The sequence below is a fragment of the Ceratosolen solmsi genome, unplaced genomic scaffold (assembly GCF_000503995.2).
Source record: "Ceratosolen solmsi marchali unplaced genomic scaffold, CerSol_1.0 scaffold10, whole genome shotgun sequence".
NCBI lineage: Eukaryota > Metazoa > Arthropoda > Insecta > Hymenoptera > Agaonidae > Ceratosolen > Ceratosolen solmsi.
In genome coordinates this window covers 3,031,645-3,103,733 of record NW_011948412.1, presented here as the reverse complement: position 1 = coordinate 3,103,733, position 72,089 = coordinate 3,031,645, and the positions used below count along the sequence as shown (strand labels likewise).

At 21.6% G+C, this 72,089-nt stretch overlaps 3 protein-coding genes across 3 annotated transcripts; 1 reads left to right on the top strand and 2 right to left on the bottom strand.

Moving 5' to 3' along the window:
* Nucleotides 1-8,009: 8,009 nt before the first annotated feature.
* On the bottom strand, nt 8,010-13,405 carry LOC105367373 (putative uncharacterized protein DDB_G0289963). Its single transcript, XM_011506072.1, has 5 exons — nt 13,027-13,405; nt 11,116-11,349; nt 10,461-10,518; nt 8,946-9,695; nt 8,010-8,624 (listed from the first exon to the last, which is right to left on the bottom strand). The coding sequence occupies exons 2-5, from the start codon at nt 11,262-11,264 to the stop codon at nt 8,118-8,120; spliced, it is 1,464 nt and encodes a 487-aa protein (XP_011504374.1). The 5' UTR covers nt 11,265-11,349; nt 13,027-13,405; the 3' UTR covers nt 8,010-8,117.
* A 1,320-nt stretch (nt 13,406-14,725) lies between these two features.
* Nucleotides 14,726-19,515, top strand: LOC105367364 (DDB1- and CUL4-associated factor 10). The gene is given in 9 exon segments (XM_011506060.1): nt 14,726-15,086; nt 16,080-16,193; nt 16,332-16,529; nt 16,620-16,791; nt 16,893-17,108; nt 17,618-18,134; nt 18,444-18,651; nt 18,653-18,704; nt 18,945-19,515. Coding segments are annotated over 9 exon segments (2,127 nt in total). The 5' UTR covers nt 14,726-14,847; the 3' UTR covers nt 19,356-19,515.
* Nucleotides 19,516-27,362: 7,847 nt separating this feature from the next.
* Nucleotides 27,363-55,559, bottom strand: Skeletor (DM13 and DOMON_DOH domain-containing protein skeletor). Its single transcript, XM_011502105.1, has 13 exons — nt 55,532-55,559; nt 50,246-50,383; nt 48,104-48,176; nt 47,724-47,832; nt 45,894-46,056; nt 44,770-45,032; nt 37,144-37,243; nt 33,657-33,841; nt 32,158-32,499; nt 31,684-31,885; nt 29,887-30,080; nt 29,518-29,742; nt 27,363-29,333 (listed from the first exon to the last, which is right to left on the bottom strand). The coding sequence occupies exons 1-13, from the start codon at nt 55,557-55,559 to the stop codon at nt 27,390-27,392; spliced, it is 3,966 nt and encodes a 1,321-aa protein (XP_011500407.1). The 3' UTR covers nt 27,363-27,389.
* Between the last annotated feature and the right edge of the window lie 16,530 nt (nt 55,560-72,089).

Below are 72,089 nucleotides of genomic sequence, written 5' to 3'. Positions count from 1 at the left end.
ATACTTGAATATACACTACTAAAAATGATCAATTTTATATTATATGATGTATTATAAAGAATATAGGTATCAGTGCAATAAACATTTATTTTTTCTCTCTCTCTCTCTCTCTCTTTCTCTTTATATATTCATATACTCTCTCTTATATAAACAATTCACGTTTTTTTTTCAAAAAAAGTTTGAACTTCGAACAGAAGTTAGAAGTTTATATCGAAATTCTACGCGAACTATGGACAAAAAGTTCAATTATATATTGGTTTGTCTTGAGACTGGAATCTAGTTAAGGACGTACATGAGTAGGTAGCCTTGTTCTATGAAGTATCTGTATATTATATAATCAAAATTTCATAATGTCATTATAAGAATGGAGAATTCAAATAACTAAATTTACTACATGTATTATTTTCATAGTTGCATTAATAAATTTCACAATTACCGAAAGAATTAAAGAGTTACGAATACAAAAATTAAATTTGTTTTATTTGTAGAAAATATTGTGATATAAAATTACGTGTTTATCATAGCTATTAATTACACTCGTAATGAGAAAATATAAGTACTAGAACATAAGTACAATTACAAAAAATACAAAATTAATATTTCAAAAATTAATTAAAAATTTGTGCCTTTTATTTTAAATAATATATGTTTGTTTCAATAAATAAAATACTATTACTTGTATATTTATTTAAACTACAAATATTTTACAAATGAAATTTTTAAAATATCACAAAGTGAAATTTTTTAATTATAGTTTTGTAATATTGAAAATTTTAAATCAGATAAATTAGTTATTATCTATATTAATGCTTTATTCAAATAATTCTTTCTCAATTCCAATAGTTAAATAAATATTATAATTAAAAATAGCTACACCTATTAATATTTTTCATAAATTGCAATTATAGAAATGTTTCAATCCTTATTCTAACTTTAAATTTGATGTTTTTCTTGATATTATTAGATTATTCATTTAGTTTCAGAAATCATACTTATTTTTGTTCATTTTGAAATAATAATAAAAAAAATTGTTTAAAGAAGGTAAAAAATTTATTGTATGAAATTAATTATGCTTTAATACAATAAGAGCATTGTAAAAGTTTAAAATTATTTGTTTCTTTTTCACCGTTTTCAGATTATTTTTATTATTGATGTACTTTCATTTATTATTTTTCTTTTATACTGATTTTAAAATAATGAGCTTGATTTCATAAATACTAGCCATTTCTAATTTTTGCTACATATATAGTAATCTTAAGTTCATATTAAAAACATTTTCTTGTTATTAAAGTTTTTCTGTTTAGATATTTTTTATATAAAGTCGATTCTATTTTAAATTTCAATAAAATAAATATTATCATAAGTTATTATAATAAGTTTCTTGTGTTTGTGTGTCTATAAAACTGTTTATAAAAGTTTATAAAACGAACAAAACTTACTTAATTTTTAATGAAAAAATTTTGTTCATAAAAATATTCTATTAATAATCTATTCAATGTACAGATATTTTGTATAAATTAAAGTTAAGAAAATCACATTGTAAACATATGTATTTATAATCTTTTTTCTTTATATATGTTCATACACTAATAGCTTAATAATTTTCATTAAGTTACCTTTCAAATACGTAGAAGATTTAAAAAATTTGCTAACTTGACAAAAACAAAGCATATAGGAAAGGGATGAAACACGATTTTTAGTGTGCAATGGTGATAGAAAGTTTAAGTAGTTATTATATATATAGAACTACGTGACTGTAGAAATAAAGTTCGCGTTGAAGTAATAAACTAAATCATCCATTGGTGAAATGTTTTCTTAAGTTACAAAATAAAACAGTAGTTATTCAATAGAGCCATCACATAAGCTTACTATTAAGTTTAAAAATATTCAATTAAAAAATTGAAAGACTACCATAATTTGATTTCAATTTTATTGGATATACACAGAAATGAAAATATTATATATATTTTGTTTACAATTTTTTAAAAATCAGATTCAAATTTATATAAAATACCATATTCTGAAAATTATTTATGATAATTTTAACTAAAATGATTTAATAAAATTATTATACAAATATTCAAATATTATTAAAATATAATTTACAGAAACTTAATTTTACATTTATATTGCATATAACTTAGTATTGACATTAAAATAGCTAATCGCTTTTCTGTTATCTTTTGTCTAAAATAATTTATGAAGGTAATATGTAGAATATTAAATATATCGAAAAAATGTATTAGTTATTATTTAAATGATGAAACAAATATTGTATAGAATTAGGAAATAGCAAGCATAAATTAATACTAATTTTATTTTCTACTATTGAAGTATTAACTTTTTAAAATTACATAAGAAATATAATAAAAAAAATACTAACAATTAACTAGTTAAAAATATATTTATATGAATTATTTGATGTGCTTTTGTAGAAATATAATTTTAAATCATTACAATAATTTCTATTATTTTATTGTATAAAATAGTTTTTTAAATTAAAAAAGTTAATAGATAATTGTCATGAAATTAAAACAAATAGTAATTAATAATAAATTGATATAATAATAATAAATAAATAAATTTACCAATTTTATCGTTAAATTGGATTATTACAAAATATATATAGATTTTTTAGAACTAAAGACAAAATTAAAATATCTTAACGACAGGTAAAGTAGGCGCATAAAACAATATTTTCATTATTGGAATTTTTATATAAAATAATTTCATTGGTATGTATATGTAATTCATATCATCCGTATACATATAATATAATATATAAATATATATAGAATATTTATTATCATTGCATGTAATGTTTGATCGTCACCTTCTAAACGGGTTTATAATTTCCAACACATTTTCTATATTGTTTTATGAATTATTTTTTCGTATCTATTTATCTTATTTAATTGCCTTATTCTAGTTTTAAATGTAATGTATTTGAACGTTACAAGTATAATGAAAAGAACTGTATAGAATTTTTAAAACATTCTGTCTTACTTATTATTTTCGTGTACATTCAAATAATTTTTTCTTGGATGTATATTCTCTTTTTTTTTTAACTATGTCTTTAAGTAATGTATAAGTAAAATTCCATTGAATTAAATTTTTATTTCAAATATTACTTTAAGAAATGTATTATTTTTGCAATAATATAACTAATATAATTTTCTAAATACTTATCATTATTAATTTATATACCTTTGAAAACATGCATGCATAGATTTATCATTTTTATCCTCCTTGATACTTATTTAAAGAACCCATAAAATATTAAGTAACTCAACAACCAATGTTTATTTATTATTTATGCTTATTTATTTATTCCTTTTTATTTAACTTCATGAATAGCTTAGTATTTTCAATATTTGTGTAACAAGATATGTATAGGGATTTTTTATATGAAGTCAAATACGCGTTCGCGCGCATTTACCCATACGCTTTCCTCCTTCTTGAATATTCCTGGCATTCCTTGCAGTACGACGAATTTATCATGATATTAAGAACGTAATTAATTATTCATGTGGATCATCCTTTGAGCTGCAATAGAATAAGAGGTAGAGGATGGATGCATCACCTAAATTGAGTCCTAATGTCAGTACTTAACAATTGCAACCCTCTGCCAGTTCAGACGGAGATTGGATTGTGATGTTGATTTAATACAGTATTTCTGGAATGTAGTTAAAGAGATTAACTTGGTAGATACATTGCTTTGTTCATCTCTCTATGGGCACTTGTACCCTTGCATATGGGCAAATGTTCGTACATGTGGGTTCTCACTATAAATTATGTTATAATCATCTGCCTATTATCTTAATTTGTTGAAAAGTTTGATACTTATATTTGATAGGTTCGATAATTACAGAACTTTTTAGTTTATGTAATTTATTAATCAGTTTGTGTTTTAAATGACGTTTCATAGACATTTTTATTTTTAATAGAAGATTACAAGGAAGAATGTCATTATTTATAAAACATATCTATAAGGAATAATAGATAAAAACTTAAAAGGTGTCTTTTAAATAGTACAATCTAATAATATGCGTTTTTTAAATAACAATGAATGTTTCGGATATTTTAAAGTTAATTTTTAATAAAAATACACTTCATAGATTCATTTTTATTTCATAAATGATTTAATTTTAACAAAACTTACGTAATGTTTAAAAATTTTTGAAATTTTAGGTTGAAATAATTATTTATTGAATAAATACATAAAAAAATGTATTAATAATGAGATGTAAAGTATTTCATAGATATATTGGAACTACCTATTTTTCATGGAATCATATAAATATGATTTATTATAAAAACATTATTGAATGACAATAATCCCAATCTACAAAATATAATTTCTATACAATTTTATTCCACAAAAGTTGGATTTAATTAATTTCAATTTACATAATAATTTTATATATTTTTATAGGGAAGTAGTTTTTATATTATTTAATTACATTTAATTGTAATAAGTGCTAAATTTCAATCAATTACATGTTTTTATTATTTATTGCTTGAATGTCAGTACACTACTTATATTTATTAAACTTTGTATATAACTTGAAAAAAGGAAGAATTTGAGATATGATAGAAAACTAGGTAGTTCTTTTAAAACGTATGTTTAGAAATATAGTTCGTCGTGATAACTATATATTTTATTCTCCAGAAACCAACATTAATTTTTTAAGATTTTATGTACATTAATAGTCATATGGTATACATGTTTTTTAAAAAAAAATTTTTCACTTTATAAGAAGTTTCATTTTTGAAATCTTTTTGTAGACCACTTTCAATCGTTAAAAATTTGTAAATTAATTTGGTATCGAAATAATATTTTAAATATCGAATAACAAATGCTTATCGATAAATTTCATACTTATTTAACTAAAATACTTACAAAATTTTTTATCAGATATTCTTTTACGGATCATTTAAATATTTTAGAATCCTTTTATTTAAACTATGAAAAATTATTCATTTCATTCAAAAACAATATATTTTAATTGTCGATAAATATCCTTTAGAAGCATCAATTGTTACATTTTATAACATAAAAATAAATAAATAAATATATGTATATATATAATGGTCTGGTAACAAACATGAATAGATATTTACATAGGTCTTAGAATTTATTAACTTCATTATTCATATTTACATATCTAAATATTCTCTGCGTCATAATAGATAAGTAGATTAATGGGTAAAAATATGTTATTTCGACTAAAAAATAAGATACTATTGTATAAGGGTGACTTGTAAAAAATTTCTCAAAGATAATTGTTTATATTTAACATCAAGTTTTCATGGTTATATATACTTTAGTTAGCTCTCAATAGTGATTAAAAAAAAACTTTTAAATATATATGAATATTAATGAAAATACACATATATCACCTTAATTTACATCATATTAATCGCTTTATGAAACATATGAAACGTGAGTTTAGTTGTACACCCACCTTTAATTTTTATTTCATAAAATCGTAATTTTAAAGTTGTTGAATCACACATTATGTTTGCAATATTAAATTGTTGTAATAACATTTCATTTACAATTTATTAAAAGACTTTAGTTTCATCATTCTGATTCGAAAACACAATATTACAAATGAAATACATAATTAATTATATATATGTGTATAAAACAATAGTTTTCTTAAAACTTGTTTACAAATTACGAATTTGCAAATAAAAATATGAAACTAATTTCCCATGTATAAAATCTTACTTCAATAAAAACAATCTTTAAATATAATTATATATTTCATTAGATACAGTGAATTCATAGGAAATTTATAAAAATAATATTTTAGATTTAGATGGAAATAATGTAAAACAATATATCATTTTATATAGATGTAAATAGTATATCGGTTACTGAGAATTCAAATTAAAAAAATTAGTTATTAACAAATCAGTAATGCCGTCTTTTTTTCTTGTTTTTTCAAGGTAGTTTTATACATTTCTTTTTTAACAGATATTGATACTTAGTATGATTTTCAAGAAATGCCAACAAGTTGTAATACTTGAATTATAATAATTTAGTACCAAAATGAATAATAAATAGAAATTATGCTTTTTTTCTTATTGTAAAACCTTTAAATAAACTTCTATTTATTAATGTATTTAAATTTAGGTAATTTAGTGGATATACAAGTGAACGTTACAAATGTTTATTTTTTAGAAACTAATCTTATATTAGATGTTTTTATAAGGTAATGAAAAATATTAAGCTAACAATAAACTTTTAAGTGATATAGAAATAATGATTACAAACTACACATGATTAGAATTGATGCAAAGTAGACAAAAATTATTTAACATTTTATACAATATAATGTCGTAATCTGATATTAAAATTTCAGGTAATCCTCTTATCTCCAATTATTTTGACTCGTTTCATTAATGAAATTAATCAAATTCATAAAATTCGGAAACAAATTTTTTCATAATGTTTTCACATCCACGATATACAAAATGTTAAATAAAACGTATTATAAAACAAACAAATACGATAGAATATATCAATGTAACTGTGTATATATACATATAATGATGTGTGAAAACACACATACACATTCTACATTAATGATACATAATCTTTTTTAACATTATTGATTATACAAATGTACCTAATAACATAAAATAGGTACAACGCAGGTTTTTATTGTCACAATTATTTAATTGTGATAAAAATATATTTTAAATTAAAATACTTTTCTTTAAATTAGAAAAGGTATAAATTAGTTTCTTTGAAAACGGTCATGGAATAAAATTTGGATAAACAATTAATTCTTACAATCGATGAAATTATGAAAGTAGTTAAGAGTTTACAATCATGTGAATTTTGTTTTAACAATGAAAATATAACATTTATTGTACAAAAAATAGTTTATTGTTTTTTATGCAAAATGTAACGAACCCTTGGAATGGGAACGCAGACAAATATTGATTTTTAAATTGGTTTTTTGGTTATTGAGTATTTCCATTGCTAAAAATTGATCCCATTTAAAAATGTACATATAAATATAAATATCTTTTTTTATATAGAATAAGCATTGGAAATACACATTTTTCATATTTTGATGGCGTTTTGTTAAAAAATTATATGGTTAAATTTATAATTGTCTGACTACTAAAGTGCAAGTCTAATCTCATAATTTTTTATAATTGTACATATCAGAAGATATTACAGGATAAGCGATACATCTCTTTAAATAAGTCTTGATTAAACAGATATTGTAATATAGTTTTAGGTAATTGATTTAAATTCATTTAAATATATAAAAAAAATATAATTAATATAAAGATTAATATAAAAACTATATTTTTAATAACAATTATTTCAAGAAATAAATGTTTAACTGTATCAGTAATTGCAATTCATTATTATTAAAAAATAAAATTGTAAGATATAAAAAAAATTATTTAATAGTTGAAGTATTTCACAAAAAATTATAATTAAATATTAAAACTGAATATATTAAAAAATATTTTTTTAAAGTTTAATATAATACTATTATGAAGGATTTAATTTAATTATAAAATTATTTTCTCTGAAATCATTTGTATAATATCATTTTAACAATATTTTATAACAGTTTATGATTATTGTAATATTCTAGTTATTTCTTGCAAACTGGAATATTTTAAATTATAAAAAATTTATCAATAAAAATTCATTAAATCAAATTATGATAAGCTATATTAATTACTATAAAAATTTCTAAACATATTTTTAAGTATAAGATTGAAATTGTAATTTTTCAGCTGGACTCCTAATTTATCTACAAAACACTGCTATATAGCTAATCATTATCCTACAAACAATACAATAAAACTATATCTTATTACAATATTTAGTTTGTAAAAATTTAAGTACAATTTTAAATTCTAAATTTTCAAGGCAAATTTATTAATAAATATAAAGATTTAATTCGATAAGTTCCATAATAAATGTCAATTTGTATCAATAGTAAATATGTAAATAAATTGCAAAAATGAAAATATTAGTAAAACAAAACTTCGATCTTTATTCAAATAGTTACTTATATGTATAAATGACACATCGTCTATCCTGTAATTTCATTTATAGATGTATATATTTTTTACATGATTACACACCACTTTTTAATGATACCTGAGTCATCCGTCTTCGATTCTTTACTAGCAATCAAATCATGTTTTTCCACTTGAAATTTGTAGGGTGTTGAAACCTGAATAGGCCTTCTTAGACTAAAGGGATACTTAAGAAATCCAAAAGAAGCATTCCACAAATTACTTTCTTCTATCTTTGGTTTTTTCAATTCGCTTATGCTTTCTGTTATCAATTTCCGTTTCCTATCTAAAAATAACGTACCATTGCTAGAAGTAAGTTCTGATACTGTATTGCAACGACGAAGAATTTTGTAATCATTAATATTCTCTTCGGATAAGGATATATTTGAAGTATTAACAAAAAGTGAACTATTAGGAGATGGTTGCCTATCTCGTATAGTTATATGTCTCATTCGCCCAATAGAATTTCTTCCAGATATTGTTCTAAGAGTTTGACCAAATGTGGTTTCTTTGTGAACATATTCTGATAGTCCTTGATCAGCATTATCTTCTTCAGGCTAAGATTTATAACACATAAACAAATATTTCATTACTAATATTCAAATAAAACTACCAAGTTTTTTTTATAAGTTAAAGAAATTCTAGAGATAAAATCAATCCTTATAATTCTTTATTTATAACAAATTCAAAATTGTAAAATAAATTGTTATAATATAAATAGATGTTATAATTTGAATATATGAATACAAATGTAAAACTATAAAAATTAAAGAGAGTGTATTAAAATGCGTAAACTTAATTCAACTTATTAAATAAAATTTTTTCATAATTTGTATTTTTAAACAAGAGGTAAATGCAAAAGTGTATTGTTATACTACCTTAGTATCTTTCAAGCAATCATTCAATTTTATTTTTACATCTTTCAACATTATAGAAGAATCGTAAGATATAGCATCATTATTTTCATCTTGAATTATATCTTCGCTTTTTGCTTCTAAAGGAGTTGCGGATTCTGTAGTATCAGACACCTCTGATGTCGTAGATTCAACTACATCAACAGAATAACTATCTGTACCAGTTTCTAAATGTTCATGTACCTCTTTAACTAAAGTTTGTAATTCTTTTTGTACACTATCTTCTTTATTTGTTTCTAACAAATCTGGATGTAAATTTAATATTTCTTCTTTGCAGTTTATATTTTCTTCTACATCTAGATGAAGGTTAAAGTCTTCGTTTTCATTTATTTCAGGTACTTGTCCATTCTCTTCTGTCTGTCCATTATTTTTTGATTCGTTATGATTAAAATTTGCTTCTGTTAATTCTTTTTTATCTAATCCATTTGCATTTCCATTTTCTTGATCTACTAATTGATCAATATTATAGTTAGACTCATTAATTTGTTTAGTATTCTCAACCTGCTCGGTTGGTTCCTTATTTTCAGTTGGTATATGCGAAGACTTTTGTTTGCGTTCTGTTTCAGATTCCTGCTTCATTTTCGTCATTAGATTCTGTTTTTGTATAACTCCACTAGCCTTCTTAACTTCTTTATGGGTATTAAGAATATGTGGTCTGCTTACACGGTTCGTTGATTGGCTCAGCCTTACTTTTATTGGACTACGAAGTTTACTCTGAAATACATATTTTATTTACATATTTAATGCTAATAATTACTCTTAATGACTAGTGAAAAACATTTATTATTTACAATCAATGTAATGTATTATTAATTTGTTTTTTTTAATATATAGTAAATACAGAATTGTAATTTCACAGTAAATTTTTATAAAATATTTTTTAATATGTATTTAATAATAAAAATGCATACGTAAATTTAATTAATGTATTGTTAATGAAAATTATAAAAATTGTAATGTAGTCAATGCATAAACTGAAGTTTTCTTAAAAATAAAAAACTCATAATAATTATATCTATATTACAAATTAAATTTTTACAAGTTTAATAAATGAAAATTGTATATATATAATATATATATATATATATATATATATATATATATATACAAAAAAAATAAACAATCCTTCTCAATGATTTTGTTTAATTACATAACTTCTTACATTTTAGAAATAATAAATATCTTTAATAGTTATATGAATAAATGCTTGAATGGAATAAAGTATTTATATATTACATATGTATTTAATAAATAAATACACACAAACAAAGTTATTATGAATTCATATCTAAATATTAAATTTAATAGTAGGTTCAGTTTTAGGTTAAATTGTAAATTCTAGAAAAACTATCAAACAATTAAATTAACTTTGATAATAAAACTATCATAAAATATACAGTAAGAAATATTTTTATAACTATTAGTTAATCATATCTTACAGAAATCTAAAAATATCATTCAATATATCATATAATTCACCTTAATGTTATTTCTTTCCTTATTTGGAGGTTTAATTATATCTGAGGTATGCTTTGATCTGTAACATAAATTTATTAAAACTTCATTAATTGAATATTCATAGATATAAAAAAAAAAAATAACAAAAAAATATGACACCCTGTGAACAAGAATTTCTGGAGGTGATGAGAGGTAATGATTATGTTATTAAATTAAAAAAACTATACCAGTTTTCTTATTTTTATTGACATTTTTCAATTAATTATAACTAATTATAGCTTTATTTGCCTGTTTATTTAAATTTTTTTAATTAAATAATTTGATTTATGCATAATTATATTTTGCAAAATATTGAATCTATATTACAATTTAATGATGTATATTTAGCTTCCTTATAGTTTATAATTAATAATTTTATAAAATAACCATATGATTTGTAATTAATTTTTATAAATTTTTAAAATAATATAATTTAAATTTTGTAATCATGTTTCTGTTAATTAAATTAATAAACTGTTTATTTTAATAAAAATAATACAGGTAAAATTACTTAATTAATCTTCATTTTTATAACAAGCAGTTAAAGAACAAAACACACAGAGCAAAAGAAGTAAAAACAGTGATATTACTAAAATACTTCTTATTGAACTCTCTTTGACAAAAGAATTTGACAAACCTGCTTGAACTCTCGGACTCGCCCATTGTCTTGGCTAAACTCGCATTTGAAGAAGCTTTTGAGGAATTGCTCGTTGATTTGTATCTCCGAATATATATATTTCTCTCATCCCCCCCAGAGCCTGTACCGTTTGTTGACACTTTACCCATGATTTCAGATTTATGATTTAAGCTGTATTATAAATTTTTCTTAAAGAATAATGATCTCCCAATCTTACAACCAGTTATTAGAAGCCTTTAAAATAAATGTATTTTTTTATTGTAAAATTAAAGAAAAAAATGATACCATTCAGTGAAATTTATAAGAGACTGATGCTTTGTTAAGGAAGACTGTTATTAAATTATATATTAAATTTTGAAAGTGCTACAAGTCAATGGCAGAATACATAAATAATAATGTAAAAATTTATGTACAGCATAAAAAAAATTAATTAATAATGATTATGATTAATTAATAAGTATCAATTTTGATAGCTCATTCATTTTTAAAAATGAACTTTCAACAATTTTATTTAAAATTGATCTAATAAAGTATTCTAAGAAATTATCAGTACATTATTCTGAGAAATGTCTTAGATACCATATTCAGTCATCGTGTACTTATTGTACTTAAGAAAATCTGTATCTTATATGTAACTAGAAAAATGTAAATGATATATATTAAATTACTAATAAAATAAATCGTGCAAGCTAACAATGAAATACTTATCAAATTAATAGCAATTTTAAAAGCCAAAATCTCATGCTTTTAGATATTTGAAAACGCAGTCACACACAAAAGACCATAAAAATTTAAAAAAAAACAAAGCTTTGAAATTTCACTGTACGGTATATACAGTATTATAGCGTCATGATTGAAAATACCTTTCTGCGTGTGCCTGCGTAATGTACTAAGTACACCCTAGTCCCAAATTTAGTCGAATTATGTGGCTCTTGTCAACGTCGTTTTTGTTTTTACCGCCTCGTCACAATTCAATCACAACTGGTAACTTAACTAATGTTACTTTAACAATAACGCCAAGACGGATGAAATCCCTTTACGCATTTGCTCAGATATTGTATTTAGATGCATGGGTAACAAGTATATAGGTGTGAAATGGATACAAAACGATACGGACAATTGTTCTCAATGAAGGACGCCACCACGCTCCTTTTACTAAATAAATGAATACGGTTTATTACTGAAGAAATTGTCGGCTACCGCATACGCATAAAAACCTTATAATAAAAAATATATATATACATAACGCCTTCGTATCCAATTAAGTACGACCACACGTTGATAGTTTTCTTTATTTTTAGTGTCGCAAAGCTAATGTATCATATAGACACAGTAGCCGAGTTAAATCCATTCTCCTTTACGTAAAAGATAATTTCTTAAAAGGATTATTAAGATTGAATTCTTAGTCGTTCAATTTTGTATAACTCCATAGTTCAGTATGTGAGGGACGGCCGAAGATAAATAAATAAATAAATAAATAAATATATATATATATATATATATATATATATATATATATATATATATTTATTTATTTATTTATTTATTTATTTATTTATTTATCTTCGGCCGTCCCTCACATACTGAACTATGGAGTTATACAAAATTGAACGACTAAGAATTCAATCTTAATAATCCTTTTAAGAAATTATCTTTTACGTAAAGGTGAATGGATTTAACTCGACTACTGTGTCTATATGATACATTAGCTTTGCGACACTAAAAATAAAGAAAACTATCAACGTGTGGTCGTACTTAATTGGATACGAAGGCGTCACAGGGCGAATATATCGAGCTCATACGTAGAGGCACTCCTCGACAAGTTTTCGTAGGCGCTTATAAAAATTAATTCCTGGGTGTGCACTTGTAAACATGCACAAGAATAAACCGAATATAATTATGTGGGTATACCTGTGCGTAGGTACTTTTTCACAACGAATTATCTCTGAGTAAGTATAAACGCCTGAGAATTATATGCGGCCGCTCGTGAGTGGTACGTACGTGCACGTATGATTAGAGAAATAAGAGAAAGGGGGGAATAGAGTTGATGAGAACGTTGAAAGCAAAAGTACGACTGAGACAGATGATCCTCACGTTGTGGTCGCGCAGTATCGTACCCTTATACCCTTGAAAAATGACGGACCGTTAACCGCTTGCGCCTTGTAGACTTAAATTTTCAATTACTATAGCGCCTCTGCTGAGGCCACAATAGACTGAACCGGCAAACACTTTCTATATATTTATTCTTATTCGCTTTCGAGGTTAAAACGGCGCTTGTAAAGAGACAACATACAATTGGTGGAAATTTATCAGGCGGTATAATCCTGCTGTATTGAAAGTGGCTTTGTACAATATACTACGTGACTCAATGAAATTATTAGGGTTACTTTTAAAATTTTATTTAAATTTGATTTCTTTGACATAAATATACAAAATTAATTAATCCTTTAATGTTTTACTTGAGGAATAGTTTCTAAATTTTATCACATTAATAAAATACTATTACAACTGTACAACTGTTACTATTATAACATTATTTTAGATATACTTATTACAAAATTATTTATTAAACTTTAGATACAACTTAAATTCTTATCCAATGTAAAATATTAATATGTTTATATTTAAAAAATATCGAATTATATAAAATATTATTAGAATAAATTAAATAATTATTTATGTTTCTAAAATTAATATTTATTTTATACAGTTAAGTAAATTATCAATACTTTGACCCGTGACATTAATTAATGTTATATAAAAGTAAAATATAGAACTTGAATCAAATATTATATTATTTTAATTTAAAACTCGACATTTCCTTCTTAATTAATATTTTTTCTACATAATTACATATTTGAATAGTATTATTGTTAAATGCGTTATGAGAAATAAAGTACTGTGATAATTGGAATTTTTCTAAATTACAATTTACAATGTATTGAATAATTTAAATTCTTTTAATTTGTAATTCTATGTACAATATTCCCTATAAAATAGAAAAAAAATTCTACCTTCCATGTATAATATTTTAGTAAAAAATTATACTTTCTATTTTATAAACCATTTCAATATTTCTTAATAATAAAATTTCATAATTAATATATTAATAATTATTGGGTAAATTTAATTTTTATAATTCTTACTTTTATTTTGTATTTGATTTAATTTCAAATTACTATTTCGTATACAATAGAATATAGCACCCAATATCGACCTATCGAAAAGCTGTCAAAATCAGTTTTAATGATAACTATCATTAAATTATTAATGTAGCAGTATGGTTAAGCTGTTAAACATGGCCGCGAGTATTTATGTTGTGTTAACTTTTTGTAAATGAAACGAAAACGTGGAAAAGATTAGTAAAATTAAAGAAAACATCTATGTCCCTTTGCGTTTTAAATATCTCAGTCTTTTCTTCTTTTACGTTCACATTTGTATTATAACAAAAATCCAAATCAAAACATTGTTGCAAAAAATTTTGACATTTAACCTTAATTCAATTTTTAAATGCTTTTATTGTACTTTAAGTAAGAAATAAAAACAAATACAATTTCTTTCACTATTTATATACAAAAGTTAAAGATAATGGAAGAAGATTTTAAGGAAAACACATAAATTATAATTTCATGCTTAGTTGTGCACTCATTTATTTTATATACTTTGTTCGAATCTAAAGTATTTGTGCTATTTGCATGAAATTTTAAAATATTTAATTTAGTATCTGTTAGAATGCCTAAAATCAAAACAGAAATCAATCAGCATCGAGCTGCTGTACAAACAAGACAAATCTTTAACAATATGTATGTACGTCAACGAGAACTTGGTATGCATTTTCCTATGGGGCACAGTGATCGGTTTTATAAAACATTATATACATCGATGCAGCCTATTACATCATGGGATCATAGTGAAAAAGTGACATGCGCAATTCATGGAGGTGTCTTTAATTTAGAATATTCTCCAGATGGGTAAATTAATATTTTTATATGGTATCGATATTGAGTTCTTTTAAATGTTGATTATGACAAAGAACTTAATTCATTAATTTTTCTCCACACCTTTTATATGTTATAATGATAAGTATATTAATTTTGTATAACTTTAATTTATTATGATTAATATAAAGCTATGATAAATATACCAAGATTTCTGATTTAAGGTTAAATTAAAGTATAAAAATATTTTGTAAAATGCAGTCTAAGGAAATTATTAACAATAAAAACAGAATGTGATAATTAATTTTATGTAATTTATAAATGTGTACATTATAATTTGAACAAATAACTATCTCAATTGAAAAAGTTCTTTAACATATGTTCTTAAACTTGTATTTTACTTATAAAGTATATATAATAATTTCATTATTTAAAATATTAATTTAAAACATAATTTAATAAATTTTATTCTATGCAGTCTTTTTAAATACATTTCAGTACTAATGCTAATAAAGATAAATTATTGAATAATACAAATATAAGAATTATAAGATGGAAAAATCTTAGTACAAATTAATATTATCTATTTTCAAATATTCATGAAAGTTATTTAATATTAGATATAAATTGATGACATATTATTCATGTTAAAATCCAAATCAATATATGGATAGAATAGAATACTTTAATAATTATATAAACTGATATTTAAATTTTTTTAAAAAATAATACCATGATATTTATTACTTTTTAATAGAAGCTATTTGTATTAACAATTAATTATTCAAGAAAACGAAAATGTTAATATAAAATTAAAAAACTATACTTATTCATTTTGTACTATATTTTTATATTATGTTTTTTTTATTATATATAGTTTTTATACTATATTATTCATTATATATAATATTTTATATGATATATTATTTCTTAAGGACATTTCATAGTTATTTTATTATTTTATTTCTAACATAATCAATTAATAATTTACTTAAATTTGTATATTATATTATTCATATTTTTCAGATCACTTCTGCTGGCAGCTTGTGAAAAAAAAAGCATTTTAATGTTTGATCCACTTTCCAGAAAATTAATTCATTCTATTGATAAAGCTCATAATGACTGTGTTAATGGTGCTAGGTTAGTATAATATAGGAATTTTATGTTTTAAATATTATATAAATTATGAGTATGTAACTGATTTTATTTACATAAATAGTTTTGGACATGTTTTTGTATTGTACTTATAAAAATATAATCTTGCTACATTTCTTATAGATTCCTTGATCAGAGAATGTTTGCAACATGCTCTGATGATAGTACAGTAGCTTTATGGGATGCAAGAAATATGAAACAAAGGATAAGAACATTACAAGGTCATTCAAATTGGGTGAAAAATATAGAATATAGTCCAAAAGATAAATTATTATTAACTAGTGGTTTTGATGGTATTATATTTACATGGGATATTAATAGGTTAGTTTGAAATTTAGTGATTATTAGGCTGATTTCATTCATTTTAATGTCTTAAAAAATGAGAATAATTATCTGTAATGTTTTTTATAGCTTCACAGAAAATAGTTGTCTGTCTACACGAGTTTTTCAAACTAATGGCTTGATGAGGACGAGATTAAGTCCAGATGCAACTAAAATGTTAATATGTACAACTTCAGGATATCTGATTCTCATTCATAATCTTAATCTTAGTACTTTAAATCAAGATTTGGCTGGATTTAAGGTATAATTTCTTACTAATAAGACAATAACTAGACATCTATATATCAATAAATTAATTTGAATATTAAACAAAATATTGAAAAATAATTTATTTTTTCATAGCCAAATATGTATCGTTTAATGCAACTGTCACAAACAACAATTCCTGTAGCTGCAAGTTTCACACACTTATTTTCTAGTTCTCGAGCTCACAATCGCGTTGAGTTTGTCACTGACTTTCCTCAAGGAGATGATGCTGAAGTCATATCTAGTTTACAAGTACACCCTCATGGTTGGTGTGCTCTTTCACGAAATGTGAGCGCTGGTGAAAAATCAGAGGTAATTATTGAATTTATAGGTTTTAAATACTCAAAGAAACTTATACTTTAATAAATATTTTCTTGATGAATATTTTAATTATACATAAATAATTATATTTTATTTCGGGAACATGACGTTAAAATATATTTTATTGAATGAGATATAATTTGTTATATATATTTTAAATTATTCTTAAAAATAATTTCCATTTTTGTGTTATTATACAGTTATTAACTGAGAAATATTAAATCTATAAAAAAGGAATTATTTTCATTGATAATTGTAAAAGTTAGATGATGTCTTTAAATTTGGGATATATAAAGAATTTTGTAAAAATACAAATTCGTAAATTGAAAAGAAAATTAATTTTATATGTAGTTCTACTTCTGATGAGATAAAATATCTTTAAAGAAATAATATTGAAAATTAAATTATGTTTTAAAAATCATATCAAATATTTATATATATATATATATATATATATATATATATATTCTTATAAATATAATATTTATAAATATTTTTAGTGGACGTGTATTCACGATATTCAGGAGCGTGATACACTTGACTTAACGGAGCAACAGAATCATTATCAACAAAAAGACGATGGTGACATGTCTCCATCATTATCTTCCCGCTTTGGTGATTTTGCGGTCGAAGATTTTGACGATAATCAACCTCAACAGCCCTCGCGATCGGGTATTACCTCAGCTTTTGTCATTGACAGCGCAAATCGAGCACGTATCGTTCAAACAATGACACCTGACTCCTTAGGACGCTCTAGTTCTTTTAACTCTAGAGATGCAATTCAACCGAACCGACCATCAAGAACTAGTAATTGGCAGGAGCACTCACTTAGGCGAAATATGCGCTCAAATATAACACATAGAAACATGCCTGTGGGTAGATCTTCGAGAGCCTCAAATTTTGGAGTTGTCGTAGAGGTAGATGACGCAGATGTTGATAGTTTCCCACCAAGAAATTATGGAGTTGATAGACTGAGAGATGTTGAAGATAACGACGAAGAGCTGAATCACAATCCTGGTAATTTCAGAGTTTAGCAAGCAACTTAATTTTTTATAAATATAATATTGTTAAGACTACAAAAATGAAGCTTGTAATTTTTTTCTTCTGTTTTTTTTTTGTGAACGTTTATATAATATTTTAAAAGAATAAAACAATATTTTCAAAATAAATCTAAATAATTATAATAAATTAAAAATATAAATATTATTATTTATATTTAATTTTAATTTAAATTTAAGTATATTTAAAATGTTAATAAAGAAAATGTTTTGTAATAAAAACAATTCTGTACATACATGCGTCGTTAAAATACAACAATTTGAATAGGTAGACGAACAGGTCAGCGCCGAGGTTCTCAAAGCAATGACTTACAACCTAACAACACTCACCGACGGCGTAATAGTTCCGTAGAAAATGGTAATTTCTCCACAGGTAATGTCGAGCTTCACGTCAATTCTAGCGATGTTTGGGAAGCTTTAGTTGCCATTCGAGAAGCAAGACTTAGACGCGAAAGTGAGCGTGAATTCCATCTAGACTCGGCAGAATAGTAGCGGTGTCAGCGTTAATATACCACGCTCCTCTCATACAGTATGTTATCATTGATAAATTTTGTTATCAACAGAATAATTACAAAATTACTATAAAAATCAAATTCATTATATTTTACTATATATTTGAATAATGTAATTATATTTTTTTACGAATGTTCATGCATTTGCTTTAATACTTTTTTATTTTTATACAGTATAATATTTATATTATTTTTCCTCACAAATAATTTTGAAATAATAAATAACGATCTTAATATTGTTTTACTTATTATAATAGGTGGTAATAGTTGGTGATCGACGACCTCAAAGCCAGAATCGACAAGGCACACAAATAATGTACGCAATCCCGAGGAATCACCGAATCCATCAAAATACACCAAGGCTTACACACTATATTGAAGAGCCCAATGTTGGTTCAGGCTATATTAAAGAGTTGTGTTTTTCAGCCGACGGACGGTTAATATGCTCTCCTTTTGGGAAAGGTCTGCGATTATTAGCTTTCTCAAATCAATGTCAAGAACTCGCTGATTGTGTACCTTTTCCGAGTGAATCATCTCAGTTGGTTGAGGTAGCATCCAGTTATAGTCATGAGGATATTGTTGTTAGTACGAAATTTTCGCCAAGACACTGCCTTTTAGTATCTGGGTGTCTGAGTGGCAAGATTATTTGGTATCAACCAGTAGTTTGAAGATATTGACGCGCTATTAAATGTATAGTTTTCATTCATCGTAAGAAGACGGTACAAACTGCTACTTGTAGATTTTTTCTTGTTGCAGGTATTTCAAGCGGCAATTATTTTAGGTGAAGATTTTGTAAATATTTATTATTTTTTTAAACAATTTTTTTTATTTATGGATTTACATTATCAATTTTTTGGATAAGTTTTTAACTCGTTCACAATGAGAATTATTTATAAAGTTTTTGTTTTTCATTTTTATAGGCCTTAAAGTTTTCTCAAACTAAAAAGTATAATTACTCTAGTGAATAATATTGCAAATAAATTTTAAATACTATAATTTTCAAAAATTTAGTCATTATTCAGTTGATGTAATTTAAATGTGAAATATAAAAGATATAATTTATTTAATTTTTCATTCATTTTGTTCAAAGTAAAATTTCAAAACTTTTAATTATTTTATAACATATTGCATATAAAATTTTTTTTTCGATAGCGTTAAACAAATGAAAATTAAATAAAATATGATCTTGAAATATTAAACTTTTTTATTGGTCACTTGGTCAATTGAAATTTGTAAGTGGCAGATTTTGCCACTGTTAATTTTGACATAATGGTAAGAAAATCTTATATGCAGCAAAGCCATCAGGTATTAATATTATCTTACAACATTTTAAATTAAAACTTTTTATTAAAAAGTTCTATATATTTTATTGAAATAATTAGTTCATCCAATTTTATTTACATTTTTCGTTAATTAATAAAAATGATTTTATATTGAAAAAGATGATCAAAAATGTATTATTTTTTGACCAAAAATCTACTTAAAAATAACGTATGAATGTAATATATGCGAGTTTATTGTTTATATCAATTATATAAAATAATTTGAAACATTTTAACATGATAAACCAATGAAACTATGTAATTTTATTATATTTAAAATACATAGTTATGCAAAATTGTTATTAGGTTTTATATTTAGTATATGAAATTCTTATTATAATTTTTTTAGGTTTCATCGTCATGTTGAAAATAAAACTTATTATTTCAAATTAAAGATGATAGATCTTTGTTTATTTCTATGTATAATAGATATGAACCAAAATTTCATAGACAATTTGCGCTTTTGGCAAAGTTGGTACATAATATACAATAAAATATAAAATCTGTTTGAGAATAGTTTTAAGTATAAATGGATATTAATGCTAGTTATAAACTAATATGGTTACAAGAATAAGCTGTTATTGATATTTACACAAATATTTAACAGACGTGTTATGCCTGAACTTAGAAAATAGCTTTGGAATACGTATTGCGTATATAAAATATATGTATCACTTATAAACGCAATTGAATATTATGATTATTGAAAGTACTAACTCTAATACAATATATTGTAATAAAACTCAAGTTGAAATTTTAACAATCTTTCAGATAAGCTCACAGATTTATAAAAGCTTTTTAATAACATTATAGGGTAGGGGTGTTATAATAGCAATACGAATGAATTACATAGAAAATCTATTTTTAATCTAAGATTAAATAGCTATATTAAATCTGCTTTAAAATTAAATTTTCTAGTCTCATTTTTAAATGTGATTTTTAAAATAATACAATAATTGATATTGCAAATTCAAATATAAATAAATTAACTTTAGCACGATTTTAATATTAGTTACTCTCTTGTTCAATATGTACGATAATAATTGATCAATTATTATTCATCAATAAACACAGTTTTCTACATTTAAATTTTCTTACATTAAAATGTTTTTTCTTTTTTTATTTCCAATTATCGTTACATTTATCGAATCGTGTACAAACTTTTTCATAAAACTTTCATCATAGTTATACTACATGAAAAATCGAATTTGTGCAATAAATTTATTTATTACAAAGTAAAAATAAAATATCTAAATTATGATATTAAAATTTTAAAATGACCTGTACAATAAAAAATTAAATATCAAATTTTATACTTTTCAAACAAAATATAAAACAGAAAATTCGTGAAAATATATACATAAAATAAAGAAAAATATAAAAATATATTTGTCAATATTGTATTGAACCATTTATTATGGACTATAATTAAATATATACGACTAATTTTATATTGCTTTTATAATAGGAAACAAGTTTATATACAAGTTTATAAACAAGGAAATAGTTTAATTTATTTAAAATATTGTAACATTCGATATTGAACTTCAATATATTTAAGTTCAATTGCATATAAAGCAGAATTGTATCCTAATTAGATACATTTTTTTAATAAAAGTTTTTAAAACTCAATAATTACTTAAATATCAAAATAGTGTATTGTATCTATAAGCTGTTTCTCAACAATAATATTAAATTATCGAACTATTTTGATATAAATATTTTTTTGTAAAAAATAATTCAATATGATTATTTGGCTATACCTTTTATACATTAAAAAATTTTGGTTCAGGGTATTTAGAATCATATTTTATTCATTTTATAACATTAATTAATAAAAGAAGGCGCATAAAGTACTACACTTTTAATACTCTTTTAAGATAAATTACAATAATTTACATACACATTAATAATTTATTTTTCATTGTAAGCAAATCATTGTAAATGCTAATTATTATATTTTCTGATATTTAATTAATAACTTATACATTTTATTTCTTTAAAAAATTTATTTATTCTAGAATAGTTTGACAGTATCTATTTTGCATCTCTAACTTACAAAATTGTAATTTGTCTTTTTATTAATAAATCTAATTTTTTTTAATACAATTACTAATATAAAAAAATTGGAAAAATTACTGTATTTAACTTGTATTCTATAATTATTATTAATAATTATGCTATTACAAGTTACTGTCTTCCAAAATTGAATATTGACAATGATTTCTTTTCTAAAGGTATCAATGTTATTTAAATTATGAGTAATAATTATTAGATAAAATTAGATGGATACTTATAATTTATAATTAAAGACCTTTAAATTATAATAGTTGCTTTAAGTAACTATATTAGGTCATAAAATATATAGATGTATATATGATACGTGATTTATAAAAGAAAATATGAAAATAAAATTGAAGTATAAGTCTGCTGTTTCGCAATTCATCGATTTTGTAGTTGTAATACATAAGCGTTAATCTTTATGTTACGATATGGATTTTGGCTGTATAGTGGCAATAAATAGAAATATTTCTTCAATGTAATCACATGAGTATACGGTATATTATCATTTATTTATATGTGAAATACTATATAGTCAATTCAACCACATAAGTATATTAAAATAATTAAATGTTTTGGAATTTTGTAGTGGAATTTTCTACTCATTTATTTCAATTTTTAAGGCTATTAAAAAAAGTATGAGTAATAAGTTTAATATGGCAATATTATTTTATGTTCAATATTTAAGAAATCCATAAAATAATTGTACATATAGTGAAAAACCAAATAAATCGGTTAAAAATACATTAAAAATTTATTTTTAGCTGTTTAATGGATTTGGGGATACGTGATTAATGCAGTAGGAAATGAATGAGTAAGATAAACCAATAAGGTGATAGTATGATAATTAATAATAATTAACCTGTATAGCATATATTATAGGAAATGCATATGAAATTTGTGAGCTTATTTGTGGGATTTAGAAATGATAATTGCCTCCGAGATAAGTCTTGTAACATATTATAATTGACATTACTACAATTTTTCTTATATTTCATTAAAAAAATTTTTAATTATTTTTTCAATGTGTTTTATAAAATCATGAATTTTAAAATCATAACGTAAATGAGTCAAAACCCGAGATTTTTTCCTTTCATAAAAATAAATTTTCTTTAAGACTTTTTCACGATATTTTAAATATGCAAAATATGGATTTAAATTTAATCAATATTCTTAAAAGTATAAAGATTTATTTATTAAAAATTAAATAATAAAAATATTAAACTACATACATTGAATCAATTCAATTAATTTAGTTTTAGTAAAAGCAAATTATTATTATTTGACGTAAACATAGAATTTTTCGGCATAGAAAACTATTCTAAAAATATTGTATTTGAATTAAAAATAATTTTTTATATATTATATTATTAATATGTGAAAATATATAGAACTTTTTCTGATTAATTTATTTCTCTATAATCAGTTGATATATATTTATTGAAAATCAGATTTTGCTATTATGATAGTTTTTTTTTAAACTTAAGAGAGCTAATGTGAATATCATACTGTGTAAATAATAATATATTACTAATATTAATTACTGTTAAAGACTAGAAAGGATTAAATCCTTTCAAAGAAAATCAATTTTAATAATTTAAAAATTGAACTATAATAAGAAATCAATGCCAAATAAATTGGACTAAGAAGCTCCATTTTATTTTTTTACTTTTTAGTTTAAGAAACAGATTTATCAAATTTTTTTGTAAATAAACGAATAGGAAAAAAAATCTAGTTTTGGCATAATTTTTGCTTTAACCAGTGTACTCGAAATTATGTCAAAATAATATTTAAAAAAATAATAAACATATTAAAGGTCAATTTCTTCACTTAGGTACTCATTTAGTATATAATAATTTATAAATACGGATTTCAAAAATAATTTAAATTTCAAAATTTGTTTAATAAAAATAGTGATAAAGTAAACTTCATCTATCTAGTTATAATTTTTTTATTGAATAAATAAATCTTAAAATATTACCAATGTAATAATAAATATTATAGATATTCCAACAATTGTTATTAAAAAAATTCTTCAATTTATTAAGTATAAATTATTTTCAAACATATTTAAAAAATATTCTTTAAGGATATAAAATAATGGGCAACTAGTAAGTATAATATGTTCTTAATCTTAAATTTATTGAATTATTAATCATCATGTTTTTTTACTCAAGATGAAACTTATTATTTGTTTTGTTTATGATCATAGAAATGTTAAATTTATTTAATATACAAATAGAAAATGGTGTTTTAAAAAGTTATATTCTCCACAAATGCAGGTAAATTCAGCAAAAATTTGCGTAGTTGAATATATTTTGAACCACTTACAATATAGATAATTAATGTATCAGAAAACTACACTCTTGTACAGTAGTTGCGTGCAAATTATTTTATAATGTTTGTTTGTTTTTTTCTACATATAAATAAAATAAAATAAGTATACAAGTCTTGTAAACTTTTAATTAAAACCAACAATTTCATTTTTTTTTTTAAATATATTGAATTCTATTCATTTTAACTCATCATCATTTTAAATTTAATATGTATAGTAAATAATGAAAAAACGTTTTCTTCAACTATTTATGTTAAAAATTAATTATAGTCATTAGATAAGAAATTATTATTACACAAGAAAGTAGCTTCATTTATAGTAATTAATTAAATACGTGATATTCTGTCCGTGTAAAACAAATATTTTCATAATACAATCGTTCTAATTTTAATTTATTATTGTTTTTCTTTTAATACATCTACTAAATTATGTAAATTAGGAAAAATTATATTTGGTTTTTCTTTAAATATGGTTTTTCATTAAATTCATTAAATATTTAAATATTATAAAAATATTATATTATCTAAGCTATTAGACTTTCCATTATTCTTATTTTAATATTTTATTTTTTTTATTCTTATTTAAGTTACTTTTGTTATATAATTTCTCATCTTAGACTTTTTTGCTATTATAATTGATTCCATTTTTATTATATTATATCAATACAATATAAATTAGTAATTCTTTTACAAATGCTATATCCTTACTTAAATGTAAAATAATAATAATTATTATTATAATAATATTTTAATAACATACTTTTTTTAATTTAAGCTCTTTTTAAAATTATGGACGTCTAGTAGACAAAATGAATATTGCTAATTGAGATTGTATGTGTAAGTAAAGAAGAAAACAAATGCTATTAATTAATCAAATAAAGAGTTTAACTATTTTTTTGCACTGAAGATTTTTATTTTTTATCAATTGAAATTAAGATTTAGTTATAATAATGCTTAAAATTTTAAAACAATATCGATATTGATTTTTAATTAACTCAATAAATGAAATAAGAATCTTCCATTTATTAATAAATTTTTATCTTACATATGTAACTATTTGTATAATTGAAATAATATTATAATGGAAAAAATGGGGAAGAAAACAATTTTCATCATAATTTATAGAATATATTTCTCATAAAACATCCCATCAAACACTTAAATATTTGTTATTCTTTCTGACTTTATCAAACAAAAGTTGTTTTTATGTTAAATACAGAATAATCCATATATAATGTTATAAAACGTTATTGTTATACTTAAATAGATTTAATTCTACCTTAGTTTACTTATTTGATTATTTAAAATATTTAAACATTAAAATGTATATTATGGTGAATGATAATCTTACAATTTAAGTATTAATATTATTTATTTATTTTATAATACGTTTACAAATTTATACATTCAATACTATTATCGTTTGGGCTAATTAACAAATTATTTTTCTTTTATATTTAACGTTATATATATAATACGTTATTATTATGATTCTCTATTAAAAATAACATTTTCAAAGCTAACATTATTACATGCTTAGTAATTATTAACTGAATTATAAGCTATTTCAGTAAGCTTCTTTGCGTAAGATGTGTATAATTTAAAAATAGATAAAGCATCATTTTTACAATATACATAACCTTTGAAATTAATTTATTCGTTCAATAATATTTGTATAAATCCCTGCATATGTACACAAAAATAAGAATGTTTACTCAACAAGCAAAGAATTTTTACTGAAGTGTAAACTGTCTCAAGAAAAAATTAATACTTTGTTAAGTTATTTTTATAATTTATTATTAAATATTTGTTTAAGGATTATGCTTGAAATTATGAATACAACTAAGATGAAAACATTAATAAGTATTTATTTGAAAAGGATATAAAATTTAAATAAAAAATTTAAATTTCTTTTACGCAACTATTTATTGATACAAATGATATACAATTATATTTTTCATTAATTACTAAGAAAGTATAAGTAATATATAAAATAGTAATTATATAAAACTGTAATGTTTACTAATTTCATAATGATAAAATATGTATTAATAAAAAATATTTATTAATATTTATTTTTAAAATATTTGTTAATATAAGAAATGTTTTCAATAATATAAATATGTATTTTAATTGTTTTAATTATGCATTATAATAATTAGAAATTGTACTTATAAGATAATATTCATACATTGAAAACAGTTTAAACAATTATAATATTGAAGTGAATATAGAAAATTACTTTCGGATGAAAAAATTTGAATTGTTGAATACTTATATACATAATTATAGTATTCTTTATCTCATATCAGTAAATTAAATTATTACTTATCTATAGTGTAATTATAGTAAGCGATATAAAAAGCAATATTTTAAGAGACTGAATTTAGATTATGAAAATTTATCTAACAAAATGGTGTACAAAACCAAGTTCTTTATTCTTAACATTTTATTAACACATTCACTCTTCTGCTTCTATATACAACATGATAAACCTGCAAACTTAACAGTGTCTTGTTCTTTTACTACTTTATTATATTTCTCATAAGTAAACTTATTTATTGTGGTTGCTAATTCATATTGTAATTATAATTTTTTATTTATCAAAATTTCATTATATATAACTTTTTTTTAATAAATTTATATAAAATAATATTCAAATTGTTAGGTATAAAATATAGTATATAATCATTTTCAACTTTCACAATGATTTATAAATATAATATTAATACTATAATCATGATGTATACCTGCAATGTAGAATTATACATTATAGGAAGTAATAGACCTGTTATATATAATATCGATTGTATATTTAATTTTTTTAATTTCATGGAATTATGTAAATTTCTAACTAATTTAAGTAATGAAAAAAACAGCTAATCTACAATATTTTATAATAGTTAAAAAACATTAGTAATTTTTTTATATACTAAGAAAAGAGTAGATAACAAGGAACAAGAGTAATAATCAATATGTTGTTTTTCAAAGTATGTAGTATAAAATGACTGTTAAAATAACATATTGAATATTTGCCAAAATTATTTTTCCAGCACTAGCTAAATATAAATTATTTGTAGTTTGTTTATGGTCATTATTATTATAACTATCATTATGATTAAGACGGTGTTCGAGATTGTCTTGTGCATGGACAGCATGATTTGGTTGATATATCATATCTGGACGTTTACTTAGTCTTGTTTCATTCTTGGTAAATCTTTTTTTTCGTACTGTTAATATAAATCTTGAATTTAGAAAAGTTTTAGAACTGCTTTGCAAAGATGAAGAATTTATTTTCAATATGGGTTCCTGATTTTCATATTTTAATGGAAAAGTAATATTTGGATTTAGATACAAGTGAAAAGAAGAATTAAAATTTGCTTTGGTGGGGATTATTGACGATGCAAAAGTTGGAAAATATAAGGAAGCGTAGTCTTGATGATCCTTATCAGCAACATCCATTTTCATATCATTCACTTTATTTAATTTCGTTTTTATTAATTGTATCTTTTTTTTTTTTGGTTTAACTATATTTTTATCAAGTGGAGATGGAAAAAACACTGGTTCAAAACTGTTATTGTAACTACTAATCATACTTTCTTTAACCACTTTATCGTGAATCAATTCCAAGTTTTTATCAAAATTACCTTTTTTATTAGAATTTCTTGTTAAAATTGGCTTAAAACCTTTCTCAATAACAATTGATTTTGGATCGAATCCCATAGTTCGTATGGGTTTTATAATTGTTGATCTCAATAAATTTACCTTATCCTCGGATAATATATTACTGGGAGTAATTTTACTGGTACTTTGCGATTGTCTTGTGTCTACTTTCATAAGTTTTGTTGGTTGATAGTAATATTGATATTGGTGATGTGGATATTTTCCTAGATTATATGTTCTTGAAAGCAGTGGAGTTTTATGAATGATCTGCTTTCGTTCGTGGAAGACGGGTGTTTTTATAGGCGATTTTGCAAAGTCTGATCCACCGTTTTCTTCATTTTGGTATGATGCTATGGAAGAAATCAGTGAGTGCGGTCGTTTAACCATTGTGTGAAAGTAAGTAGAAGTTGGTATTTTTAACTTTCCATGCATAATCATCATTTGTGACGGTCGAGGAGTTTGAATTTTCATATTTTCAAATTGTGCCGTAGTGTAGATTATCTTTTGTGAGGGAGTCGTGGATTCATACATAGGTATTGAATAAGACTCTTGCAATGGCATATCCACTATCTGATTCATTAGAGCAGCTGACGGTCGTCTCAATATTTGGTCATTATCTGCAACGATTTTAGAATACTGTGAGTTGAAGTTATATTTCGAATTTTGGGATTTATGCTTAGAAGTATCACTGGATTCCTGTGTATTATATGCCATGACTACTTGTTGATTATGAAGCGGTTGATGGAATTGATGATGGTTATTATTATTGCGATGGATTATGTAATTTATGGCATCATCGTGTACATGTTTAGTAGGCGATCGACGTTGATCTTCGACATATTTGACATTATGCTTTTGCAAGGATGCGAGAGTTAGTTGCGGGATTTTACGGTTATAATTATGATGACTATAATGGTGATAAAGCTGATGATCACTAAGATAAGGACCTATTATTAACTGATCAGGATTATTAGTCGTTGATTGTGGATGATAATAATGATGAGGCTGTGGATAAGTAGCTTTGATGCGCAGATTATTATAATCTTGAGAAACATATTCCCTTTGTTGCTGGAAGAATTCTGGCGAGGGCGTTACCTTAGAGGGATTTGCTCTTGAACTGGCATCAGTGTTGAGATCCATAAGTTGATAATGTTCATTAGAATGAGGGACGACAAAAGTTTCGTGTTGGTTACTAGCTGATTCTTGCTGTAAGTCGCATGTATCGTGTACGTGGATCTTCCAACCAAGATAACGATGAGTAAAACACTGAAATTAAAGTATTGTATTCATATTAAAAAAAGATTAATGAAAGTGGTTATAACAAATATAAGCATACACTAAATTATTGTTACTTTATACGTTAATGCTTAGTATTTCTTTCCTTTTTATAAAATTCAATTAATTCCAAAGGATAACTATCAAATAAATTTGTATAGAAATTGCAATATACCTGATAGTAAACAGTATCAGGAGTGTTTACATCGGGAGTCCAGGAAACAATACCGGGTTCCCCATGGTCACATATCAAAGTAAGAGTTCGTTGATAAGCACCGAAAGAAGCATATTCATCAGCCGGTGGCTGATTCTGATCGGGCATCCAGTTGCACAACCTACCAAGACCGGTCGGTCGGACTACACCACGTTGACGACGAACTCCAGCGAATATCGTTACATTCTATGTTAAAAAAAATCAGCGTAAAATAAAACCGAATTTTTTTTTCAATAAGAAAAATTATTTTAATGAATATAAATTTAATAATATTTAATAAAATAAATCACATTGTAATAAATAATTAATAAATATAACACAAGAGTTTACCGCTCGTTCCTCGGATGTCATATGTTGGTAACCTCCAACAGGATCATCAGTAATATAGAATGGATGATAACGAGCAGGTGTCGCATCATTCTCTCCACCCTCAACTACAAAGGTATATTTCTTGCCTCGCACGACATGGATTTCAGGAATGAGTAGACCATTTATGTACCACGAAATTCCCCAACCAACATGACCTGTTCAGCAAAATTTAAATACTTGAAGACTGTTTGAGAGTTATTCTTTTAAATTCTTAATAACTATATTTTATGTTTAATTTCAATATTGAAGTAGCATAAAATTATGTTATTTCAAAGAAAACTTTAAAAATCTAATCTTAAATTAGTTTAATTACATTAATTAATAATTAAATAAAAATTGCTTTTAAAAAATGGAAAAATTAAACTATATGTTTTTAATAATAAAGAATATAATTTATTGTTAATTTTATGAAGGACAGGATAAAACAAGGTTGAAACAGATTTGAATTTAGACAAGAACGAGATTAACTGTGAAAAATGTTATTTGTATTTAATCAGTAAACTATATAAATAAAATTCTAATATTGCAGGAATACTATCATAGTGCTCCGATTATTAAATATCTTTAATAAGTGTAATACACATTCAAGAACGTTAGTGACAATTGATGACTATGAAAATAACATTGAACAAAAAATAAAGACAATTTAAATTGAAATAGAGATAAAAGAAAAAATGAAGTATTGGAATGAAATATGAATTTTATTTTAGTGTAAAAGCACATAAGATAATATAACAATTAAATAGTAATTGTAAAGTAAGGAAGAGGAAATATTAATCGAGAGTATTACAAAATTTTTATTTTTCAATACTTGCTGTCAATTTATAGTATATTTATAGGATATAAAGGACATATATATTTTATATTCGCGCATGTGAGTGTCATCATTGTAAGACTTTTGCAAATTTATAGTGACTATTGAAATTCATTATATTAATTATACCGAATAATTAAATTAGATTGATGTCCCTCCATTTGACGCGAAGACATTTTTTTCGCAGAATATATACTATTGTTTGAAAAATGTTAGTATAAATGGATAACGAATATATTGAATATTGAGACTATCCAATGGGTTGAGAACTGGAGTTCAACAACTAGATTTAGAAAATGGGAAAAAATCATGCAAAATTATTAATCAAAGCGGAAATGAAGGAAAAATATTATAAAAGTGTAAGGCCTTTATAGCGTTGAGTTTATGTTTCTAAACCCAGATTTTGAATAGATTTTTAAGTGAATTATATAATAATAATTATATAATAATAATAATAATTTAAGTGAATTATATAATAATGAAATTAAAAATTGTAAAACGTATATAAATTAATTGAAATTAGAATAGTATAACTTTAAATTATAAAAAATTAATAAATATTGTTTATATTTAATTAAGTAGAAAAAAGATCATAATTTAAGTTTTCATCTACATTGATTTTTTATATTTAATTATTATTAATTAAATAATACACAATATAATGTTAAATAATTAATAAACTATAATACGTAATCATAGATAGAAATATGTTATCATTTGGTTTTATTAAGCTTTAATAAATATGCCTGAAAACCTAAATGAAGACATGTATTATGCAATAATTAATTTAATAATATATTTTTGTAATGGCTATTATAACCTATTATTTTAATTAAATTAATATGTTCTAAGTTTCTGATTATAATAATACCACGATAAGAGCATAGAATAAAAGCAAGTTAAGTCGAAACCTTTAATTTGTCATTTTTTATAACATGCCCTACCGGTGATAGCGGGATAACCATGTTTTCCTCCAGTTGGTCCCATCTGAGCATAGAAAACACCATCTTCCGGTTCAAAACACTGAATGGGAGGAATTTCCCAAGCGTCCTCCTTTGGCACCGATGGGGGAGTCGCAGGTATTCGCATTGGTCTTCTTGTCGTTGCTGCAAGCTGATAACCAGAAAATAAATATAAAAATATGTTCTTTAAAAAAATTAGATTATTCTTTATCCATTTTGTGTCAATTTTACTTTTTCTTTTTATAATTAATGTTAAATTTTGACAATCATAAAAATTTGAGATATAACAAAAAGATGTTATAAATCAGCTTCAATTTTTTAATATGTTTCGTGCAAATAGATTTAAAAATTCTTATTCGTTAAAGTTTCATTTTCTGAAGTTAACTTTCATGTCTCTCTAAAGTTAATGTAAATTTAGATTTTAAAGAATATAAAAGAATTAATGAAAGCACATACATGCCCATTATTATCTTGATCGAGATGATGAGTATTGGCAATAGGTTGTTGCTGCTCGAGCTGTTTATCGCTTTGCTGCTGATCCTGGAGTTCTGGCATTGGACAATTCCAGGCGGGTGGTCTGCCGAATTCGATAAAACGATCGCCTTTCAAATAGTTGCTGTGGAAACTGACCTCATTCTTGTCATTCAGTGGCCCAACGGCCCAAATTATCGCTTGCGAAACGTTTGTTAAAATTTCTTGGTCCAATTCATCGCTCATTCTCAGGGGCCGTTGATAAGTTACAATGCTATATCCATTAACCATAGCCGCATTTAGTAATCTCACAGAATTTGTATTTTCCTATAAATGTTTCAAGCAATGTTTCATATAGTTATCAAGGAAGATAACATTAAAAAAAAAAAATACAGAAAATAAAAGAATTTCTTTTAATATTATTTTTAATTTCAACGATAATTAGTAATTTATTTATATTTTACAAATTAACTTTCATTAAAAGATAAGAATGTTTCAGAATCAGTTATCCTAATTTTATGTATTTTTTATTAGAATCTGAATAAAACTATTGTAAATCAATACTCGCAATATGTTTATATAAGCATTTACTATAAATTTAATATATTTATTTCATGTTTATGTAATAATATTAAGTCATTTCTAAAATAAGTTTAGGATTCGGTCAATTCTTAGTTCAATTTTTTATTTCCATAAAAAACATAAAATTTTAATAAATTATGCATTATTAGCTATAAAAGACATACAATAATTAAAAATCTGGATTAATAAAAAAGTTTGGAAAAATTAATAAGAAGATTAATTAGTACAATCATCGTTCAAAAATTGTATTGAAAAAAAAGAATATGAAAATGCCTTGTATTTGTAGTGTAAGTCAACATTAAAAACTATAAGTAAACTTTCTAATAAAATTTGTTATATATAATAGAGTTATTATATATATTATGACTTTAGTAAAAAAAAGCAGATGAGAAAAAATCATTTTAATTTTATGAAATACTCAAAAAATCTAAAATTACCTATGTAAAAAACAAATTAATCGAACATAACAAGTAACTTTTTTTCAAAATCTAGTTTGTTATTATTCTTCAAATATATATTTTCAGTATTTTTAAAATGTTTATATATATTCTTAATTAAAATACATTAAAATAAAACTGGAATAATTCAGAAATGGTTTTAGTTTTATTATGACAAAATTAATGATAATCATATTTGATTGAATTTTTAGTATTTAAAATTATTACATCATTTAAACAGTTATCTGTTCAAATTGTATAGTTTCACTACTTTTCGTTGTTTGTTGAAATTATTTTAAATTCCAGTATATAATAAAGTTAATTAATTATTAATAAATTTTTAAACTTAAATAAATTTATTTGTTAACAAAATCATCTTTTTTATTCGTCAATAATTTTTACTTTTTTAAAATATGTTAAAATCGAAGTATACAAGTAGATTGATAAGTAGCGCTTAAATAATACCTGAATTTTACGATCGGGACAACTTCCACGTCCTCCAGAGCATTGAGATTTAGAATCAAGGAAATAATCAATTGCATAACCTTGCAGACTCTGTTTATCCACCCAGGTGACAACAACGTCTCCATTGATCATGAGACTTCTTTTTGGATCAGGAGATACACCAAATGACATGTACTGGTTAGCTTCTACAGCATTATTTAGAATTCTTTATTTTAAAGGCTATATAAATTTTGTTAATATTATTGATCTGTAAAATTGAGTATGTCAACTTTTCAGTGCTATGTTTTCTTAATTTCCTTTTACGAGTGACAGAATATATTGAATTTTTTAAGATATAAATTAATTATGTGTATAATTAATTTTTATACAAAAAAAAAAAATTATCAATATACATAAAAATCAATTAGAAAAAAATATTTGAAATTTTCCGAATATAAATAATTCATGTTATGAAATTCTGCCATTGAAAATTAATTAATTTACAGTGAATTAAAAGTTCCGAGTATTCTATCTCTATATCAATCTCTCATACTTTCCTCTTAGATTACTTTTCACGAATGTATTTCAGGACAGCCTTTTATTTGTTATTAATTTATAAAAATTATTTACCTTTTAAAAATAATTACTGATCTATTCTAGTAATTAATTATGATTGTTAAATTAAAATTAGAGAATAATTATTTAATTAAATTTAAATTTTATAAAATGTTGTACAGTTAGTTAATATAATCATTGTCAGAATATCTTTAATTTTATCAATGAAATAATAAATGAATAAAAATATTTTAAGTTTGGTTAATGGGATACCCTAATTTATTAGATGGATTGATACATAATGTTGATCGATCGATATTTAAAAGTAATATATTATATACAATTCGTTCTTTATAAATAAGTAAATATATTTCTGTAATTTTTTAAATACCGTAGATTAAGATGTCTAAACAATTATTTATTAGAATTAGTTATAATTATATAATTATTATACAATTAGATATAATTATCGGCTCCAATAAAATAATTTTTTCAATTAATGTTACTATCAGTATATTTATATCTATTATTTTGATAAATGAGAACATATTATATTATGCAGCATTAAATTAGTAATATATAATTTAGAAAATAAATTGTGAAATATTTAAATCAATGAATAGTTTAAACAAATTTATCAAATTATTCTCATACATAAACTTTTCATATGAAATTATATGTAATTATCTAAGAAAAGTATAGGAAACTATACAATTATATTCACATGTTTTATGAATAAAAGCTTTGTGAGATGTATTGTAGATGAAATTTCAAAATTAATTATTTCGACAATAAAAAGAGCAATTATTGATTAATTCGAAATGACGTCATATTTTTTGTATTAAAAGGCAAATGAAAGTGTTGAAACCGAACCGTATAAACATATATTGAAACATTCGCCATATATATGTAGCAATTCGTTGTCAATTTGCTGTAAGTGACCTGAAGGCAAAAAACCAGATGTATTCAGAACAGGATAGAAGCACGCATTCGTACACCTTTCTCTTAGTTGAATTTCACAATTCCTTGGAGAGAGGCGATTGAAAACAATACCATTATGTACTGAGAAGAGTATAAAGAATCAAGTATTGTTTTTTGAATATGCAAAATTAAATTGAATTAAATTTAATAAAGTTTAATAAACATTTTAGTTATAATTTTTATTAATAATAAAGTATAGTGTATTTTAAGCATCATTGAAATTAATATATTTTTATTTAGTTCTAGATATAAATTTTTTTGACAGATACAAAAGATTCTTAAATAAAAATATTCTCCAATATTACTCGTTTATATTTAAATTTGAAATTAAACAAATTATTTTGTAATAATCATTAATGAAGGAAAGAGAATTTGTAATTCCGGTGGACTTACCTAATGTCTTTTTCATGATGTTAACCGGAGAATGCATAATGCATATGTCTTATTGAAATAAATCTACTTATATAATGATCAATTGCTACTGCTTTCTTCGAGAGAAAATCGACGGATGGAGAAAGTTGTACCATTAAAAGAAGAGAGAGCAATTTCTGTTTTTGACTTAAGAAATTGAAGGTTGTTCGCAAACTGTAGATTGTCAGACATTTTTATAATATATAGATAAAATAACGACTTCTTGAAAATTCAATGTGTGCTTTTTGTCACATAAAATTAACTGAAAAATCTATTTGGTAAAAGTAAAATTCTCTTAATGAAATTCTTTTAATAATTTGCAAATATTTTAGATTTCCAGTTTACTGTTACTAATAAGTAAAAATATTTAAGTCCAGAATTTGATCAATTTCAAAAATTGAATGTATATATAAGATTTAAAAAATTTTCTTTAATTTATTGAAAAAATACATATAAATGACGTTAATGATAAAAATCTGCAGAATTACAAAAGTAAATAAAAAGATCTAATAATAACGGAGAAAAGAATTATATATTGAAACATAAGATGATTTTCTGCTTTAAACTTATTACAAACAAAGTATAAAACGAATACAACAATCATAGTTTTCATATTACTTATATAAAAATATCATTTATTATTTTACATTTAAATAAGAAAAAAAACATACAAAACTAGTATGTCATTAAAAAAAAAACAATATATTTCAGTAATTTATCTGAAAATTTTTTTTAATATCGTAATAATTGAGTTACATATTTTTTAACAAATTAGTATATTTAAAATTAGTAAGAATGTAAGAATCATTGAATCTTTATCATTTCGCACTTCATTATTCATGATTGATTAACGAGAATATATTTTATTTTTTAATGTTTTATATATGAAAAAAGAATATTATAATATTAGCATGGTTAAATTTTTTATGTTGCCGAAATTAATTTTCTATACAGTATGTTCATTAATTTTTTATAAACTAAGTATTAATATAATATATTAATATTTTATATTAATTTGATTTTGTTAATGTAATAAATAATCAATATTCCTAATATAGTATGTATAATTTATGTTCTCTTGGCGTTCAGTTCTGATGTTTTAATTAATTATGGTAATTAAAAATATATGTTAAATACATATGGTATGTAAAATAAAAATAAATAAACTATTAATATTGATTGGATATTATAACTTATTTTTTATATTTTAGGATTGAATTCCAAGTCCATTATAAAAGACTCATAGTCTCATTCAATAAATGTTAGTTTTAAGCTTTTATTTTATTATTTTTGTTTGTAAATAAATACAGAATTGAAACTGTGTAGACTTACAAATTGATAAAAGTAATATTCATTCTGATAAAAATGTACTTTTAGTTTTTCCTATTATTGTTTTTTATTTATTTTGGTGTTATTATTGTTACTGTTGTTCAATTACGTTATTGTTTTATATATTTATATGGACATATAAACAACTATGAATTTAAATAGGATATGGAGATATAAACACGTATACGAAAGTACGCAAGCATATAGAATAAAAATCGAAAGTGAAACTTACCAAGTTTCCCAACAAGTTGAACGACTATACTATCTCCAGCTACAGCCCATCGTACTTCAAATGCTAGATCATCATCTAAGACTTCGCAGTTTAATTTCGACTGAAAGAAATAAACAAAACTTCGATGTAAATCGAAAATGAATTATAAATCTATATGCAAGAATGTGTATGTACAAAAAGTTTATGAAAATAATATAATTAGCTGATAACTAGTTTACTATCCGATTGAACACATAAATATATAAAGGTTTATAAATAGTTTTGTAAACTAGATAAATATATATATTGTAATAGTTTTAAATTAAAAATGTTTAATCATACAAATAAGGAATTACAGAAAGAAAATGAGGGGATGAGAGGAATATGAAATTTTTAACTACTTAATTTGACTACATGACACTTAAAATAGGCCAAAATAGTATTTTTTTCAAATCAGAATAAAAATTGCTAATATTTTCTATTTATTACTTAACATTTACAGATAGATATGCAGAATAAATAATCAAGAAAATCAACAAATTTTAATTTTTCAAACTATGTTTCTGTTTAATACAATATTAATTATTTCTTAATTTGACTGAAAATTATTGTTTATATTTGTATTAATAAATAAAATATTCGAAATCCTTTTTCCGTAAAAATAATAATAATAGTATGTTTATTCGGTTTATTTGTTTGTATAAATGACAAATTATTAATCATTACCATTATAAGTACAATTATTAGAAATATCATTTAGCTGCATATTTATTAATAAATTGATTCAAATAGTAAATCATACATAATTAAATAATAAGAAAGTATGATAGATTTCCATAAATGATTTATTTATTAAAAATATATTATAATATAATTGACAATTAAATTATATTTAATTATAATAATATCATGATACTACAAAAACATACTTAGTCTATACAAATATATTATTCAGAAAATAATGTTATTACAATAAAATATAATAATTTACATAAGAATTTTCGACCAGGCATAAACAAAAATATTTGTTAAATATATTAATTATAGAATTAAAGCTCTAAATACTGGCCTGGTATGCTTTTTTAACGTCCCTATTTCCATTGTCGACATTTATCAATTGATTTCTCTTATCACAGTTTGATTTTTTGCTATGAATTACATATAATATTAACCACTTTATTCATTTTTAACAATAATTATTTATAATATAACGCATACATAAAATTATTATGTTGATAAAGTCATGCCGAAAATTTATGTTTCGATTTATACAATACATAAGAATAATGTATTTTTAAATAATTTTTTATGATTTATAATATAATTATTTCTATAAATAATTGTCATTATGCGTAAAAATATAGTAATATAATTTTCAATAATGAACTTGAGGCTCAAATACAATTTTTATTCCTAAATTTAGTGTAGTATAATACAATTTCGAGATATAACCAATTAAAATCTTAACGATTAATTGTACAAATAAAATCATATCGATTATAAGTTAAGAATGCATATATATATATATATATATATATATATATATATATATATTTCAAATATATACAGTATTTACTGTATCCATAAAATCCTCTGAGTAAGGAAGAATAAATCTATAAGCCATGTTTAAGATAAATGGAAAAGATGATATTTTTAAAGTTAAATACTTTTGAGAACTTATAATAAATATTCTATTTTTCTATGGCATAGAAAATATTTTATGGTCTTAAAGATATTAAAATGCTACATTGAAATATTTCTGAAATTGTGTAAAATAGCTTGAATTAATATAAATAGAATGGAATATTTTTAAATTGAATGAAATCAATGATATATAAACTTTCTCATAAAAAATTCATTATATAAATAAAAGTTTTTAATTTACGAATAACTTTATTTTTGACAAAAATAGATGATCACAGATATTTACAAATAAAATATTTTTACAATTTTTTATTTTTTTTAACTATCACAAAAATATTTCACTGTGTTTCCCAATTATAACAAAATTTTTATAATAAAGAAGCGAGTCAAAAATATTTAATAAAGTTTGGTGTTTCTACATATATTGTTTTATAAAAAAAAAACTGTGTAAAGAGTATTTTTTATGTTTATTAAAAGTAATATTTAACGATAATTGGAAAATCTGTATTAAAACGAGTAAGGAATTATGTACTGCTGACAATAAAGACTACTGGATAAGAGCAAGCATTTTTATAATCAACTTTATGCATTTGGTGTAATAGATAATTAACTATTTAAAGGGAAATTAATAGAATTATAATTTTATATCAGATTTCGCACCCTAGTGACTAAAATAAAATGATTCGGTCTCATTGATTTTCTATTAAAACAAAGAATTATTACATATTCATTTACTAAGATTTTATTTCTTATCAACATTTAGAATTTTAAAAGATTATAAATTTGTTTTTATTAAAAATAAATCAGATAATTTTATACTTTTTTAACATTTTAACTTATAATAAATATTACATTTATTTTTCAACTAGTTATTTATTTCAATTAAACTACGTAAGTTGTTAAATTATGTTTGAAATATCGAGTCATTCGTGATGAGATATTAAAGAAAATATTCATTTGCTTAAAAATTGCCGAATAGATTTCATTATATTTTTTTAAATTTTATTAATTTTTTAATTTGTTCTTATTATTTACATTTAAAATAATAAAATAAATTAATTTTTTAAATCAAAATAATAAATTTTTAAATTATACTTTCGCTTGCTTTTTTGTACTTTATATTTAATTCTATTATTTTTTTGCTTAAAAAAAATTATTATCTAAAATTATTTTACAAAATTTTTACAAAACTATTTCAAAATTAACCAATAAGAAAATTGAATGGATCAAATATTACTGTTGATTAAGAATTCCATAAGCTCAGGCTAATATATATATTTTTGAAAGTAAATTTTTTTTATTTTACAGTTAATCCAAAAATGTACCATAAAATATAGATTAGCGGGACATTATTCGAAATTGATGTTTTTATTATTATTAAAAAATTGTATGCACAATAAAAAATGATGTAAACATGCACACACACACACACACACACACACACACACACACACACACACACACACACATATATAGGATAATAAATTTTATTTATAATTTAAAAAATCAAGAAGTATTTAAAAAGTTGGACATAGAAAATATTTTACTAAGAAAATGATATTTTAAAACAAGTAATTTTGTTCTGAACTAAAAATGTATATTTTAAAACTTTTCCATTTAAGTTTTTATAATGGCATTGATTCATCAATAGTATTTTATTTCATATATAAAATTAAGCTATTTTTATCAGCATATAATTATACATTTTTAGGTGAATATTTATAAATTTTTCTTTAAATACATATTTTCTTTAAATATATGTAATCTTAAAACGATTTAAAACTTTTGTGTGCTTCTAGTTGTACGATGCAGATTGAGTATTCTCACAATATTATTGTTACATGTGATAAATTTTGTTGCATCTTAAATGATATTATTTATGAAAGTACATTATCAATTTATTGATCACAATATTTTTTAACATAATTTTAAAATTTTAGAAAACTTTTAAATATTTTAGAATCTGCACCTCTTGTACAATTGTCCTTGATTTCTGTTAAGAGTATATATCTTTTCCCATTGTTATCAAGGTATTCATTAAAAAAAGTGGTCACTACTTAATACTGCACATGATAAGATTCAAGCTTTTGTTGGCCCTGATATTGCTGAAATCTCGAATGTACTTGCGGTGATTGAACAATTTGTTGCGTCTTTAATAAATCCACACCATGGTCCAGTCGGCGTTGAGCTAATAGTGGAGTTTGTGTTGTATGAACATATCCAATGAGTTCGCCATCGTCCTGAACGTAAGTGTGAAGATGCTGTAAGGTAGCAACGATACCATCAGTTGCTAGTAAAGGTACATGGTAGTCCAAAGCCGGTATTATTTGTACGTTTCCATTATGTCGGTGTAGAACAGGTCTATATGTAGTGGGTCTTTGAAATTGTTGTCGTTGATGATGATGTTGAAGTAGAATGTTATTTTGAGCAACATTGACCAGACCTGAGATATCTTGGATGCTGCGAGTATGCGTCGATGTCAGTAAATTCTGTCCCTGCCCTCCGCGCGCATTCTGCAAGACAAGGTCAGAGACAGCTTGTGTTTATCGAGAACCTCTGAGTGTGATTTTTTAATTGGAGAATCAAAGTTGATATTGTTTTGCGTTTTTCTAATTTTCAGCCTGTGACGTATGTATCTAAATTTCTTCCTTGCTCTCAGGTCAATCTATTTTTTTGTAATCACTGTGCTGATTGTCGAAGAAACGTATGATCATTTTTTGTTAATTATTATATTTTTTTGACATCTAATACATCAAAATTGATAATACTTATGCATTTATAATTAGACATTAAAATTTATTTATTTCATATTTTTCCAATACCTAAATAGATTAAAACTTGTAAAATATGAAGCAGAGAAACAAATAAAAAGAATAATATTTAAATATAAATTTTATATGTAATTTAATGTTAGTATTTAATAAGCAGATTAATTGATATATGAGAAATATTAAGGTTTCAACAAGTGTTAAAATAAAAAATAGTTTTAAAATATAAATTTATTAATTAGCTTATAAAAAATTCATCAATTATCAAACTTGTTGACACATAACCATTTAACAATCATTAATTTAATCAATTAAAATTAGTTATTGATCAAAAAATTAAAAGACCAATTAATAATAAAAAATTTTGAAACATTTTGAATAATAGAATGTATTTTTGAATGCTAAAAACATTCAAGTGATATACAATTCTATAACCAGTCAGTCTTAACGAATAAGGTATTTAATTTAAGATAGAATTAGTTTTAGGATCCATTTGAACATGACAATATATGAAAGAATAATGAAATGTGAAATAAAATATTATTAATAATTTTTATTATTATTAATAGTTTCAATTAGTTTAAAATGAAGAATTCATTATTATTGCCATATCATTTTTTAATTACAATTTAAAAATAATTGAACTTTACCGTACAAGTTTATAAATTTTATCTACGTTATGATTAATTTTTTAACATATTTAAAATGATTAATAATTCATTTAGGTAATAACAATCAAATGTTATATACTTCAATAGCAGTGTCTTTAGATGTAAGATGAAAATAGTTGAATAAAATAGTATGAATAAAAAAATAAACCTAGACATTTCAACATTCTGAAATTCTTTCGTCATGCATACATATCAATATTTTTCAACTTGTCATTTAATGACACGAATAATATTTATAAATAATAAATATAAATGAAATAAAATATTAAAACATTTTAATGTGTATGAAATATACTAAAAATATCAAGTACTATATTTGAAAAGAAGTTTAATAAATAGAATGTATAATAAGTAGTAGTAATATTAAAAAGAACAAATAACAAATGCTTGTAAATAGAAAAATTTATTCTTGTTTATATCAACATACATATGAAAAACTTTTTTGTAATTAATTAATTATTAAAAGAAATAATTAACTATATATATATATATATATATATATATATATATATATATACACATAAAAACTATAACATCATATTTTCAACATAATCAAACCGATAGATTTCTTAATAACTTTACATGAATAATAATATTATTAAAATCTAACAAAAATATATTTAAAAATTAAAATAGAAAAATTCGGAAAAAATTTTATAGATTTTATTTTACTTTTATTGTGACTAAATACGAAATATAAATTGTCGACAGAAAATATTACAGATTTGATACCATTTATTCCTAGCATAGTTAGATGATCGAAAGAAATTTATTATTTCACGAATATTTATTCGTTTTTTAGATTTCGATTTTAGATAGATATAGGTGGATAATATTAAAAGTAAATTCAAAAGTAATATTAAAATAGGATTCATATGCAATTATGTGTTTTATGTAATATTTATTATTTTTTTACGAATTTCACTTTAACAAAATTTAAATTATTTGAAATTTTGCAATATCGGAATAAATTTATTCTATTGTAAACGAAACCTATGCTCAATAACTATTACATATTTGCACTAATAATATACTATTAATTGAAAGCAATTCTATGATAGTTACTTGAAATACTAAATGATAATGTCTTTTTTGAAAGAAATTTCATTTATAATTAAAATTTTTTATAAATTCTTATATATTTTATTTTTAATAATAATATTCATTATTTTTCTGACAAATTCTTTAAAAATATTGATTTTAGAAATATATCGTTTATTGAAATTTGAATTGTACATTCAAATATATTATACAGTCGATGTTAGTATTAGTATTAGTCTTAAATATTTCTATATTGAAAAAAGAATTGTTATATAATTTAATTTTTCTTAATTTAATAATAGATAACCCTAATTTTATTTGTTTTAAAATTCATAAAATTAATTGTTTGAAAAACTACTTTTCTTTTGAAAATTGAGGCTTTTTTTTAACCTATATACATTATATTTAATATATTTAGATACAAATATAATCATTATTAAAAAATTTACTGACTATTAATGGTGGCTTTATTCGATATTATTAATAAAATTAATATTATTAATTAGATATCAAATTTTAAGGTTATTTGATTTTATAAACTTAAAAAGAAATGTTTGATTCTAAATTTCTATTATATTAGTAATTTAAATAAAATTATTGTAATATAAATTTATTTATTTAACGTTAGAAATATTTTACAAATAAATTTACGTAATTTTTCTATTTCTTATATTATATATTGTATTATAATAAAAAATATTAATCATTGATCTATTAATTTAAGAGATTTTGTAATATATGAAGACGCGGAAAAATATCTCTCTTTAGATTGATAACATTGACATTCAATTACTTTAATTGATAGTATGTGTAGTAAGGGTTTATAGAACATTTAAAATGAAATCATTCTTAAGTTGAATTTATTCAAAAGTTTTCTAATCTACAAGTAACGCATATTTTTACAGTATATTTCAAACAAATAAGATAATTATTTATTGAAAGTGTGGTTAATTGACATAGTGTTTAATGACATAACTGACGACAAATATTTCATTAAGCTTACTAATTTCAATATTGTTATGAATGTTTGTAATGGAAGGTCCGTACTTCTAAAAATAAATAAGCTTTGAGTTTATAAATAAATACTAATTTATATATTTCATGTCATTTAAAGAATGAATATGTCAGATTAGATACTGGAATTTATTATTTTGAATTTTTAAAATACAAAATTCATATAATGACAATTATAGTTAATTACAAAAAATTCAAAGATAGTAAAAAGCTGAAATAAATATTCAACCAATAAACGATTAATGCGTTAAAATTAAAAAAAAAAAATAAGATAATAAAATGTTTTTGAATAAATTGTTATTTTCTAAAACAAATATCAGGATATTTTCTAGGTATTGATTTTTAAATATTAATATAAATTACATAAAGTAATATATGCTTGGAATATCTTTATAATTAGAATCAATAAAATCAATATAAAATATCCCAACTATCTTTTAATGTTATATACCAGTAAACCTGTATATGAATAAACAACAAAATCATTTTTAATAACTGTTAAAACTTACCTGTGGAGATATACCAAGCATTTTAAGAGATGGTGGTACGTTTAGATGTTGCTGTGAAATTTCGACGTGTCCAAAATCGACAGCAAACGCTTCACACCAGACACCAAAATGACCAATTTGATAAATAGTTATATCACCAGGCAGAGTTAAAACAATAGTTTTGTGATCATAGCGCCGTAGCGGCACCTCCTTGCCATTCTCGTCTGGTACACGAATTCCTTGTGATGAGGGCAATGAACCCGAACCAACCCAGAACTTAGCATCTATAGAGCAAAATCATGAATTAGTGAAAGTTAATATATTATAAGTTTCTCGTATGAAAAATAAAAACTTTGATTAAAGGATTTCTATGATTTACTATATAATTTTATATACAATTTCAAAGAATAAATAAAAATTCCGCAAATATCAATATTTTCATTAAGGTATTAAATAATCAAAATGGTTATTATGATAATGATTAATAATTATTCAATTAAACTAATATTATAGTATAAAAAAGTTTTTCAACTTTCATATAAATATTATTATTCATTATATGTCATATACGATATTTTATTTTAAGAAAAATATTCTTTTAAGAAAATATTGATGTATAATTAATTACACAATGATATATTTTGGAAAATGTATTGATTCAAAACATTTATGATTTAATATATGGTTCCTAAATTATATTTCTACGTAATATTGATTGGGATCAAATTTTATTTAAAAACTTACATTGAAAACAAAATTTTCTTTGACTTAAATTCTTATATTTAATTATTAATTAATTTTAAATTATTAAAAATATTAGAGTATAAAAAAAAATTATTTGTAAATATTAAAATTCTGTAATTAGTGTGTTATTTATTAGTTATAGATATATATTTATATATATATATATATATATATATATATATATATATATATACACTATAATGAAATCTATAACTTTTTCTTGATAAAGCTAATTTATTGCAGCATATTTAAAATACTATAAAATATACTTTTTTGACAATATTTATACTTTCATTGTTAAATCATTATTACTGATATTAAGAAGTAGCAAAATGTATCGAAAATATTAAGTTTTTATGATATAGTTTCGTACTATTGTTTTATATACGTCATTTTTATACCTGGAGCCTCTCCATCATAACTGAAGTTTGGTATAAGAAGAGTTTGCGCATCAACGATGACAACTGGATCAGAACTAACACCATGAATACCACTTAAACTTGCCAATTTCTGTGGCCTCGGATAATCGAAGTTGCGTGGTATTTTTACATCACCAAAATTAACCTAAAAAAAATTAATGCAAAATATACTTTACTTTCCTTTAAAATCAACGAATGGAATAATAAAAACTATGAAATTAAAAAATTTCTAACATTATTTTCAAATTGTATTCAATATATTGTCATATAAATATATGTACATGATTTATGTTTAAAAAAGATTAACCAATATTTTTATAAATCAACTAAGGCAACTATCTATGCATATGAATAAATTTAATTTATAATGCTATCTTTTATTAATTATAAATAAACGCATTACTAATAAAAAGAAAATAAAGATTTAAGTATATATCAAATATAAGGAAATTTTTTTATTAAAGCTAATAATGCAATTACGATTATTTTACTTTTGGAAATGTTAAATGTAAATTAATGATTTTAACATGTAAACTTCTAATTTAAACTATAACATAAAATTATATTTATAAATTTTTAAAATAATAAAAGATTCTATACAACATAGATCTATACAGTCTAATGGAATCAAGCAACAACAGATGCTTTTGGTTTTTATAAATATGAAATTTGCATTCCAAACTCACTTATAATTTTACATGAATTGAAAAATTTCGAAATTCAAAGACTTTGCAAAAAATTAAAAACTTACGGATTATACAATAATATTATTCAACACTTTAATGTATCATGAAATGAGTACTTATGTAAAATCCCGAGAGCGCAATAGCTTTATGCACTCAGGTCCAGATGCACTACATCAATAACACTTTAAAATAAACCTATACACTCATCAAATTTTCTTTTTACTTTGTGAATTAAAAATTATATGTTTAAATTAAGTGTAAAAATCATTAAAAATATACTATCGTCAGGATTTGTTATAATTGTTTTTCTGTGATACTTGAATACATTTAAAATATGAATTTTAAATATAATGGAAACATCGTAAATAATATATAATCGTTTACTATTATTTATCAATGATAATGTATATTTCTTTATTTATATTTATTTATTTTTATTTATATTATTTATTATTTTATTATTTATTATTATTTATTATTTATTATTTATTATTATTATTATTTATATTTATTTATTTAATAATTAAAATTATGAATAATATAAACATTACTTTTAACATTTTAAACACTAATCACATAAAAAATAAAATGAAATACAGATTAGATATAAATTAGAAAGTAAGAAAATAAATTATATTATTGATTACAATATAAATAACTGTGAAATAATTATATACAAATATTTTTCTGAGAATCTACATTGTATCTAGTTATATATATATATAATTATGCAAATATAAATAATAGAAGTTGTACCAATTTTCTATACTTAAATTTTAATTAAATGTAATCTTTAGTTTTTTTTTTAAATTATAATAACAATTTTTAATTAGCCACAGTGTTACTTAAGATGAATTGAACTGTGATTACTCTTGAGCTTTTTTATAAGTTATCATTAAAAAAGATAAGATGTAAATAAGCTATAGAATATTTTAGTATTGTTGCATGTTTTAATACTTTATGCAAATATTTAAATTATTTAAATAATATTGTATAAATTAATATCTCTGCACGATAAATTGACTATAATTTGAAGTATATTTAAAATTAAAAGACTAATTTTCACTTAAATTTGTATTAAAAAAAAACTGTATTTAAAATAAGTATAATTATAGCGAATACTTACTGCAAAATCATCACAATACACAGAAAACCACTTGATGTTACTTAATGTTTTGCCTTCTGGTAATGTTAAAGTAATATCCTTCTTTCTATAACGCTTGAGTAAATTCGTACTACACTCGAAAAAATGATAATCTTTATTATAATTATTAATATAAGAAATCATTACTACAATATCTGAATTTTAAATATTAAATTCTTTATATATTCGTTGATATATTTAATTTTATTATATTTTATAAAAAAATTATGCATAGTAAATTAAATAATTATATGAGAATAGTTTTGAAATAATAATGAACTTTAAAACACATATGAATATAAATTCTTTTCATACATTATTATAGCGAAATTACTTATAAATTTATAATTATTTGAACTTACGTTCCGTATTCATCTCGAACTTTGAAACCATTATTATTTATAGTTTTTGAGTTTCCAGCGTAAAAGAAGGCAGCTACAAAATAAATTGATAAAAATATTTATATACTAATTATTATAATTATTTATATATTAATTTTTCTTCATTATTTTAGTATTCATTTCAATTTTATAAAATTGAATATATTTTTTATATTATAGTTCATATCTTAAAACGTGCTATATATTTTATTTATAATAACATGCATAGATAAAGCAGAAACAGTCAATAGTTTAATAAATTATTAATTCAGATATATTATTCATTTACAGTTTTGAAATTATTTAAAACATTGATATTTAAAACAATTTATATACGAAATATATTTAGCCAAATATTTGCCATCTTAAATAAATACTATTTTATGTTTATGTGATGTTTCATAATTGCAAATAAGAATGCTTGTAAATATAACAAATAAAATTTTAGAGTCAAATTAAAAGAATTAATATGAATTTATTTATTAAAAATTCTATTTTTCCATTAATATTTTAACTATTTTATAAAATATTTTTAGAATATTATTCTTTTCAATTCTAAAAAATATTTGTTTTGTAAATTATTAATGAAGAAAGTAATAGTTTGCACGTATACTTTTTATTATATATCACGTATAATAATACACACACACAAAAATATTTGCACCTATGCAAAAATTCTGTTGTTAAGAAAATCTAAAATTCACAATGTCAAATTATTAATAAAACTAGAAATGAACCGTTGCTTTTAAATGTTTGTGACAATATTTCATAAAAATTGTAATGGTACTAATAGTACTTACAAGCATTGATTGTTTATGTAATTAATAAATTATCAGGATGTTAGTATCCATAGTTTATATATATTTAAAATTGTCATTAATACAAAACCGTTATACTTGCACGTATTTTCACTTTCGAACTCTTATACACACCTATTCTGGAATTATTTTATTCTATTCTAGAACTGAATGCTGGATATATCATTGAATTTTATCACTAATCATGATTGTTTCACATATCCGAACGAATGAGAACGCGAAAAAACTCATTTTAATGACTACTAGTATTTAACTGATTTTATACTTTCATTGTTATTTGTCTTTTTCTCTGTAATTTTCTGGCTTTTAAATGTTAATAAGGCAATAGAACTTGGCGAAAGTTTGACGAGTACAGACTTGCCTTTCCTTATTTTATTACTGTTTATTTCAAATACGCTTGATACCTATAAAGCGCATGAAAGTCATCGCGTGATTCTTATTTTTATTTTGTTTATATTTCTTGTTTGTATATTAGACCATATGCATTGTGGTAAGAGTTGACTGTACCTTGTTCGATATTTAAATCATTATAATGACTGTGAAAAAGCATTTCTATGGCATTATTTTTAGCCAAATTCTTAATGGAAGATAAAACATATGTGAATAATGAAAGCAATCACAATAAAAACGTATTTTAATAATTGTCAAATAATTGGATTTTTTCAAAATAAAGTTTAACAATTATTAATAAAATAAGAATTATCAAATAATGTAAGTTATTATGTTAAAATAATTATCAGATATCTATTAAATTAGTAAATATTATGTAATATTCAAAGTTATCGTCGGATTGCAATAATTTAGTTAAACATTTTGTAAAATTATATTAGTAAATAAAAATTTTTTATCGATGATAATTAAATATTTATAATAATTAAGTATTATCACGAAGTTAAGCAACTTTTTTCTAATATGAAAATAATTACATTCCAAAGAAAATAACAAAAATTTAGATTGTTAGTGGACTTATATATATAACTAACATTTAAAGCTTTGTCATTTTTAAAATAAAAATCAAAGTAATTCCATCACAAGTACGTTGGATAAACTGTTAAGAAAGGCACAATTAATGATTATGTAGCTTTTATATTAAACATATAATGTATTATTATTATATTTATATTGCAGTGAATAATAATAAACATAGAATATAAATTAAAATTATGTTATTTATATATCTAATAAATGTGGCATTTGTATATTCATACCTGAGAAATAAAAATTGTATTGCAACGAGCACTAATATAAAAAAGGAGAACATTTATTAAAGTATATCATTAACATAATATCAATGGCATGTACCAACCTGGACCTTCACCATCATATGTAAAGTCCTTGATGAATAGTGTTCTGGCATCGACAGCATAAACTTCACCGCTGACGCCGTGATGAAGTTCAGATAACTTGTCAATGAGTTTCCCATGATACGCAGCAGTACATTGTTCTATAATTTTAAGATGAGACGATAAATTTTTGCATCCTTCAATACTTATAATTTTCAAAATATATTATAGTAAATGCAGCTTTTAGAATATGATTGTTTATAATTTTTACAAATATTATGAGATAAAGGAAAATTTATTGTCATATTTTAACTTATATAAAGAAAATTTAATTAATATATTAATGTATTAAGAACTAATTAGCCTTTTCTTACCAATTTACAGGTTTTATTGTTAATATATGTTATAAGTTATACATCTATTATAAATGATTTTTCTAAAAAAAATATTCTTTTGCATTAAACAAGAATTAGATAAGTGATAACATCTAAGTTTCATCAGTCTAATCAAATGTTTTCAAGCCAAAATATATATTTTTAATAGTTATATGTACATATATTAATATAAATTTTCTAGAAAACATGTTTGTATTTATTTAAAAATTAATGTAAACATATGAAATGAAATAAAACTATAGACTATATTTTGTCAATATATACCTTCACAATTTACATAAAATAAGATAATACGGCAATAACATAATAAATTGATTCTGAGCTCTGAAAATAGACTGCATACTTTCGAGCTTATCGGAGCAGCACGTTATGTTGTATGGAGAGACTTTAAATTATAATTTACAGTAAACGAACCTCTATGTGTTTAATTAAGATGTTCACCAAGCATCGATTAATTTATACTCGCTCCATAAAATTTTTGCTTCATATTTATACTTCTATTTTTTAACAAATATAATTGTAACGATTTAAACATATCTACAATCAGATTCCATATTTTGTTTAATAAAATAATTTTAATATGTTTCAATATTTGATTTCTGAAAAATATTTTTTAATATAATACCATAAAAATAATTAATCACCAAAAACGATTATATTTGAATCGATTATTATATTGAAATATTTATTCACACTATCTTTATATACATTATTAAAGAATACAATTATAATTGTTTATATTATCTTATGAAATTTGAAACTACTTTGCTTTTCAACAATAGAATTATTATTTTCTTATTTATATTGTATTTATAATGAAAATTAAATACTTTTTATAAATAATTTCTAACATTTGGCAATTAATTGAAAATCTTCTTTAATATTATTTTATAGATAATAATTTGTATTTGAAAACTGAAAGAAGTTAATTCACTTTGAGAAACGACTGTTTTCATCCTACTGAATTAACATTATTCGTTTATTATGTGCCGTTACGCGAAAGCAGCGACCTCGTTATAAATTTTCTTTTCTATCTTCAGGCAAGAGTACGAAAGTGTTTAAATGTATAACTAGTTTAGTTATAAAAATATTTCAGAGAATTTTAATACACTGTACGAGAATAAAAAAGATTTGATTATCAACCATAGGAATAACATAGTAAACCTACATCTTAAAATTTTCAATTGTTATAGATTTAGAATTATACTAAAAATTAGAAATTTGATTGTCCCATTATAATATAAAAATTTTTAAATAACTTTCACTAATAATATAATTTATTTATTGTATGTTGAAAACTACAAATAAATATTTCAATTTTAGATTTATTATTGAAATTTAAATTAAATAAATTCATCATACTTCTTTCAGATTTAGTTAACAAGAATTTATACATTATAAAATAATAAAATTAATGTTTTTTATAATAAAAGAATCTAATTTATTGATGGAATATAAGCTGATATTCTAATAAGTAATAATTACTAGTTTTATTAGAGAACTTAATTAAATAATGTTATTATTTTAATTTAAATGTTAATAATGTATTTTTGTAACATTTTTCATTCAAATCATCTCTTCTTATAGATTATCGATAGCAATCAAGTGCATATATATAAATATTTACATTATTATTCTATCAAAATCACAATTTTGATAATATTATTCTATCAACTAACTGATAAATGAATGAATTAATTTATGCATGAATTAATGAAATTAAAATATATCAAGTAAAAAAGTAGCTTACATGTTAGATAGTTCAGTATACTTTAATCTAAATATACTTTTTTTATCTTAGTTGAATAGCTTGCCTATTTTTCATATTTTCTAGTGTTCAATTTATTTTAGTTTTCCCTAATTTTTAAAGTATTAAACTCAAAACCTATAAACACGCAATTAATTAAATATGGATAGAATGTCATCCAATTCAAAGATCTTATTCTACAACCTGCAAGTTAAATCTAATGTTTTAAAAAATATTTAAAGCGTTATTAAATAATATGATTATAATCTCAAAGAATTCATTTAACGGTCACGTGTTTAAAAATATTACTTTTTATAAAGAAAAAATTTCCAAAAAAACCTTTAAATATCCTTTATTAGATATATATATATATATATTCTAGAGTACATATTCTTTATCAATTTTTATCTGATTTACTACATAAGATTGTAATAGAAAAATTAATTTCTATATTATGATATATGATAATTAAAAGAAGAGCAACGCTTTTTTGTTAGTATATAATACTGATGTTTAATATAATGTATTTATATATAGTTTTCTAAAACAGTACATAAAATCATATTAGCAATTTAAAAATATTTCTTGTGTGTATATATAAACTGATGCATGTACTTTACAAAACTATAAATTTTATTAATTTACTTTACAATACCGAAATTACCGAAGTATTGTAGTTTATCATATATTTTTAAAAATTATAATATATGAAATATAATATAAATATTAACTTCTACATTAAAAAATTATAAATATAAAATTTCTAATAACTCTGATAAAATATTGTAATTATTTTATATAAAATTTAAATAACATAAAAAAATTTATACATCCTATAATAACTAACTTATTATTTACCAATATATTTATGCTTATTTTTTTAAAGCAATAGTTCCTTTTAAAATTTATATATAAAGCTTGATTGTTTTTACAATTTAAGTTATAGATATCAAAGCTATCAATTTTCAATATATATCTTAAATAATATATTAGTTCTATTTATCTATATTCCCTTCAAAGATTCAAAAATACATGAAATTGTAATGAAATTATAAGTATAATGAGAAAAAAACGTAATAATTTCATTTTAGATAGAAAATTCATTTATAAAATTGTATTCAGATTCGTAAATTAATTGTTATAAATAATAAAAATTTTATATATTTAAATATTTTGACAATTACTTCTTCATCAATAAAAACAATGATAAAAATCAGATATCCTGTTACAAGTTCTATCAATTTGTAGTGTTTTAAATAAAATAAAGTGCTTATTTTAAAAAATGTACTAATTCGATAAATTTAATGAACTATAGGAACTGAAAAATAAAATAAAAATATGTTTCAATTACAATCATATAAGAATAAAAAATAGATACTGGAATGAAAATTTAAAACATTATTTGTTGGATACATATTTATTTGTAGGAGAAAGTGAGCAGAAGCTATCAATGTAATTGTTAGAACGTACTATTCGATAAATACAAGCTTGTGCAACTTGAAGTATAATTTTATAGGTTTCTACCGTATCATTTATTCTTAAACAACAACCATATAAAAAGATTTAACACAGATGTATAGCAATATTTTCATTGTCATTGTAAACCTAATTTTGTTATTATAAGTGTTGAATGGATACTTTTAAATATTCTATTTTATGATTTATCAATTAATACTTAACTTTTAAGATAATATAGAAAGACAAAGTAGAATCGCATTAATTTGTTTTATCACAATGTAAGATTAGGAGAAAAAAAGTATTAATTTAGAAAATCGTGTATTGTATTAACCAATATCGATAAAGTAAGTAAAGTTTGTTAACATTTCTTAGTTAGGTCATATTTGATAGTAATGGATAAATTAATTCTAATTTTCTAATTCTAACAATAAAAATATGAATATAATAAATAAAATGACGTATAAATTGAATGACAGTAATGGGTACAAAGTGATATATTACAATAACCACTACATTACTATGAAATATCTTTCAAATAATTTATATTAATAATAGATATATGAAAATATTATTGAAAATTATATTTTCTGTAATGGAAAATTATACTATTTTATCCTAGCACATAGATAAATATTAATTTGTAAAGGAAAAAATTGAATATATTGAAAATTTGAAAGAGAAAAATAAATCAGAAACAAAGTTTCCTTACATACGAAATGAAAGAATGAGATTGACAGAGAGGGGGGGGGGGGGAGAGAGAAAGAAAGATTAAAAAAAAAATTACTTATGAATTTCAAATAGTGAGGTTAAATGAAATCATATAAGATTGTCATATGGAGTATAGAGTAAATACTCTCTATATTAATAATAGCATCAGAAATTAACTGAAATTACTTATTCTTTAAGTATATCTTGAAAAGAATAGAAATATGAACTATTTTTCTATTGTATTTATCAATGATTCAATTAATGTATTTGATTAAACTGATATTATAATGTCAAACTTCCTACATAGATGGAACTAAAAAGTTTTAAACTAGGAAATACTTGTGAATCTTTTTATTAAAAAAAATGTATATAAATATAAATATATATACCTTAACCATATAAGATGCAAATGAATGAAAGCTATAAGTTGTTGTATTAAGTTTCATGTAAATAAATTTTATGGTTTTACTTTTTATTCTTCATATCATTAAATTTATATGAAAATTTTTTATTTAAAATCTTTTTTTTTCAATGTATTGACTATTCATTATTTATTTAGAGTCGAAAAGGAAAGTTAATTATGAAATTCTCTAATTCAATAGTACCAACTGTATTATATAAAATAATAAAGCTATTTTTTGCTAAATGCCGCAATACTTTCAGTAATTTTAAAAATAAATAAAACACACCTTTATCAATTTTTAAATTGTCCTTTTTACAATAAAATTATAGAAAAATAAAAAATCCTGTCAAAATCGTTAAATGTATTATTATTGTCGTACGGTGAAGACACCTTTTGCTTATTAGTTTATATTCCAAAGAAATAAAATTCTGTGAGTGTACTTTATCTCATACAAACGATGACAGGAAAAAAGAGTTTCATAAGGATGACAACAAATCGAAAAAAGAAATAGCTGATGGAAAAAATCTCTTTATATACTTTTATGCAATTTATCTCATGTAGAAATAATTGTGGAAAATAATCAGTATGCGGAATGTACCGACCTGCACACGATTGTTCACCTTCATGCTGTTATTTCCTCAATCTCAGTAATTTTTCGCGATCAAAGAGTTAACGATTAGAAGCCAAATGAAACTAACAATGTTTGTTATCATTCAACAAAAAATTATCTACGCATCACTGAATAATGCAAATTTTATTAGTATTATATTAAAATTAACATGCTATGTATAAATATTATTAAATATATATAAATGTTTGTATATAAATTTATATATTTTGCTATATATAAATATAAGTATTAATAAATTTAAAAATTCAATTTTTTTGCTTTATTTTTTTATACATGTTGTAAGCTTAAAAAATAATACGCAAATGTCATTTATAAAGACATAATATAATATTAATAAAAACTAAATATAAAAATATATATTATATATATCATTAATTTATTATCTGGTATATTTTAGAAAAATAATTTATTAATTAAACCTCAATAAATATACATATACAATTTTTTGCTTTGAAAATACATTATGTAAAAGTATATTTTCTTCCTTAGCCTATTTATATATAATTGTCCTCACAACAAATATTCAATATTATGACATTGTATTAAATATTTAAAGCATTTTTCTTAAAAGTTTTAAATTTATTGAATTATCGATATTTGCTTGTTAAATATTTTTTCATTAAAAGCTAATAGATTATAAATAATTATTATTTTTTTAGAATAGAATATTATAAATATATTGAAACTTGTTTCATATGTATAATAAATAAATTCTAATATTTCCAAAAAATAATTATGTAATTTAAATAGCAATGTTTCTAACAATTGTGTTTATTTAATTTTCAATATTTATTTTGTATACGTAAACAATTTTATATAAAATGAGCTTTTAAAAATCTATATACAAATATAATTACTATGAATATTAAATCAGTACACACTTTGAAACTATTCTGTTATAATAATATAATCAATTGTATATTATACAATAATGATATACACGTGCAAAAAAAAAAAATAATAAAAATCGAGTTAGTTTACATACAATTCTAAATCAAATTTATTTTTCACTGTAATTGTCAGTTTATTAAATTGATGACTGGAGAATGATTATAATACAAAACTTTACCAAGAAATACAAATTATGAAAGAGAGTAAACTTTTCAATAGTAATTAAGTTTTTTCATTAGTAACACAATGAAGTTAGATATTTAATTTTCTATTGGAAACAAGTAAATGTGTATGTATTTTAAATTAAAAAATATTTATTGTATAAAAGAACGACGATTGGTAACCTTTTTTTGAAAATATTATATGGCTTATTTGAATTAAGTAAATAGAAATATTAATAAGTATTTCAAGAAATATAACATACTTATTAAATTGTATAAGTGTAAATAATAGAATAAATATCAGATATTAAAAAATATGCCTGCTATTGTACATCTCTTTTATCATTAATGTTTCCATAACGAAATGTAAAGTCGAAAAATTTAGATATTGATACATTTTTTAATTATATAATTTCTGCTTAGACTGAAAAATAATTTATTAAATATTATTTAATAATTATATATATATTAGAAAAATTAAAAAAAAATATTTTTAAACAATACAAATATAGCATTAATATTTAGTTTTCTTTATATATATATATATGTAGAATAAAATTATTTAAGTTCCAAAAATTCATTTAACTAAATTATTTATAAGAAAAGAATAATTTTTATTATAACTAAATTATATAAAAATATATGGACGTTAATGAGATGCCTGCATTTTATTCAAATTTTATTCAAATTTCGTTATTTTATTATAATCCTGAAATATTCGCACACTCCATAAAATTATAATAGTTCAATTTTTATAAGTTTCAATTTTATTTTAACAAGTATTATTAATAATTTTGAATTATTTAAAATTTATAAATAGTAATTATTTTATTATTTTACTATATTATTATATTATATCATTATATTATTATTTTTTTATTATACTATTATATTATTATATTATTATATTATTATATCATTATAGTATTATATTATTATTGTTCTATAGTCAATAAAATGATTTAGTAGATTTTAATATATATACATGTAATATATTTTGAGAGATGAATACTATAACAATAATTAGTAAGCCATTTTTATGTTAGATTAATTTTTCATAATAAAAACATTAATATGTTAACAATAAAATAATGCTAATACAAATTCTAGAAAACATTAGTAAACAGTCATTTTAATTTGAAAAATATATCTAAATTTTTATGTGTAGTAATTGGAATTATAATTTAAAAATTTGTAAGTTTTAATTTTTTTAACACTATATCAGTTGCTTCATTAATCCGAACTTAGAGAAAAATTATAGTTTCCCCAAGGTTTTTTGTAGGTGTAAAAATATTGGTAACATTAGAATCAATGTATTTAGTAAATGTAAGCACTTATTAATTTTCAATTTGTGTATGCATATTATATTTAGTGATAAGTAACAGCACACAATTATGATTGTTTTTTTGTTCTTTGTTTCAACGTTTTTGTTTCATATTATTGTAAATTAAATTATAAATGGATATGTCTAATCATGCTTGTATAAGAAATAATGGTAATGTAGTTTAGTGACGTTTATAGATTTTTAATTTTTCCCAATTATTATTACCACTTGTTTTTACCTTAATTATTATTTAACTTACTACTAAATTAATAATCTAATTTTATAAAATTATATTTATCAATTGCTTGACATTTAAAATCAATGAATAAAGGCGGAATGTTTTATTTATTTCTTTGTGAATTCTATAAAATATGGTTTTATAAATAATTAAATCAAATCATGTTTTTCAATACAGGAATAATTTAATTTATTTTTCAAATTAAAAGAATAACTGGTTAGTTGAAATTTTTTATCATTTTATAAAATACCATTTATTAGTCAATCAAATTTATCATAAATATTTGAAATGAATAGGATACTTTTACACTTGATAAACGAAATAGAATATATTATACGAGTATTTTATTCATTGTAATAATGTATATTTTATTTTATAGAATTTTAAAATAAACTGAGAATACAGAATATTGTTCAGATTCCTTCATTCATAGGACTCAGATTCTATAATGAATGCTTGTAAAAATATTTAGTGTCGCCACAAAAAGTGCAGAGTTTATTAAGGTCTATCAGTATTATGAAAGCCACGAATAGTAAAAATATACGAATCTTTATTGTGTTGGTTTCTAAGTTATATTTATATAACTGAAGAAATATCACTTTAAAATTTCTTAATAGAAATACTAGATCTTTAGATTACGAAATATTAATTTGCAAGCTGTTTCAAGTAAACAAAATGCATTAAATAAATATTTAAGTAACTCTCTCTTTTATGATGAATATTCATAGGGTATATTTAATACACGATCTGTAAATAACTTATTTTAATTTAAAAAGTATTTTGTAAATTATGTGGATTTTTACGTTTATTAAATTTTCTATTTGATATTCATATTATTTAGATATCATATAAATGTAAGTTATATTAATTTGATATAATTTTACATAAAACATGAGAGAAATGTATAATATAGTTTTTTTTTAACTAAAAATTTTTATTAAATACTATAACGTTAATGAATGAATATATAAGAATTATTAATCATGTATAAATAATAAAAGGAAAACTACAATTAAAATCTATTGTTTATATATGAATAGGATATAATGATTCTTATCAAAATTTGTTAAATATAATGAACGACTATTGAGTATAATTAATAATATTGTACAAGTTATAAACAAAATAACAATATTTATTAGAATCTATAGATAACTATATTTATCAATAACAATATTTTAAGACGTTTCAAGATAATTAATAATTTAAAATCAAATGAACGAATATTTTATTATTTCCAGTAATATTTTTGCAATACTACTTATTTAATAATGTAATTTTAAAATGAAGTAACATAAAAACGTAATTTTCATGTAAATGATTATTAGTAATTTTTGTAAATATAAAATCATTAGACATTTGATTTTATTTAGATTTAGGGAGTGTCGTAGAGAGAATGGTAGAGAGAAAAAGAATTATAGAGAATAGAAGTTAAGTTTTTTAAACTGTGTGTTGATTGAAATATATGAATTTTTGCACACTTGATTGTTTACAATTAAAAGTCCTTTATGAGTAAATTTTATTTTTTTAAACATTTGATAATTCTTTATAATTATCTTCAGAAATGCATACGTTTAAAAACATTTAATTTGGAAGATTTATCTTTAATTTTAAATTTTAATAAAATTTTTCAATTATTCTAATTCTAATTCTAATGATTGTACTTGTAATAACAGAAAATGTCCATTAATGTGTGTGTGTGTGTGTGTGTGTGTGTGTGTGTGTGTGCATTTATTGTTAAAATAAATTAAATTTTTTTCTATTGATATTTACTTTAACAATATATGGAAACACTTAAAACATTTACAGATAATACTTTATTACGAGTTTAGTTATATAAAGGTATTAAGATCAATTTAAATATACAAGATTTTTAATAATTATGTTTTATTTTAATTCTTAGTTTGTTATTTTTCATTAAATTATTAATAACATTTTATTACAAAGATATAAAATATATTTTTATATCTACATTGATTTCTAAACATATTAGTATATTTTTTAGATTAAATAAAGTAGGTATTATTGATTCTTGATATGCTTCTTAATTTCACAAATTAATAATTCTTGTAAAAAAAATATGAATTCAAATATCTCTATTCAAGAGTGGGAAACAAGTAAAATACTTACCCGTAAAAATAAAAAATATTAAGATGACTAGAGCAAAAGAATAGTTGAACTGAGCCGATGATAACTTAGTTGGTGAAGGTGATCGTTTCATGATGTCTTCTTGGTTACTGTCGCTGAAACTTTCTGCTCGGCCTTTTTCCCACTACTTGGCTCATCGGGCCTCACTTCACCTTAAACGCGATTTTTTTTGTTTTTCTTTCTCTTTTTCTCTTCCTTTCACTAGTTCTTCACTGTCCTCCTTTTTCCGTGTAATCTCAACTGAAGCCTTCTTTCTTTCACTTCGTACTCTCGCATGTATTTTTTTATATTTAGTTTTATTTACATCATATATGTGATATACATATATTTTTCATATTAAAATTTATATTTACTATTTCATTATGTTATGAATTTGGTACTATCTAAAAATAATTAATTGTTCTTATTTTCTGATAAACTCTTTTTATAAATTAATAATACATTATACTAATACAAGTTATAATTACGTGGAATCTTTAAACGTTTTACATTTAAGATAATATTATTAATTCGGTGACTTCAATAATAGCTAATGCATAAACTGTAATTATTTTTAACAGGGATTGATCTAATTTTACATAATTCTCTTTATATCACGATGCAATGTAGAAATAAGTATATAGTATATAAAAAGTTTATTCAGGTAGTAAAAAATGAAGCTTATAAATTAGTTTTGTTAAAAAAAAATTTATTTCAATATGAATTACTTCAATTTATAATTTATCCTGGAAAATAAAAGGAATTAAAGTTTTTTTGTATCCTAATTTATATGTATCAGTTATATACTTTACAAAGTCTTTTGGTTAAATTTTTTATATTAATATTAGCAATATTAGATTTTTATGCATTCTCTAAAAATGTTTAAATCGCTTCACTTTTTAAATTATATTCTCATATACTTAGTTTTATAAAAATGCAGATAAAAAACTAGTTATATTATTTTAATTCCAAGATTATACTTCAAAAAATTAAAATAAAGTTTCTAAAAATACGAGATAATTTAGTTATTTTATAAAACACAATTTTAGTATGAATTTTTAAGAGGTACATTGTATGTAATTGCACAAACAAATTTATTATTTGCCCTTATCAAAATGAAATTATATGTTTTTTAATGAATATATAGCATTTTTATTGAAGAATGTGTTTTCTAGTATTTTAGTAATATAAATTGTTTCTGCATATTTGCCATATATGCCACAGAAATTAAAATAATACAAATATTTTAATCCACTTATTGCAATAGCAGTCAATTTAAATTTTGTAATTTTAAAGAATTATAAAAGCAATTTTAATAGAATTATAGCTAATATATAGCATATTTAATTAAATATAGTAAGTAATAATAAAATTAAGAAGCATACAATTACTAAATTGTCTAGTTTCGGGAATCATAGAATTATACTAGTGCTTATCTTTCTCCTTTTTTTCTTGTCTTATTTTATCATCATTTATATTTATTATTCTATTTAAAAACTGGACATGCAAACTACCTACCATGTAACTCTATTATTATTCAAATTATTATGACTTAAATGATAGATACTTTAGAAAACAGATTAATTTTACAATATAGCTATAATTTTTATTTCAATAGAGTATTTACCTACTATATATAGGTATATAATTATATTATAGTAAAGATTTACAAATAATTATTTTGTATTAAATTATCTTGATATACTGAGTACATAAGAGTACACTATAAACTATAATAAAGTATTAATGTACAATGTATAAATAATTTTCCCAATAGCAATTATTTTAACAAATATAGAAATATATTAAATATAATAAGTAAAATTCTAGTAACAGCCATTTAATGTTATTTGAACTTCAAAAGGCACAAAATATGAATATTATATTACAATATAATTCAAACAAAGTGTATCTAAATATTATAAATATTATACAATATAATTATTCGAGGTTAATTCTTTAACAGTAAAACAATAGCTTGACAATACTTAATTATATATTAGTAAAATTTCGATTATTTATTAAATGAGCTCTCAAAGGAATAAATATTTTTTAATATTAAGTTATAAAAAAATTATTATTAAAGATAAGTACTATTATATGCTATTTTATTTTTATTTAAATCACTTGATCATTTTAGTTTCAATATTTTATGTTTTTTAAATAAAATTTATTCTGATCAAGTGAATCGCTTTTAATCTTTGATTATCATACTTATAAACTACAATAATTAATAGTAAGTGTTATCTTATAATTATTTATTTAGACATATAATTGAGACATATAACAAGATATACGTTTGATAATTAATTCATATAATTAATGACTTTAACATGTAATACATAGCTGTCTTTTTGTAAATATAAAAAATCAGGATTTAAAATAAAATACATATAAATAAACCATACTAAGTTTTGATAAATATATTGTAGATCTATATATATAGTAAACAATAATAAGTCATCATTATATGACACCCTTTTGTTTTACTATGCTTCGGCAATTGCTCGGCGTAAGTCCTTATTTAGTATATTTGTTTGTTAATTTGATTATCTCTATTTTTCTTGTGTTATCATTATATAATTTATCTTTCTAATAAATAATTGGATGGAAAGTAGAATAGAAATAAACATTTTTTCTACAAGCCATCCCTAAAGTTAAACTATGCTTTTATGTATAAGTATTTTATGTATAAGAATAATGTAATTTTTGATTTATTTTATTATTTTATTTATTCAAGTTTTTGTCTAGTTCATGTAATATTTTATATGTAATGTATATTATACTTAATTTACTGTAATTATCGATTTAATAATTTACTGAAATTTTGAACTAGAAAATGAGGAAATGCGGATATAAATATAATAACAGGAATAATAAAGAAAAAGTAAACGATGGATAATAGAATTAAATAGGGGGAGAGAAATTTTCGTGTTATTGCACTATACTAAAAGTATAGTTATAGTCCAGTATTATATATTACAATTTCAGATAATGTTGTTCAAAAACTTTTTCTCTTTTGACACAATTTCAATAAAATGTTGAAAGGATAACGAATTCTAATAAATACCTATTTAATACATATATTGATAGCGCCGTGTAGATCGCTAGTCTTTCTTTAGGTCTTTCTCTTCTTTCATTCGGTGTTTCTTATTAATTTCTTCTAATTTCTTCTCTGTCTGTCTGTCTGTCTGTCTGTCTGTCTCTCTCTCTGTCACGCTCTCTCTCTCTCTCTCTCTCTCTCTCACTCTCTCTCCCTGTTTCTCTAATATTCACCATTTTACAATATTATTTAACCGTACAAATGTGAATTTGTTATTATTAAATTCGGAAATTCATAAAAATCATTTTACATGTACCAGAATGGTTTATTCAGTTATTAATACATTGGATTTGAACTTATGAATAATTTTGGATTTTAAACAATAAAATCTACATTTTAATTTATTAATATTTATTTAAGTAATGAATAAAGCAATTATTGATTATGAATATTTAAAATAATGGTATAAAATTTTATGTCATACAAGTCTATTTTTATAATTGTATATTATATATAAAATATGTGGAAATGAATATATTTTGAAATGGTCATCAAATAAATTTTGTCATCGCAGATATTAAATATTTTCCTTAGATAATTATTTCTTCTTTAATAATATTTTTTTTAAATGTAAACATTCTAAATATTTAATATATTATATATAAATTCATAAATATAATAAAATACATAAATCGAAGTCACTATAATCATTTACACAGTATTTCTATTTACTAATATAATTATATATTAATCAGACTTAAAAATCATATAAGCCTAGAAGTTTTTAATATGTATATATATATATATATATATATATATATACTATCCAACATAAAATTTTCCTAATTGGTGAAAAAATCCAATAAAACTTAAAATAAATATACCATAATGTACATACCCACACCCACACACACTCATACTTAAGTTAAATTAATGTATAAAAGAATACATTTAGAGTTATCAATCAATTACAAAATGTTCACACTAATTTTTTTACTTTTATAATATATACAAAATTTGTCGGAAAAATGATTGATTTTTATTTTCAATTCTTTTAAATATGTAGATGTATTTATAAACAATGTATTTTTGATTATCTGTAGGTTATTGAAAGAAATTTTAAAATAAATAGAAATTATAAAATTAATGTATAGGATGAAGGTTATACCATAATTCGTATAATATTGTATAATAATAAATATGATTTATTTAAAAACAAAAAAAAATGTTGATTGCACAAAATATATTTACACTTCATTTAATATTGTATTTATGTAAGATTTGAATAAAACATTTAATTAAATATAAAAAGTCATATCCGCTCAATACACAAAAGAATAAGGTAACAAATTATCAACGTTACAAAGCTTTGCATTATCGGTGCTAATATATCTCTGTTTTTTTCATAAAAAAACTCCGAACCTTACATCTTTATTTGTATGTACATGAGCTCGACGATATTTAATACTTTCACTTGAACTCCTTGACCCATACACTAAGAACTGTAGGCTTTTATAACCTCTGGTATATATCTATGAACGAAAAGGTAGCAATCGAAAGTACAAAGTTAATGGTCAAAGTATAATCTTCATCTTTCATATTTTATTTTAATATATAATATTAAATGAAATAACAATTCTACGAATAAGTATTTAAGAATTTCTAGAACATTGATTGTTTCAAATTTTCATTTAACTACGTTTATTTATAATGCCATTTTAATCTTAACAAATGTAATTAATGTAGTTATTCAAAAGTTTCATTAATTTCTATTTAACAAAATACATAATTACATATTAGCAAAAATTATATATATATATATATATATATATATATGCATATATAGGAAGTATTAGAACTGAAGCAGAAATCAACTATCACAGAAATATCTATTGAATTTGTTCATTTTATAATTATATTTATACAATATATTTATTTTTTATTTTCTTTTGCAGTTATATTCTATATTAACATACAAAAAGAAAATATTTTAAAAGCAACTACTTTAGAACCTACATTACATCAATCGAATTGATAAATAACAGATATATCTACAATTTAATAGCTGATCAATCATTTCTAGAAGATCAAAAATACTTTATTATATTTATCGAAAATATATGACATATTCAATAATTTGATAATGAGCTTGCTTAACATTGGACCTAATACCTTAGTAATAAAGGCCATTAATAAATTAAGTATATTACTCCGTTTAAAAATCAATGAGTACAAGAAAGTGAAGCATTGAATAAAAGCATCGTGTTGTATAAAAACTAATAAAATACTTGAATAATTATTGTTTTGCTAGTTATATTAGAAGAAGCAATATTAATTATATTTAAAATAAAACAAATAAAATATTAATTAGATTATATTGCAAACATTTAACTAATAAATTAAAAACATCTATTGCCCGATAAAAAATTCTCTACACTTTTTTCTTAATTCTTCCTTCTTTTATTAATTCTGTTTATGTTACTCTATTTTATATATTATATTCTATCTCATTTTATTTCATCTTACCGATATTGTGGATTATTTATGGAATATTTTATTAATCAGGATAAGGCCAAAATTAATTTATAGAAACTTTAAATAATTCGAAAACTCTATTATTACTGATATATTATCGAACTTTATTAAGATTAACATTGACATTTTTATCATAATTAATCTGAATTTTTAATTACTCATTTATATAAATTATTCTAAATTTACTTTATTCATTCAAATAAATCTAATTTATTGTACTGTTTCACGTGAAACATTTATAATTAGAAATAAATAAAATATGCTGTTTCACCAAATACATACTTAATTAGTAAATAGATTCCGCATAAAAAGTATATTGTAATTATTGTATTAAATATGCTCATTATTTTAGATAAATTGTAATTTACATATTTAAATTACAATAATTTTAGCTTCCAGTAGATTTATCTCTGCATTGTGTAAAAAAAAACAGAATATTGTTTGTTTATGCGTATATAAAAGGAAGCAGTTCAAGATCTTATAACGTTCAAACACTTCAAATGTCTGTTTAGGTAAAATTGATTACATATTTTTATATGAAAGACACAATGACAATATAATTTTTTTTAATCATTGAAATTAATATTATTACGAATCTAAATGAATAATAATGTCATATCAATCATTAGTATTTTACAAAATTATACAGTATATATATTAAATTCTTTATGTAATTATTATTGCTACTATAAAGTATTTATTAAGTGTAAAATTTTTTTTACATGAACATAATAATTTTATAAGATAATGAAAAAAGTACAGAATTGAATAAATATAATGCATAAATATAATTAACATAATAATAATTATGTATAAATAAATGATAAATTTATTCATATTTTACTAATTCGCTTTTATCTTTTTATATATACAAGTTTTCATGCATAATATTTACAATAGAAAATTTTTAAAAATTTCGTAATACATATATGTTAATCGGTTAAAAAATATTTTTGTATTAAATTTAACAAATATTCAAATATATTTGCTTTAAAAAATGAGGGAAAATAATTAAAACATACCTTGTTATATATTATAATTTTAATATATTATTAATATTAATAATAATACTATTGAATAAATAAAATATGTATAAATCATTTAATTTTAAAATTGAAGTTGTATAAATATATGTTACACATTACTAATATTTCTTTCTATTAAAAATCGTAGAGGTTGCAAATTTCCTAAACTCTCCGACTCTCTAAACTTTCCTACTCTCTAAACTTTGTATTGGAACCATTTTTATATTTTTGAACATGTCTTTCAAACATATTACTTCTAGGTTTGAATATGATACATTTTTAATGTATTTAAATAATTTATAAGCATAAATACGAAATCATTTATAAGCATAAATACGAAATCATTTATAAGCATAAACACTATAAATACGTTGTTTGTACTTAAAAAATTTAATTCGAATTGATTAATATTATTAATTCTAAAATTGTACTTTAAATTAATGAACGTTTATTAAAAATTATTTAATACGATTTCTTTTCTAAAATTAAGTAAATAAATTTTCTCTTTTATAAATAAATTTACTATCTGTGTTTAAAATATACTTATAAAAAAGTGGTTTGTGTGTATAATAATTTACTGTATATTACCATAAATTTTGAGATTACTCTAATATAAAATGTAAATGTTTACGTATATAAATGAATAACTTCACTTAATAAGGATGAATTATTATTTTAGACATATGTAATTTTAAAACTAATTTAAAACATATTACACACTTTACACATTTTATAATTAATTACAGATAATTTTATTTCTTTGATGTATGTATATATAATTAATGATAGATTATTATAACGTCAATTATAAATAGTTCTAATAATAATTATCAAAATCATACATAATTAATTTTTAATAATAAAGTTTTTTTAATTTATCGATGTATTATGTACATAACAAATATTTACTATTATACATATTATTATATATTTAACTTATAATGTAAAAAATATTTATATTTAATGAATAATTCATCGTAATATTTCTGTAGAAACATATAACAGTCATGTAATACAATTCGAATATATTCTCTTCAGATAAGTACATCGTAATACTTTACTTTTCTAGTTAATGAATTGCATATTTATGATCAATAGTGATTGTAATATTTAAAATAAAAAATTTTTTCAAATAAATAGTTAATTTAAGTATTAATAATTTAAGTTCGCACCAAAATATTTTTCGTTATATTGTAAAATAAATGATAAATAATATTATTCAAATTTATATTAAAATATTCTATATGAAAACAAGAGCAGCGAGGTATGTTAAATAGACAGAGAGAGAGAGAGAGAGAGAGAGAGAGAGAGAGAGAGAGAAAGAGATGCGGCTGACTAATATAAATCTATGCTCTAATAAGTTTCTGGAATTTTTTGTTTGTTGATTGAACGCTATTGCCTTTAGTAAAATGGATTAGTAGAACTTTACCTTAGTTCTTAAATTTTCTTAATTCTTATGAAATTATATTTCATTTCTTTGCTGTTTTAAGTAGAATAACTTTATATTTTAAAAAATTTTACAAACATTTTAGCCTATTGAAATTTAATTTAATGACAGATTTTCTAATTAAATGCTTCATAGTTCAAGTTTAAACAAGTATTTCAATTCTTTATTTATATCATGGTAGCTTAATTAAAAAATTCAATTAAGTAATTGTTTCTTTCATTTGAAAAAAAAAGAATTATAATTTATAATAATTCTTTTTCTTCCTAATACTTGTTTTCAAGGGTTTGTATAAACCATATATATTTCTGTAGTAATTTATAAAATTAATTTATTTTATTAAAAAGATTATTTATTTATGAATTAACCCTGCTTCATAATATTGAGTTGAAATTATGTTAACAAAATTAATTCAAATTTTCCAAATTTTTTGTCATCTTTTTATTCTAAGTTATTAAAAATAATGAGATGCTTCGAGTCATATAAATATAGAATATTATAATCATAATTTATCTAAACATAATTGTATTACAAAGCTGCTTTCACTTTCTTATTTTGGAACAAATTATTTAATTAAATATCGTAGACATGCTAGCGTCTAATTATCGCAAATATTATATATTTGAACAGAATTCTTATCCTTTAGATACTGTATTTCACATAAATATATTATGCCAATCTAAAATATTGCTATTTAATTCACTAATTCTAAAGTTTAACTCCATTCAAACATTAGAAGTTAACTTACTCACCGAGCATCAAAATTGAATTACTTTCTCGTTTCTCGTATAAAGTTGCATTGTTCTAATGTCCTCGCTTATTCCTTTAAAAATCTCATTTGCGAATTTTAGATCTGTTATGAAAGAAATATTATCTAAAAGATTGATCCTTATATATAATATTACGTACATAATGTAATATACCTATCATGATCATCAATGCATTTTAATATAATTTAAATGAATTTAAAAATGAATAATAATATTTTTAAAATTATATTATAATGTAAATAATATGCTCATATTTCAATGTATAGTAGGAATAATTTTGTTTCTATTTTAATCGTGATCAACTATGATAACATTGTCTGAACGGCTTAGTCTCAAACAGATAATATTTAAAAGACTTATTCTTAGTACTGTTTATAGCTATAATTTTATTATATATCCTTGTTATTAACCATATTATAAAATCTTTATGCATGTTTATTTCTAACATTATTATATAAATTATAGAAAGATCAATAGCAATTATTTAATAGACTACAAGTAACTTATATTGTATTATTTTCAAATGAAGAAAATGTAATAAATATACTGTATATGAAATTCTATAACAAAATATTTTAAAATGTTTATGAGAAGATTTTGTTTATCAATAAATAATATTTATAATCAGTAAGCTATGAATTTTTAAAAAAATAAAATAATATAAGCCCCAAATTCAATGAGTTAAAACTTTCTATTATTAATAATTTGAAGAATAATTAATAAGTTGATAGATTTTGCTGAAATTAAATTAGTCTAAATTTTATAAAATTGCATAAAAGATACATAATATTTGAATGCATTCCAAAACAAATTTATTACTATTTATATTTACTTGAAAACTAAGAATTACATAAATTTATCTTATAGTATGACATTAACAATGACTATTTATATAAAATATATTTATTGTAAAATTTATAAAATTGTTCTACTCAGTCAGGATGATCCTTTTGATTTTATTGTATATTTCATTAAAATACAAATATAAGTTTATTTATTATGACAATAAAAAGTATTTATTATATCAATAAAAAATAAGTAATATCTACTATATATTGTTATAACATTAAATTTTTAGCAGCAACTGAATATTTAAAATAATACATCAGCTGAACTATAAATATGCGGTGTTCTTTTTATTAAATAAAATTCGAATAGATAAATAAAATATAGCTGATTTAAGTTTTTGTATTGTTCAAAAATAATAAAAAATTATGAAAATAACATATTTATTTTTATTTGCGTAATTTTTTAAAAATATTTTAGTTTTACATTCCTGATTTTATCGGTATTCAATTATATTTCTAATATACCTATTAATAGCAATTCCGTTTTATTTATGATTTGATTTATGTACTCTCTAAAAATTGTATTATAAAAGATTAAAAACAATTGAGTCAGATTTTAAATAATTGGATTAACAATGATCGATGAGAGTAAAATAAAATCAATAATATTTAATAATATATGTATCTAATATATGTACCTAATTAAATTAATCATGATTCAAGTAATAATAAATCTAATTAATTTAGAAAAAATGATAAAATCACAAGTATAATTCAATAATATTTTTTTCATTTGTAAAAATTTGTTTTAATTAACTTGTTATTATCATGAAATTAATAAATTCTTATTAATATATTCGTTAACTATTTTCCAAACACTCTTATTAATTAAAAATATATATATTGTATGTCTTATTATTACTTTGTCGTGAAAAATAAAAATAAAAAAAAACATTTCTATTTTTATATTGCATCCTGGTTTATGCATTTGCTTTTAATTATCAAATTTTTATATTAAAATTTACATTTCAATTCAAATGATTATTATATTTAATAAATTTTCATGCCTGTTTTATAATTGTAATGTATTTTATAAATGTATTTGTAATGTATTAAAAAATACGTAACTAAATCTAATTATTTTTTGGCAGTTTAATCGATATTAAATCATTTAAACTAACTTTCGATTAATGTATGTATACACATATCGCATTAATGTACCAGGCATAGCTTTCATCAACGTCGCTCTCATGTGAACGTTGACTGACCTCGACATACCACTACTGCTGGGAAGGTACTTTTACTACTCTTAACTCGATTGAACCATGAGAAAGTCTCTTGATATATAACTCTCACATATTTGAATGTGTGTTTATAAACGTATTTAACATCATTAAAATGTGTAGAAAGTAATAATAAAAAACTTTAAATACCTTTTTATTGTATTGAATATATTACTACATAAAAAATATTCAAATATAAATAATTAAGATTAATAGTGTAGAATAATTAAGAGAATGAATTTTTAGATTGAAACATATAGATTTAAAAATTGTATGCATATATATTTTAATGTAAAAGCAATATTATGAAATGTAAAAATCCAAACAAATTTTAACTAATATTACACGCATTAACAAAAATTTAGTATTCATCCAACAATTTATAATAATGAGTATTAAGATTTGTAAAAAATTTCAATATGTTTTTAATCAATACAGAATAAAAAATTTTTTAATAAAACCAAAAAATAATTAAAACAAAACATTATTCTTAACAATTATTAACTAGCTGTTTAAAAGGTCAACTAATTATTTTAATTTAAATAAAATCTATTTTATATTTGACACAACTAGCTGGAATAAATTTTGTATATATATTTAATTTTAAATTACGTCCTGTTAAAATAAGAAGTGGCAAAGATCTCATTAAATAAATACGAAAAGTATTAAGAAGGAATAGATTTTAAATATTTTTTTACATGCAAATTTCAACAAATTTGAATACACCCTTAGCTCATTTGTGATATTTCTATTTCGTATTCGATAAAAATATATAAATATAATAGCAAAATTTATTAGCGTAAAGTCTTTAAATGGACAATTAAAAAAATAATTCTAACAACTTTTAATATTTCGTAAAAATCTTTTAAAAAGTTTAATGTTACCATTATTCCATC

Excerpts from the sequence above, each read along its gene's own strand:
- LOC105367373 (XM_011506072.1), bottom strand. The coding sequence starts at position 11,264 with ATGGGTAAAGTGTCAACAAACGGTACAGGCTCTGGGGGGGATGAGAGA. Across the intron at positions 10,519-11,115 it reads GAGTCCGAGAGTTCAAGCAG|ATCAAAGCATACCTCAGATA; the intron begins GTTTGTCAAATT and ends TTTATGTTACAG. Across the intron at positions 8,625-8,945 it reads ATTGCTTGAAAGATACTAAG|CCTGAAGAAGATAATGCTGA; the intron begins GTAGTATAACAA and ends TATAAATCTTAG.
- Skeletor (XM_011502105.1), bottom strand. The coding sequence starts at position 55,559 with ATGAAGGTGAACAATCGTGTGCAGGTCG. Across the intron at positions 50,384-55,531 it reads GAACAATCGTGTGCAGGTCG|AACAATGTACTGCTGCGTAT; the intron begins GTACATTCCGCA and ends TTAAAATTATAG. Across the intron at positions 32,500-33,656 it reads GTCCCGATCGTAAAATTCAG|GAAAATACAAATTCTGTGAG; the intron begins GTATTATTTAAG and ends AAACATTTATAG.